Genomic DNA, 56,337 nt, shown 5'->3' with positions numbered 1-56,337 from the left:
CTCGAAAGTAACCCGATTAATCACAGCACAAGTCAACGATCTCTGGTTAGCTACAGTAGAGCTTCCCGTATCTGAACTAAGCGATACGAAAGTGTCGAGATAATGGAACTTTCGGATAAGAAAACAATCGTTTCTCTGATATTAAATTCCATTCGTTCAAATAGAGATCAAGAAAATTGTCAGTTTGTTTTAACATATAAAGATCCATATTCTTCTTACCACTACTTTAAACTACATAAAGATATTATTACATCGTTCTTCTTATAGTTAGCTTACATATCTTGCTTGTAATTTCGAAACTGAGGAAAAATGAAGCTTTTCCATCCCTCCTGTACTTTTATTCGATTTAAAACATGTAATCGTTATTTCGCCTCAGTCTGCATAATAGGTATAACTTTGCACAAAAGACAAAGAACACGGTGAACTTCAAATATTTGAACACGTTTTGGAAAAGAGGAAATTTCTAGATATTTTAACTATGGAGGCTGCTACACATATGTGTAATGAAACAAAAAGTAATGTTTTGCATGTAAAGTGATTTTAAGCCAAATTACAATAGTAACGTAATGAGAAAAATAGAAGTGGCCAGAGATTTTATAATCTCTAGTGTATTTTCAAGCTATCGCAGAGATGTGGTCGCGAGAAAACGCTTCAACAGGAGTCGTAAATTCCCGTTACGATTGTAAGGATCGACACCACGAGTAGATCGATCCTCTGATTTCCGTTAAGATAATAGGAGTAGTTGTTGGAGTATAACACTGCGATTCACGGGATTATAAAATTTATTTCCCACACTTTGTACAATCACACAAATTAGTAACGCCGTTGATTAAGATACAGGTGACGAAGAAAAGGATTATTCGTAGATGAGAGAATCCGTGTATATGTTGACTTTGACTGTTCGTTGGTTATGAGAACCAGCAGAGTGATCCTCCTGATGGCGTAGAACAAGTCGGAGCAGTAGGAACAGTAGGAACTGTAGGAACCGTAGAAACTGTGAGAGCCGAAGGAACTGCAGGAACTGTGAGAGTCGTAGGAACCCTGAAGTTCGTTCTGATGTGATTTCGGAGGAAAGCTCGGTATGGGTGTGCCCTCTGAACGAAGAACGCGGATTCGTTGCTCACATTTTTAGTTAGGAAAGTGAGGGCAATGATCCGCGATGCCGATTTTTTATGATCAATGTTGGGAATGAAGATAGGAGAAAGAAGCCTCCTACCAACGTGGTTCATGGGCGGCATTGTTTATGGGAAAAACCAACTTTTCCGTTAGACAACTATTTGGTTTTTTCCCCATTAGGTAACTACCTGCTTTCTCCGTAATTTGCAAGAACGTACAATGGACCTAAGGATTTTTTAAATACCAATTACAAATCGAAAATACTTGCAGGATTAACGGTTCCTGCGGGTTTATAAGACTCGATTTATGGTGGGACCTTAGGTTATTGAGGGCCCTTCTATGGGTGCTTGGGCCTTGACGGTCAGACAATGAAGGACGTCGCGTGGACCTTTTCACGCGACGTAACATCTAGTTTATAGTTTGGAATGAGCAAAGTTGCGGAGTTGAGTTTAAAATATCATAGTCTAACTATAATTAATTCCAATAAATGATACTTCGCTGTCCATGCATTTACAATAATTGTTTCTAACACGATGAAAAACAGAGAATTTTATTTATTCAATCAATTTATGGTAGCAACGTTCGATGAGATAAACAGACAAAATATTTTTACAAAAAACACGTAAAAACTTTTAACAACGCACGAACCTGCCTAATCCTTTAAAAAAAACATACATTTCGATTTTTATTTAATTAACTTTTGATATTTTTTGTTTTTCGTTCGAATATCTTTATTTCGCAATAGCAGCAACGATTTTCATGGTTCGTGCAGCTTTTGTATGCTCAGCTTGCGCAGTCGATGCATTTTATATTTCCTTTTGGTTTTATTAGAATCTTTGCTACATCCAGCACATTCGTCTTCATTCGAAGATACAAAGCTGTCGTCTTCTGCGAAACTAGGCTCTTCAAATGCCCCTTTCAAGAGAAATAAGTCACGGAAAGAAACAGATTCAGAACTATCTTGTCCCTTTCTTGTCTGCCTTTTATTTCTTCTCCTCCCGCGAATCTTCTAGCTTGCTGCTTTTTGTTCCTGCTTCTTTCTCTTTTCGGTGCATACACCGCTTCTATATTCTTCCAGCAATAGCACTTCTTTTTCATGGAAATCATACACTCGAACATTTTTCAATTCATTCGCTCGTTAAACTCTTTTGATCAAAAATCCCTTTTTTTTTCGAAAAAATGCCGTACAAATGTCATATGCTATAATGGCTTTCTTAATAGCTTTAAAAATGTCGGAAATACAATTTCGTTTGCCACAGGGTAAAAACAGATTGACGATATTTTCATCAACTTTAAAATGTTGGAATGCAAAAATTGATCCCATTCAATTGCGAATCCTTTTGCAAATTTATCCTTTAATTTCAGCGAATGAATTGCAAATTCTTTCAATTAATTCCTAACGCTATTAATCTTTGCTGCGTCAACTGTTTCTTTTAAAGCTGCTCACAGGCAAAAATTCGGTAATCTATTTAGCGTTAATAGTAATGCACTTAGTAGTACAGTTAGTAATAATAAGCATGTAAATATTCAATATTTTAGAGCTTATGCAAATGGTCCGCCTCAGGTGTAGCATCCGACACTGGTTGAATTATCTTATTGGAAAGAAGAAAAAGTTTGCGAACATAATGTGCGTGAAAAAGTTAGTTCCTAGTAAAGGAAACAGTTGGAGGGAGTAACGGCGTTCCGATTTTATTTTAGCAGCACCATTATCCTCTCCTTTCTCTTTATTATCTACAATTAGCTTTTTTTTACTGCACGAATGAAAATTTTCTGTCTTTTAAATTTATTTATTTAAAGTCGGGTATTTCATAAGCTTACAAAATATTAAATTAGCTTGTTATTGTTTTTCTTTTTCATGAAAATCATACACTCGAACATTTTTCAATTCATTCGTTCGTTATACGCTTTTGATCAAAAATCCGTTTTTGCAAAAAAATTCCGTACAAATATCACATGCTATATTGGTTTTCTTAATAGCTTTAAAAATGTAGGAAATACAATTTCGTTCGCTACAGGATAGAAACAGATTGACGATATTTGTATCAACCTTAAAATGTCGGAATGGAAAAATTGTGATTGTACAATACTTACATTGTATTACTTACTTCTCTGCGGCTACATTTGTTGCCAAATATCTGGGTTTTTCTGCTTGTAAGAGCCGCTTTATTTTTTCCTTCTCCTTTATCTACTTTCTTTATTTTCTTAAAGTTGCTTAGAATGTTGTGCTGTTGTCTTGCGTTTTGAAATATTGGACACTCAGTATATATTTTACAGTGATTTTCACGTTGCTTATGTTACACTTCTTCGATTCTTTCTTCGTGAAAATTAAAACTTTTATTCACTGATTAGACTTGGACGTAGAAACGATGAAAATTATTATTGATATGTCTAAAATAAATTTCCAATTGATATTAAAATTGGCATAAGACAACGTACAGTTGCAACAAGAAAAATAACTCTAAAATGTGTATTCGATAACGCACGAGGAAGATTGTTATTAATTCTTTGCTTGGCGAGCAAATGAAGGAAAATACAAACAGCAGGTGGACGAATTTCAAGTAGCTGGGAAATGGCGAACGGCAAATTTGACCCGCTATTGAAACAGTTCGTGAAATTGTTTGCCCGTTTCGTTTCACGTAATGGGAAACACCATCGTGAATGAGAATTACCGTGGTTTAATTGCTTTAAAAAATAAGAACGACATTCGTGCATATCGTCAAGGGACAGACATAGCTAATTCAACCGGCTACGTTATGGAAATCGCGACCGCAGATTTTAAATATGTAATCGCGTGCTGACTTAATTAAACTGGTTTCAATTCTCGCGTTGTCCTCGTGTGTATTCTGTTATAACTGTACCGCGCACTTCTATCGCTTGATTAATTTCTTGTACTCTTGAGAAAACTTCTTGAAAACTCAACTTTTTGAAAAAAAATCTTTTGCTTATTCGTTAATTATATTACTGTTATCAGTAGATTAATACGTTTACTTTTGCTTGCCTCAGGCTTTATAACTTACGTTACGTGTTAACAGATATTTCTTGTTCAAACTCTATTTCTGTATCATAAAATTTTACGTATAATATAAATATATAATATCAAAGAACAATTCGATGTTACAAATTGTTTTATGGAGTTTTAGGATTAAAAAAAAATCATTGTATTTTGAGTTGGAATCAAAGCAGGAATTATCAAGTGGTCCATAGAATACAGAAACACGAAATTAAAGTCAATTTAAAATTCTGAAAATTCTGTTAGAATTTCGAACGTAATTTTAAACATAATATTTGATCAAATAAATTTCCATTAAGATGAGAAATCAAATTGACAATATCTACTGTTATTTTAAACGTTCAAAAAAGTATTCTTTGCCTTCTAAAAATTCAGAACTTGCGAATAATTTTATTTGCCAGCGAAAGTAATAACTTTTATTAATTACACTTTTTTTACCCAATTGCTTTCTCTGGTTTAAACAAGTTGGAAAAAAATTCTGCCGGTCAACCGTAATTCAGGTGAAAAATCAATGCGTGGCTAACTCTGTAATTTCTATATCACGAATAACGATCTTCTGTCGCTGCATTAAATACAGAGAGTTGCACAAGCGGTTTCTGCCAATTGCAAAATGGGATTTATGGCGAAACATCGAACGATTTGGTCAACATTAATCGCAGTTCCGTCTGTTTACATGAATTTCAACGCACCCTTTTATTGCGTATTATACGGCTATTTGCATTTATCCGTGGCTCTCATTAGGGAGATTTTAACGCCACACTTTTTGTTCGTTTCATGTTTATTTGATGTTTAAACGTGTTTCATACGTTTTAAAACATTTATTTGAAAAAAAGAATCTCAAAAAACGCATCATTGCAGATTCGTAAAGTTTCTTTGAAAAATTACAAATTGATCATTTTCATTACTCTGATAATCGCAATGATAAAATTTAACTTACTTTTGTATCGTCGAAACGCTATAACACTATACCATTTCATTCTGAAAAATTGTAACGTTTTTTCCGTATCACTTTATTTCCTACTGTACATGTAGACCGTTTCCCAAATCCAAGTTCTCCATCGAAATCCATAAACTCCATCCTTCCTTCGTCAATATTTCACAACCAACCTTTCTCCTTCACCAACGAATCAGGTTAAAATCCCAGAAAATCTCTAGAAATCCTTCCAAGTCTCTATCATCCCCCCCAAAATACAACACCCTAACCTCAACGATTCCGAATGCTAACCCATTAAAGTCCAACGTTGCGTTAACGCAATATTTCTTTTTGAAATCCTTTTTTTTTTTCTCTCGATCAATTTACCATATTGAATTCGGTTTTTGAACATCGTGGTGGTAGAAGGGAATTCGATGAATTTGCCCGAGCCTTTGACTCTCAATGGTGCGCGTACATTACGATGTATTTTTAGTTATTAATTAACTAAATGAGAAATTTAACTTGTTTGTTCTTGTTTACAAAGATATGCTTCGGAAATGTTTTTGTATTATTAATAAAAATGTTTTTTTATCATTAACAATCGTTCAGGCAATACTTCATTTGCGATATTTGCAGGAAATTTCAATTGTACGCATGAATTTTACTCGTTTAATATCGGCAGTTTTTAATTCCCGGCATGGGAAATACAATTTTAAATTGCCCCATAGTGGCGAAATTCGACTGCAGAGTATTAAGAATGTTAAAATAAACGTCTCGTTGAACTATTAACCGGTTTCAAATATCGGTAGAATTAATTACGATGGTATTTTTATCGATTCGATAAGACCTCCTCCGTCTTATCTATCTTATCCTGAGAATTCCATTTTTGACGTATAGTATTAGGATAGTATATTTATAATTATATGCACATTTATAATATAACATTATATACAATAGAATATTAAGGTTAAGGTTAGACAGCAGTATAAAGCAGTAAAATAATCAAGAACTATCTGTTGCGTGTAAAAGCTCAAATTCTATTAGAAACCTACATACAATGTGCGCGAATATACAGTAAATCGTCGATAGGTATTACGTAAGAATTTATAACAGGCAAATCTTCAACGTTTAATTAAAACTCAAACAACCAGATTTGAGTGTATGATCAAAAATGCAAAATAATATTACTTTATGCAGCACCACCCGTTTAACCAGCACGGGTACAGACAAAAGGCAGCAATGTGTAATATATGTTAGCCTACTTGTCCTGTTTTCATTAAAATTTGACTTATACTCTTTTGTCTGGCCATCGGAGTATCCTCACGTTTCATGAAGCCAGCAGGTGTCCTAATACCTACGAACAGTGGTATAGGTCGAATGTATCAGCAGGATGAAGAAACAAGGCGTCGAATCACCATACCGATCGTATAGAGGGGCGAATGGAACGAGGCAATGTGGAAAGAGAGGGTTGAGAAGGCGACCGGGGGTTGGGCTGGCAACCCCCGTAGTCGGACGAGGCGCAAGGTATAAAATCAGACGTCGGATACCTGGGGGCATTCAGTGTCGAGCGAGATACCGTGCTCTGCTCAGTATCGCTTCATCGGATTCTGATCACCGTGTGATTGAACGATCGCCATCGCGATGAGAAATCACCTATTTGTATTCTTGGTCGTTCTAATATTTTCCACCTCTTTCAGCCGTAAGTGCAGTGTCCCTTCCGGCCTCCGAGTGGACCGGAAGGGGATGCTTCTTGTATGTTCTGGGGTTCTCTTGCACAATCGTTTCTGTCAATTGATGACATTGATAAATAACGATAGCAAAACAAACGGCAATGATATCGGTGATGTTGGTACGTTGAAGAGTTACATTTTGTAAGTTACAATCTTTGATTTTGCATTATTAATTTTGAAAGTAGAATGATGTTAACGATATGAGTAAATTGGTAACATCGATAAATTGATAAGTTGTGATTATGTAGTAGATTATGAACTTTGATTTTACAATTTTATGATAAATTTTATGTTTCCTTACGATCAACAATTTAGTCTTAAACAATAAAAAATAAGACTTAGAATCTGTTATCTTGTGGTAACAACGTAGTAGTTGTGGCAAAATTTTCTTTCATCGAAAGTTTCATCTGTTCTTCGCCTGACTATGAAACTTGTTAATGCAAAAGAATTTAGCAATATCAGTGACTCGTGATTTGTAAAATTTCATTAGTGCAATTGTGCAAAGGGTCCCTGGTTTCGCGCTATCGATGGGGTTCGCCATAAGACATTGCCATTATTCTTCTCCGCCTTTCAGTTTCCTGCTTTTTCTTATTTGTCTGTGGCGTTTTTAGACTTCTTGATTTCTTACTTTTCTCTTACTTAAACTGGATCATTGACGATTTAAGTAACGTTTCAAGCTTAAGTTTCTTTGAAAAGAATTTTTTCGTTTCCTCCGAGTCTTCGAACCGTTCTGACGATCGGTTTGTAATTCAATTTGTTTTTTAGTCTCCCAATGTGGGCAACGTCGGCAGTTGCAGTCTACCAAAGGCAAGACATTCGCATGAGTATCATAATTGTTTTGAATTCTTTTCAACTTTCTTTTCGGGCACTTTTGAAAACTTGACGATTCACTTAAACTTGCTTGTAGAATTCGATAATGCAATTAAATGTCTCTATTTCTGATATCAATCTCCTGTCGTTGCTTTATTAAATTTAGTCGTACTAATTTTTCTATCAATTTACCTAAAATTTAGTAATGGAAACCCATTTTTCTGTTTTCAATAATAACGTAGTCTTATTGTTTTTAGAGTTTAGTGACGAAAATCAACTTTTCTATTCTTGATACTAATTCATCGTGATAACACTGTCCATAATACGAAAACGGTATCAATGCATAAAAAATTGCATTAGATATGTAAATATAATTCGTAACTGACTCTCTGCTTGCTTGTTTAATCATAAACTACGCAGGATATTTCATTTAATTTAGTCGTTATTTTTAATTAGCCTTTTACCAGCTTGGTCGAAATTTCTTTGAATCCAAACATTACACGACTCTGAACATTTTTATACCAGGAACGCTTCCTACTATCTTAACCTTCCCGTCCTTTTCATTTCTAATTAACCTAAAAAAAGAGAGAGAGAGATCATGTTACCCTAAAAGAGGAAAACTGAATCCTCTGACGTATTCACTAAAAAAACTGAAACACGCCCGCTTGTAAAAATTTATTATGCAATGAGGCAGAAATATTCGTAAGATACTGCAACTAATTGGATGTCTATTCATTAAATGAAAAACAAATGTCACATTAATTACTTCCATTAAAAATATATATGCTTCTATTTGTCCTAATACAAGTTGCATAATATTATTTTCAATTTTTCTTCGATTCTCCTATTTAACCATTTTAATTTACACACACATATATATATACAGGTTCACGAAAGTATTCGAACACATGTATATATCTTCTAAGATCGTATTACATCGTCATACGAAACATTTCGAAGTTTCATTAGCACAAAAGTATTTGAACAAGTAATTATTCGCTATATTATTAAATGTTAATATTCATTGGCACCATCTTTAACATTTAATGATTTTTCAAGCTTTATACTAATTGTCTACTCTAAATATTTGCTTCCAATAATATTCTTTTATTATATGTAGATTTTCAGATTAATTTCAAATTTGATTATTTATAGGAAGATACCGTGGTAAGAGTTGGAATAATTTCGTGCGCCAGTGTAAATTTTTATTCAATTTTGTTTGCCGCATTAATTCTTAAATGCTTATCAAGCATTTCAATTTCCGTCATCTGTTACGTAATATATTTCAGAGGGAGTGAAGTTAAAGTTGAATGACAGGCGAGCTTCTGGTCTGATGGCGTATCCGAGGGTCGGTCGATCCGACGTGCCGATTCCTAACCTAAATTTCAACCGTCGCCACGCCATCGAACCAGACACAGATTTCCAATTTTACAGCCCCGAGTTTGACTCCGTCTCCGACAAAGATTACGAAGGTGAAGTATCGCCAATAACATTGAAACGTGCATTCGCATGCCATCCCGCAATCCCATTTTACGTGTAATTTATCTTGCCCGGTGAAAGATGGCCAATAGCCCGCGCCATTTTGCGTGCAGAACGTTCCACTTAGAGCGTGGCAACCGGCTCCTCGTTCTTCTATTCTTCTACGTGCAATTTCGACCACCTAAAACAAAATGACGAATCGTTGTATCGTTTCGTCCGTCCGACAGATCTTTCATAACAGCCATTTTTTACAGAGGTCGCTTCATTCCTCGTGCGGAAATACGAAACTGATGTTTCGAAGAAATAGCATGACAGATTCATTTTTTCTTTTTTTTTTTTGCGATTATGATACGATCGTAAAGAACTTTAGTTATCGATCGAAAATTGCCAAACTTACGGTGAGAAATTAGAAGTAATTATGGCTGACATTTTTACGCGTTTGTGTGAAACTTAGGGATGGAAAATAGACAGAATGCATATTATATGCAAAAGAAAGTTTATAAAATAAAACGTGTAAGAACATACAATAATTGTACAGAATGGATTTATATTTAATTAGGGCAAAGAGTAACTATAAATTCTTTAGTATTATACGAAAGTTACTAAAGTTCATAGTATATCAATTTTACATTTTCTTTTATTCGCCACTGTATATGAAATATCCAAGGCAGAATACTCGTTAGAATTTTTAATAAGTAAAGCGAGTCTCTATCGGAACGAGTTTATATCGTTCCAGCTTCCATTTGATTGCACTAAAATTTATTTGCTTTATAATATCGATATCCAAATTATATCGAACGATATAGTAGTAAGGTAGATTAGATTGAGCTTCACGGTTCCTACGTCATGTTAATATTTAACATTTTCAGTATACGTCTATGGCGTACGTAGACTTTACGCGAATACTATATAGTCTGTCACACTAGGTTTATTCTACTTGATCTCGGTGTGTCTCGTTCGTTCTCTCCACCGCACAATTCCACTTACGTGATTCAAATTTGTAGATACGATAGTTTCGATCAATAACCAAAATTCATGTGTCCTATATCTATAACCGTATCGAATATGCCGATGTTAATACACTGTGACCACACGTTATGGATTTACTAATTTTGCTAAATATTAAAATTCGTTACAGATCAATAGTGAAATTTAGTCAATTCTGGCTTTATAATTGTGTTAGACAAATTTGTTAGATGAGTTTGTTACATTATAAACAATCAGCTGTTCATGTTAAACTACGTACTTTCTATACGTTAATTCTTTAGAATCTTGTAAATATGATATGTTTGGCTAATAGCAAAAATCCAGGTGCTTATCGTTTATCAATTTGAATAGTTTGTCTTACGAGAGAATTGGTTGTAGTTGTGAGTAAAACGATCTGTGCACAACTTTGGGAAATTGAAATTTCCTTCCCTAAAGTCTAATTCAAAGGATAGAAACACACTTCGAGCTAGCGTAATCGCATAAATTACCATACAATTTGCAGACGTTCGCAATACAGCTCCCGGATCCCTTGGGAGATCGATGAACCTTAAACACGCAGACAAATTTCCAAAGGAAGCATCATGGTTGATTTCAGATCGTATCCGTTCACCCAAAGATTATCAACTTTGGCAAAAGATCGACGATGGAAGATTCGTTTATCCCGGCTCGTTGCTACTCACTCGAGGTATGAGATAACCTTCTTTACGTTAGAACATTTTTAGGGTTTATATCAATTGATCTTTGATCGAGTTACACAGTAAACAAACTGACCAACTTCGTTAACCCTGCAGCGTTCTTTCCAATATTTTCAATGCAATTGTATTTTTCTAATATTAAAAAATATCTCGAGTTTGAGCAGAATGAAAAGATTGCCATCGTAATGTATTTCTCAATAATTTCTCAATACAATTTAATACCAGATATATCCTCAAACCTTAAAGAACACCATTGAATTATAAAAATTCGGGAATCGCAACAGGGTTAAGATCAATTATTTGATTTCCAAAGAATCAAATACCAATTGTGTATAAACGATTTTCGATCACAAGCATACTTCCACTTCGCATATTCTTCGTGTCATCTATCCATTGACTTATCCCCGCTACATTCTGTGTAACTCTTCCTGTATAAATATCGCAGTTTAATAATAAATATCCGATAACAGTTAACAAGACGCCTCATCCATCGACTCAAAGAGGCTGAAAACAGAAGAGTGTTTCTATAACCCACGCCACTCGTTCACACTTTATTTCTTTATAAACTGCCCATCGATTTATCACCGTTTCGTCGTGTACAGTAGGTCGGTTATGCTTGAAGCATTCGATCGTGATTCGAATCCTTTTTTTCGGGTTTCGTTGCCAGTGTGGGAACGTTTCGCTATTTCGATATAGCCACGCGAAAATCCCAATCCCATTGATACGTGATCCGGGAACAAAAGCTCGAGCATTCGTCGCGAATGTTCTGTTGATGCGCGGCCCAAATGCCAATTTAATTTTTCCCCTCGTACTGATACTATTTCACTCCACCTCTCTGTCTTGCTGTCAATGGCACAGGATAACGCGTTCGTAAACGTGCATGCCAGATTTCCAAAGAATAAAACGCTGTTAATGCGTTATTTATACGGGGTGAGCGTAAAAACTCGATGGGAAGATGTTACACCTGTGATACTCTGTGAGCTAATATTTAATAGGCGATTTTTCCGACGAAAATTCAGATTTCTACGCATTTTTAGAAAATTTGAAAGTCCAAAATTACAATCCTCGTCGAACAAAAGTCATCATTTTACCGCGGATTTCATTTATAGGAAATTAGAAATTGCGAAAACGCACAGAATTCAAGTATCCAAAAGAGCTCTATGTATCATATATTCGATCACATTCTATAATCTAATCGAATACTCGATCTTTCTTCTCATCTGTAACAATTAAAATGTAAGATCGATCAGTTGCTTTAGCTCCTTAAACACTGTGAAAGAAAATCACGTTAATCCTATCATCTCGAGTGAAATTTTATTTCCGCAGTATTCAAAAATGTAAAAAAGTGGAATTAATCGATTTGTCATTATTTAGTAGTAAACAAAAATCAGGGAAGTTGTCATTTATAGATTATATTATCACGGTACGATAGTGTTAAAACGATATTTTCATAGGCTGAGATTTCATCGATGGCCTTTAAGAATTAAACATTCGCATCAAATTTAAAGAAATTTACACAAAAGAGAAAGTAAAGAAACTTAATTAAATCGAAGTATTACGTGACTAAATAAAATGAAAAAATACGTCTTCCTATAGAACAATTTGCTCACTTAATATAACCAAGCTTCAAATCCGAGGTTTGTTCTTCAACAATAGGAAATCTGTTGATCCTCGACATCAATGATCGGACTATTTGCATAGAACTATATAGTCTACGACTATTTGTGCCTTCGTTGTTGACTAATTTCAGGTTCTCGAAACATTCAACTGAATGGTTACACGCCAAGACTTGGTCGTGAAAACGACGACGATCGAACTGTCTGCAAATGATCTTCGAGGATCTTCAGCTGCGACTCCATGGAACTCACGCGATCTGACCTAACCTATCTCTAGCCGGTAACCAGCTGCCCTCAACGATGCCAGACCTAACCTTTCTTTAATATTGCCAGGAGGTTTTACAAACAACAAAACTACGTGTCGATTCTGCGTGTAACACACGACTGCGAGAAATATTGTTCTTAGAGGATTTATAGAAGATTGTTCTACATGTAAAGTGGTCCATAGAATTTTCGCTGACACACGAACGGGTAATAAAGCTGGTGAAACGATGTTTCGTTCTGAACAGATATCTTCTCCCCTCTATGAACTCGTCCCATTCCTCCTTTAAAGAATTTTCTTCCCCTCGTCGTTATCGATGTCGAATTTTTCCGTTTTCTTTTTGGAAGAACTCCTCAGTTACGACGTAATGTCTCAGTATTTTTGTTTTCGAAATTTTTGTTCAAACGAGTTGACAAATTTCTTTTACTTTTCATTAAGGTCCTCTATGTTTCTTCATCTTGAACAATTTAGCAGAGCATTTGTTTGGGGAAGAAAACATTGAAAATTTGTTAATTGGAAATTTGAGGCATTCCTTAATTCGTAGTCTTCTTTTCTTTGATTTCTTGACGTTCTATTTGGTAACAGAAGATGACAGTAGAATATTCGACGATTTTGCTTTTTGTAATCTGTCATGTAATGGAAATAAGCTCTTTCTCTCTCTCTCTCTCTCTCTCTCTCTCTTATGTATTGTTAAGTTATTATTAAATATCTTTATTTTTATACCCATATTATATTTTATGCATTTTGGAAAAGATCGAAAAAGTTTGCAAGTTTTCATCATGTTGTTTTCTTTAATTCTTTCGATGTTATATACTGATAAAAGTTTCTTTACAAAGCTCCCTTTACAGCTTTAATATACAAATTAATATCGATTGTCTTTTTTTCTAGCCGGCAGGCTAGAAAATAAGCTAAATTACAAATTTATATTGCTCTTCTTAAAATTTATCACATTATTCGTTTGTAATATAGTCCAGAAATGAAATTTCCCTTTGATCATCATAAGAGGCAAACAGTGCATTGAATTATTAATTAACGACGAAAGAGGATATTTCGCATCGGTGTTAATCGAGTGATTAAACCCATAGGAAGGATTCTGACCAACTTTCTCCGGAAGCTTCTGGCATTTTAATGAAGTTCGTTTAATCCACGAATCACCAGGGAATCAAGTCTGGAAATAAATCCTCATATCTCGATCGATTATTCCTTTCTTTTTGTTCTTCATCGCAGCGTGAATTATGGATGAATTCGTCGACACGATTATAAAAACATATATATAACGATTGAAATATTAATTTTTATATTCAGTGACGGAAAATACGATTGCATTTCGCGAGAATTATCATCTAGTTCGAATATTGTAATTAAAAAGCTGTTCACAATTTTGCTACGGTTTTAACATTTCGAAACCAACAACGTGTCTTTAGTCAACAATTGTATACTAAAATGGTCATTTAAAGATAAGTGTAATTTTCTTGATTTTCTGACCTTAATGCCATTTTATGTCGTTTGATGTCACGATGATGAAGAATAATATTTTAATGCGACAAAGTCAGTTTGGTCCAAAAGTCCAAGAAGTGGGACTCTTAAAAACAGCTTCTAAGCTGATGAAATTTTACAGAAAGGTACGAGTGTTGATATTATGACCACAATTACTTGTAGACTGATTATGAAAATACATATTTAGCTCAAATAAAAATCAAACAAAAGGACGATTTTGCTGCAACGATGTAAAAATTGCTTTCTGAATATTCAGCTGAATTTTTAAATCGTTAACAAGATTAAAAAGACACGAGTTATCATGTTCTTTTTTGGTAATCCGTGTACTGAGGTAACAAGTTGTATCATGAGGTTTCTCGTCTAGCGGTAATTATCACCGAATAGGAATATTAAGCCAATTTATATCTGTTCGAATCGAAACTATTCACCGCTGCTATGTATATTTAGTGGATACAATGCAACGATTTAGCAAACAATGCACGTGTTACTATCGATGCAAGTTCAGATTTCTAATTTCTGCGGGTCGAATGCAACGAGCGGAGAACGATTACGATCGCCCTCGTCGATTCGGCCTGTTCGGAATTTCGTTTAATCTCCGGAATACCGCAGTAATGCGGCTACCATCGGCTATTCTGCTAATAATTGCCTTCATTAATTAAAGAGTTTCCTACCAGTTTTAAGGAAATCTAAATAAATGTCTTACTTAGATATTCTGCGATTTCGAATAAATATTCTTTGCTTTTCGAGCCAATTTCTTATTCTTCCAATCTAGTATTATAAAAATAATTTACGTAAAAAGTATTTAAACCATCGTTCGTACTAGAACTATTTGAAAGTAAATTAATTCAGAATGGAAAGTAAATGTTCTATTGATTTCGATTGGATAAATATTCTATCCATATAAATGGAATATTCAATTTCGTCTTGACAATTTGCTATTAGACTTTTTAATTAAATAAGGTTAGACTTCAGTGAGTACATAAATTAAATTATTTAATTAGATATTTAAATCTTTATATTATATTCTAGAACAGGCATAGCGAACTTAAACAATAAAGGGTGAACGTTAAAATTGCAAAGAAAGAAATTTACGAACCATCAAAAATCAATTAGAATTTCCAGACTAACTTTTTGAACTTTATTTTCTCCTCGAAAAAAAATGTACACCACTTGAACCTTAACTTTCGCCCTCTGTCAACCTCCTCCTTCGCTGACGATTTTTCAACCCCCCAACATCTTACCCAAAAGATAACAATTCTTGTTTAGGTCCGATCGATCAGATCGATTATTCGTCGGAATAAGTGAGAACAATAATTCGATGACGTGTAAAATTCAATCGTTTTATTTAATTGACAAAGTGTTCATAATTGGCGGCGACACGGCACGCGCTCGCCACGCTATTAAATACGTGTACTGCGATAACAAATATGTACAGTTGATGGAGTCGAAACAGTACAATTAGAAATTAAATCATTACACAGTTAAAACGATAATGTGGCCATATTCAGGGCCGTATTATGGAAGAACTTGTAAATCCTCAAAAATTGGATCTCGGAACCTTCGGGTCTTTAAATTTTTGACAATCGAATCTTTGATTCTTAAAGTCTCTGAGAATAGAATACACTGAATAAGTTATAGAAGCCATTTGTGAGTTACATTTTCACTCTAAATTCTTATTAATGTAAATTATTAATGTAAGCTTTAATGGTTGACCAATTTTACGAGGCCACTATATCGATTCCACCAACACTGCACACGTAGAGTACGTAACAAACTAGTGATACACCTCAAGAATGATTAGGGGAGATAACGTTACTTCGTTCTCTGCATCCACTGAGGATAACCTCGTTCCTCCTCGCCTTCTTTTTTCTGTCCCTTTTTTCTTCGTCCTTTCCTTTGTCTTCGTATTCCTTTTTTTTTATTTTCATTAGTTATTTACAAACCACTGGAATCCGTGGGTATTGGCAACTAGAAGAAACTTACGTCCTAAAACGATCACACACGCACTCGTCATTGTACACGCTTCCTCTGCGAGCAGCCATTGTACGCCGACCAAGCATGCAAGCCAGTTAGACAAGCGAACATACAGACACGAGGGGGCTCGTCTTAGAAACTGCACGTGTCCAGTTGATTGTATCCATGGGTTGAGGAACGTTGACGCAAGTCGATGGTTCCGTGGAATATAGCTGAAAATTGGAAAGGATATTGCTTTCTTAAGCTGTTCATAGGAGTTTTAAGAGGTTAGGAATGACGCAGTAGTATATATGAATTACTGACACGTTTAGGAACTGGATAAAATTGTTTCTATGATAGCAGTTTGAGAAAGTCGGTTTAGTGGAATATATCTGAAAATCGAAAAAGGAGATTAATGTATCTGTCAGAGGAATTTGATGAAAAAATAGAATTCTCGTGAAGTAGAGAAGTTAGGTTAATACTAAGGAACAAAGCGAACGACAGTGAATTTGGATGTAACAGGTGCTTAAGGAAATAGAGAATACATAATATATCAACAATCTTTTTAACAGTTAGGGTTGCGGAAGGGTAGTCAAAATTAAACAAATTAATATTATATTTTTCAAATGTAATGTACCTTGAAGTTACATTATGTCAAACTCTTTGATAGTTTATCAGATATTTCACAGTTTTTAAATGATCAAAGACTAGATTAAGAGAAACTTCTTCTTGAACTTAAAATATTGATAAATATAATTTGAAAAGTCTGAATAAGGAACGAAGAAAGATAAGAGTTAATGATGTTTGGAATGATAATTATCGACGTTATAAATAAAGAAACTGATTCACTGCATAACTTAAACATTCTCAAAGTATAAAATATCAATTAATGAAAATATGGATGAACGAGGAGCTGGATGGAAAGTAAATAACCGCAGCACTCTATTGGAAGCACTATAATTGCTACCCATTAAACTGAAATCATAAATATATTATATACACCGAACGAATAGATTGCTGGATGAAGTTCTTAAAATTATGCACAGCGAGCTTCTAAAACGGTCAACATCGAAAAATATCGGGTCGACTATACAATGTGTGTATGTTCGTTATAAAAAGTCACAAGTCTTACGAGTTCTAGCATCAGAAATCACTTTAGCTTTCTGTATTTTCGTTTCTGATACTTGAGCAAACGAACGAGTTTAATCTTCATTTTCTTTTTCTTTCGAGCTATTTACAAAAATGAACCGTCCTCTTTGGCGCAAAAAGCATTTCATTCATTGACGAGAAAGGGTCGCTTCGTCGATAATAAATTCCAAATGGCGAACGTCGATTTATTGGCACTAACGTTGATCAGCGGCGCTAGTGTTGCCAACTTAGTGAATAATAAGGGGAACGTGCAGTTTCGAGACTCAACGTCTTACGTAATCGAATAGGTTGTTGGACAGACATAACTGTGTTTATACTACTTTCGATAACCTCCGGACGTCTTTTTAAATATACCAACGAGATACAAACTTTCTAGGTCCCTGTATGCATACAACCTTAATCAATGTACGCTCGAGGAGTGATTTTTCGGATGATTTAAAAATGTGAGCCATTCGCTTACCAAGTGATGATAACAATTGTTAACTTACGTGTATATTACATCAATTACGGTATAAGTACAAGAGATACAAAAGTGTCCCTCCTATTTTTCCCTTAATTTACATTTGGCAACAGGATTATTGGTCTTCTGGCTTTTCATAAAGATCCATTAACAGTTTGAAAAATCAACAAATTGAATGACAAATAACGCAACACAGAAGAAAAATGAAATTACCAAAAGTACAACGGTCACCACACATCATCTCAATTTCTTGTGTTATACAATTCCTACATGGAAACAACACACTCGCCAGTATTTCACCTGGTAGGCCCACGGCTCACCGTATAAAATGCGGATACGTGTGGAGTATTATCAACGACGAACACAACGAACGAGATCGACGGGGAAGAGGACGCGCGTGACTGAACATGATGATGGTTTGTTTTTCGGATTGAGGGGGAAAAAAGCGATGGACGAGCTTTGAACAATTATACCGACTATTTGCTCGAAAGCCGGCCGCACGAGGACATCCCTCATAGGGATACAAACTCGTGTGGCGGTTGTATGATTCGAGGTGGCGGCGGCGGCGATAATCGCAGGTCCGCGTCCGTTAGCGAGAACGCGGAACTCCCGTTGGCCGTTACGCGGGGCCCCATATTGTCGTAAGGCGAACAGAGGTCGCTGGATCGCAGCGCTCGTCGCGGCAGCGTCGCGAAGCTAGACACGCTGCTGGCCGCCGGAAGAGCCGAAGTCGTTTTGTTCACCACACCGCTAGTGCCATGAACAGGAATGTCCAAAAGATCGGGGTAACAACGATCGGAAGAATCCTGGGGCATTGACACGGAGATAAAGATGTTCCCGAAGATTCCAGCTGGTAGGACGCCACTAGTGAATTCTGGTGGGGGTGGTGGGAACATGGCGGCGCACGGTACAGCTCTCATAGCGGTCACGGAGCCACTGCTCACCTCTGGACGTAGTCTCTCTACGGTAACAGTGGCAGCGCTCATGGGGTCGCAAATGGACCCTCTCTCTGCCAGTTCCAGGTCACCTGTGCTACAAGCTTCCACTATACTGCCGTGACCACTGCCTCGATCGTTGCTATTTCCAGGTGTCGTGGTAGTCACAGACAGATCTAGAAGCTTCTTCTCCTGGTCACCAAAACTAGTGCTCCCCTGAAGCTTCACCTTTTCTCGAGCACGCTGTCGTCGAGTACCACCACACACGCACAAAGCCAACAGAACCGCAGAAATGGAAACACACAACGCAGCAGCTCCCCCACCGGCCAAAGTCACCCAGAGCAACCAGTTATCGCTCTGGGAGAGTGTGGGTGCCGTGTACACCCGCGGAATAGCAACACTGACGGTATCCCTGGCCAGACCGGCGATATTTTTGGCAAAACAAGAGTATTCTCCGGCGTCACCATCACTGGCGTTGTAGACGGTCAAGTTGTTCCACCTATCGGTGAGTCTACTGGTCGATGGGACTCGCTCATTGTAGGCCATATCGACGTCAGATGTCGCGTAGGCCACGTAGGTTCCCGAATAAGCCTGTTCGGTTAATTTGGTCGCGTTTACTGGACCTCCATTTAATTGCCACCAAACTTCAGGCTCTGGATCCCCCGTGGCTAGGCAGGCCAGGCTCAGGTTTCCATTAGTCTCTTCCTGAATACTACTGGCCAACACGAACACTTCAGGCTCACAGGCGAATTCTGCTGGTTTCACATCTTCCCACTTGCGACCTTCCAATCTCATCGGCGACGAACACACTTGAGGTACGGAGTACAGTTTGCTAGGTCTGCTAGGGATCAGCCAGATTCGGAAGTCTCTAAGTCTGCAATCGCAACTCCACTGGTTACCATCCAGTGTTAGAGTTTTCAAACGTGGCAAACTTGATATTACCGATACATCCAGATACTCCAATTCGTTGTGGTCTAACCTCAATGACTCTAGACCGGTCAGATGGACAAATGCTTCTCCATGAATCTCGGATAAGGAGCATCTCTGCAATTCCAAGTTCCTCAGATGTTGCAGAATCGGGAACTGGTGGCTTCTCAGCTTTCCCAATGGATTTCCGCTTAAGATCAGGATCCTCAGTCTTTCGTTGCCCAGAAAAGTGTCTGGTTCCAGCATCTCCACGTGATTATCGGAGAGATCGATTTCTACTAAGATCCTCATGTCTCTGAATGAGTCTGCGTGGATTTTATAAATTCCAGCGTTCCTCAGGAAGACCCTCTGCAGATTCACTAGGCCGGAACGTTTAAAGATCTCTGACTGCAACGCGGGAATTTTGTTTCCAGACAGGTCGAGGACCTGCATGTCAGGGTCCAAATTGGCGGGGAGCGAAGTTAGGCTAGCATTGTAGCATAAGGCGGATTTTTTGCCGGATGTCCACTTGCAACGGCACGTAGCAGGACAGTCGGTCCAGTCCGGAAACGCGACCGCTTTAGAGAGCAACGCGAATGTGCTGAGCAGAATGAAGAGGGCCAGCAGAATGCGCCCTCGCAGAGGGTGGTGCATTGCCCCTATCATGCCACTGTCCGTTTCTCTTTGGCTACTGCTAGTCGTCCCTGTGGATCCTTCCTTCGTCTATTAGAGATCTGAAAACAGAAAAGATTTTATGAAAAATTGGTTCAACCATGATTTTTTTTGGGTGAATCACCTACCCCTTTGTTCATTAGGAAACATTCTAGTTTTGTATAAGACATGATAATTGAAAAACATATTTCTGACATTTCTAACAATTATTACTTCAATTAATTATAACATTTTGACAGATACAGATCAATCTTTTTGTACTATTATGCTCTTACTAGTACAGCTTTAGTTAGGACCAATATTTTTAACCAGATCACTTATTAACCAATATGATTCTAAAAGTTATAGTATAAGTAGAGCACAATGGAACCGAAAAACACGTAACAAACTGTAGATTTTGTTACCTTTCGCGAGTCGAACTTTTCTTCGCGTGTACCGGGTGACCCATTTTAATTGTTACCCAGAGCAATACACGTTCTCGAAACTTTTCAACTAGTGACCGATTTCTGCGTACTGATAACTCTTCCTATCTATATTCATTCTTTACGTATGTAATAATGCAATGTAGAATTTAAGTGACAGCGTTCGAATTTATTATTTTGCCTCGTATGCTCGCGTCATTTTCTAAAGGTCATTGTATAATCGATATACATGATGGATATATTTCGGAAATGGCATCGTATCCGTCGAATATATTATACGTTGTTGAAAAAGTGGATACATGGGGAATTGAAGGTTTAGGGGAGCAACAGAATATTAAAAACGGTTGGCCGGAAATGTAGGTAGGGGTCTCTGGGGACCCTTGTTGTATCGATTCCAACAACAAGAAAATTGTATATAAATGGTACTTTTCTATTGCATAAATATCATTGTTATCTTTAAACCAATAGGAACAGTATATATAATACACTTAATTCTGTGTGTACACAGTTTAGATTTAGTAATATTAGTTCAGCAGTGAAACCAGGTCTATTTAGCGAAATTCTAACCACACGAATTGCAACATTTGCTATACAAATCAACAAACGAGATCTCGAGAACTTCTCTTTTAATTTATAGCATAATCAATCTTTCGTAAACAAGAGGACTTTTGTGGAAAAACATCAAGTTTCTCGCATAAATTGAAATAGGTCAGCCCCTAGACTGTGTGCATATGGACAATATGAAAACAAGGCACGAACGCGCGGTTCCTTTTGCAATATGTCCGCATTATTCTGCGTCCCGAAACATTTTCTCTAGAACACTTAAAAAACAACTTTGAACCTGTTGACTCTAACGCGAAACAGACCGAACGGGACTCTTCAGGAGAAGAAAAAACGGAGGGGAGGAGGAAGAGAGTGTTCAGATATTTCTATTCATCTTCATCGTCCCCTGTTTTTTTGCTTGTACGAGAACAAGAAGGCCAATTAACGAACTCGATCCGTTTCTCTTCTTCTTCTTTTCTTCTTCTCCGCGTAAAACAGCGAAAAAAAGGAAACGTGGCGTTATAAAGAAAATAATCGAGGGGAGGAAAAAGACCTGTCGATTACAAGGGGTGAAAAAGACTTTGAAAATGAACGACACTGTCGCATAATGCTGGAACGATCGAACGCTACGCGACACGCGTTGAATATGCTTCGAATCGCGCGCGCGTAGCATATAGAGCGTTTCAGAAAGGTGTTTTAAAGAAAGAGGTTAAGGAAGTGATTCCTTGCGAAGGAAGAAGATAAAAGCGAAGAATAAAGTTTTTGCATACAAAGCTTCAGCAGTTTTTGCAGGAAATTACTTTAAAAATTTGTAAAATATATGTACAGTGAGTTACAAAATTATTCATGAAGTTGGAAATTTGTGAGAAGTTTTATACGTAATAAGACTATGTAAAAGACTTTCCAACACTTTTTCTTATAGCAAAAAGCAAAAGCTGAAAGAAGTGATTTTTTGTGAAAAAAGATCAGATAAAGATATAGCGTAATATTTTTCGATATACTACGAAGGAATAAGCAGAGTACTTCACAACATCGTTTAGAATTTTCCAAATATACGAATTACATTTTGCAAGAATGTTTAAAATTTAATAGTAAAAAAATGTGTTCTTCTCCAAACTGTTACGTTAATTTTCAAAATTCTACGTTACACCGTAGATAATAGTCTATGAAACGAAAGGAATTTTTTATTTTAAAGGTTCCAGTTCTTGCCAGTAATAACAATCAATCATCTGTATTTTACTAGTAGTGATTTCAAACATAGGCGATAATTTTGCCTTTTTAAATATTTCTCTTTAAAAAAGAACGTAAAGTGGAGCTAAAAGCTATATTAATATTATCTACGAAAATTTGTGCTTTTTATTTCATAATTATTTATGAAGAATGACCCAAAAATACCCATATCTTTAGATACCTCAAGATGATATATCCTCTTCAATATGAAATGAAATCATATTATTTGCATATATGAATACTATTCCTGTGTGTCACGAAGTGAGTCGTTAGTGCTAACAGGCCGTACATAAAATTACACGTGATAATTTCTGGATTAACACGCTCTCTGCGAGGCTGTTCGCTCGTTAGAGAGAAACGGTCGCTACTTAACGCGTTATTGTGCGCCATTGCTCGAACAACACTCGCATTTGTCAGACTAGCCCGGCCTTAATGCCCAGTCGCCGAAATGTGACCAATTAAAACTCGTTACCGTTTGTCAATGACGCTAATTGTAGTCGATTTAGGAACGTTTAAACTTTAAAGAACGATCCCCTCTCTATAGTCTCGATAGAAGTCGTTAGTCGTTCAAGGCCACTCCCCCCACCACTATTCATTACGTAGGAGAGTCAGTTTTATGTTTCTATCAAGTTTCACTCTTTAATTTATATAATGAACTTGTAAGAAACATTTTTTAATTCTTTCATGTATTTTTTATGAAAAAATATGTAATCAGTTAACACACATGCTGTGATGTATGTCTGTTTGTTAGAAGAGTGACATAGTTAGGAGGAGATTTTTGAAAAAATTAATTTCAAATATAATTTGAATATAACCAAAAATGTAGTTAAGAAAGGAAATAATGTAGTTAAGAAATGAAAAAGTAACCTAGAAATCACTATGGGAATAAAATATTTTCGAAAGGTCTGCTATCGTTACACATTATCCACACAACAGAGGAAAAGTTATGTTAAAAAACCATTTTCATCGCTCGTTACAATATATTATACGAAAATTTCGTTATTTTCATTAATAAACGGAAGAGTTGGAAAAATTGGTACGTTAATCTAATTCATTAAAATACTGTAATATTTACAATATTTTAATGAGCTGTAGTTCGAGCTATATTACGCAAGAAATTACTGCCACATAATGGAATTTTCTCTTTTAAATTCCCAACCCCCTTGAGTTCCAATTAATAAATAGATTCAGATGACTTATTTTACCTAGCAACAAATTGCATAAACCGTACGTAATACGAAGAACACTCTATATATCCCCGTTAGAAATGAAATATCCTAAAGAATTGAAGTATTAAGATATAACAGGTTGGAACTTAATTTTCGAATAACTCGAACACGAAATGATGAACGGCTCGTGACGCGTCGTGAAATGGCACATCTGATAGATACTTAATCGTTCACATCAGGAACACAGGCGGTTAATTTATTTACATGATTATGAATATTAATGCGGTTGCAATTGAAATGGAAATTTCCTCGTAAGTGTTCAACGGAGTGTTTTAAACGTTGTTCGGTTCGATACTTCCCTCGGCAAGCACGAGCCAAGTTGTTGGTCGAAAAAGCGAATGGAATTAAGGGGGCAAGCTTGCTTGATAAAACGATATCAATGAATCATTCGCGAAATCCCGGGACTCCCATCTTTTATTACCTGCACATGTTGCTCGTAAAACGCGTTCGAACATTAGCCGCTACGTTAAAATGGAAACATCGTGTTGCGTGGAATTTGTCCCAACAAATTTCCAAACTTCCGTCCCGTCGAGAGTTCGAACAAACCTGTTCTTGAAACTCTACGATGCGATGTCTCAGAAACAACTGTACAGGACACTCGTCACCGACAAGAATTTACTATATTTCTACACGTAATGGTCACTCAGATTGTCGATATCAGACCTAGTAGATATCCTTAACAGTCTATTGGTAGCTTTAGATTACATGAGTGAGTGAAATAGTATTTTAGGTTACATTTGAGTTACATTATTCAATAGTAGAGAGTTCGCGGCGTCTGCCACGAAGATACTGAAAATAAAAGTATATTAAGTTTCACACCATCTAGTCTGTTTCATATGACTATAAAAACTTGATGCTAAACAAAATGTATATGGGGTCTGATAAACAAAACGTTTCATCGGAGAATAAGTGTATGCGCAAATACTTTTTTGTGGCCACTGTACACGTTGTGACGTCCAAGAGGAAGTCTAAATGTAATCCTATGCCTTAGAATACACAAGTGTATAGTATAGAAAAAATACTGTTTTACTTGTGCTCATATATCCGTAGTGTCAATTTTAAACATTCTTTTGTCCATCACGGTATAGCTTCACGCACAAAAATTAAAAACAAAGAAAGAAAAGAAACATACACGCATACGCAATAAAAAAGAGAAGAAAGAGGACTTGATTTAGAAGAAATGATACAAGAGGGAGAATATGCAGGAGGATGATACGGCATAAGTAAAACGGCAGACACCGAGACGCATGGTGTAGTTTGTATCATGCCATTCGATCGTGTCCAAGAGAAAGCTAGGTATCTTTCTCTTTCTCATTCTTTCTTGTCCTTTCGCCCTCCTTTTTTCTCCCTCTGTCTAACGATGCTCGGCTTATTCTTACTTGAGCGTCTCCTTTGGCCGCCACTAAGCATGCCGTCTGCGAATCTGAATGGGGCCGTCATGCCTGCGTGGACGCTTCCATTGTTTCTCAGGGGCTTTCATTTCGCCGACGGTCCTCCTTCGGGCATCACAAAGCCATTGTTGCCCGGGACTTCTTAGATTTCATTCTGATTAAGCCGCGCTGAGCGTGCACGCTGGCCCACTTTTCCAATTACAACCCCAGCCCCAGGATTAATCTGCAACAAAAACAATATCCACCTCCTGCAACATATTACGCTTTTAGGGGAAAAAATAAATACATCGTTTAATTTAAAAACATACTACTTAATTTGTTAATGCATTATAATAATTTAAGAGGAAGATAAAGTTCAATGTATAAAGTTGCATTTGCTGTTGAAATTTGCTGTTTGTTTTTTTGGCTACATAAAATGTGTATAGTCATATATGGTATTTTGCGAGACAAAGGGGAATCTTGAAGCGTTATGAGAAGCTGAAATTCCACAGGCATGTTCCGACATCGAGCCGCTTCCGGCCGCGCACACTAAGGCATATTAATTGCTGACGTACGCTAATGGTATGCCCGCGTAATACGCCGCGAAATTTATATCGATCATAAATTAGTCAGAAAGTCGCTTGGGAGCCGGCCAATAACTCTCAATATTGCGAAATTTTCGATAGAAAGTCGTTGAACCAGAGACAGAGTAGCAACAACCTGATAGACACCGATAGACCAACAGCAACAGTCAAACCCTTTATAAATATTATGAGAATCAATTATATACGTATTAAAAAAAGGAATAACCCTTAGAATCTATACAGCAATGACTAGAACGTGTACAAGACTTTATATGTAATATAAAATACTTGAAAAGGAAATTGGTGTGTATCGTACAAGCAAGAAATTCTGTAGTTAGGTTGACACAGGTTCGTTAAGAGGCAAGGGGCGGCCAGGCTGTGGTTCGACGCTCGATTCGACGCTCGATTACTCGAATCGACTGTGCCACGGTCCTCGCGGTGTCGTGTACGTGTCACTCGACTCCCCCGAGCGAGCTTTTGAGTGCATCGACCGCGGCAAATTCGCTTATACCACGTACTTGCATGAGAATCTGCGGACTCGACGAAAAATCCGTACGTTCCTCGCGGCCTGTTCTGACCAATCGCGTCGCCGCTCGCAGCCTCGTTGAAAAATTAAACACGAGAGAGCACACTGTACACCACCGTGTCCATCTCTCCTTATTTCATCTTCCACTTTTCTTTTTTCTTGATGCTTTCTTGTATTCTCGTCCTTTTTACCAGTTTCGTCCTTCCATTTATACGTACGTATGCTTCTTCCAAACGAGAGGTTGTCCAATTGATCAAAACCTCTTTTCGACTTAGATGTAAATTTGACGATGGTTAGCACCGAACAGAATTAGTCACATAAATGTGGACAAACACTGATCACGCGAACAGACACATTGCGGGTAATTGATTGATTGAACGAACAAACGAAGCCCGCAGAAAAGAGTGGAAACGGACCGACAGACAGCACGGTGCACTTGTCAGCTTCCTCTCCACGCGTAGTCTCGCGGCGCGTGAACGTGTATTCGCCCGTTCTCACGAGAGGACACCCCCCACCTGGTCCGCGAGGTCGTCGACTGGCATCGACGAGCTCTTTTCTATTATCCTCTTGGCCGATCAATCAATTCGGTCGCGCGAGACCTTTCGCGGATAAGGTCGAGCCACCACCTCATCGGTCCACCGTAACTGTTCCTTGGTTAGCCCCGAATCTCGTAAGGGATGCTACTCTTACAGATCGAGTGCTGCGACCGCGCCACGCCATCGAAGATCTTCATCCCCCGAGCTGGCCAAGTTTTCGCTACGGCACACGAGAGGCAATCCCACGCACACGTACTACACATACAGAGAGAGGAGATGCACACCGTACGCACGATTTAGATTTACGCACTAAAAAATTCACGGGAGAGCACGTTTCCTTCCGGCCACGCACACTTCTGGGATCGTGAAATCCCCGCGATTCCGTGCCACGCACACGCCACACGAAACCTGCAGATTTGCCGCAGAGGCCAGCGACACGGTGCCTCCGTATCCCCGTGTCTGTTCCTCTCGCTTCCCCCTCCCCCGCCCTTCCAACCCCTCCCCAGCAATGAAATTCTCCCTCTCCTTCCTCGCCCATCATGGTGGCGCGGTCGTTTCACCCGCCCTCTCGCTCCCTCATTACCCATAGCTGTCCCTTTTTGGCTCCCTTGCCGCATAGCCGTCCGCCGGCAGCACCGTCGAATTCTGGTTCAATGAAACCCATTCTCCCCGCACGAACGCCCTCTTTGGTTCTACGGAATCTTTCAACCCCTTTTCCGTTCGAGATCGTCGCTACACCCAGTAAGCGTTCACCATGCCAGTTCGATCAGTATTACGCTTTTCGTCAGTTGTGTTTTGCGAGGGAAATATGGCGAGGATTGGTGAACACGTTCCATGGTTTCTAACCTAAAAATCGGAATACGTTGGGAAGGTTCGCTGGAAGCCAATGAGAAACAGTGGTGGAACTAGGATATTTTTTGAGTCACGAAGTTATTTCTCTATTGTTGGTTTGACTTACCTCTTTTTACGTAGTAGGTCTCTAATTTATCGACTTGCGTGCGAGACACGAGTAGTAACTTGAAGGTTTCAGCCGGCGCCGTAGATATAGCACCGCAGTGGCGCTACAGTGTAAGACTCGTGGGGAATCCCACATGAGAAGACAAAGCGTGCGAGATAAAAGGATGTGGAACAGATTGATGGGATTACTCGCGTTGTTGAACGTGTTCACACGGAAGATAGGGTTTCGATGTCGTTATTTCCGTCTACGTTTTTCAGCATTTTATTACAAGAATATAGTATAAACTTTCGCTCGATATGTGTGTGTACATGTTAAGTATGTATGCATGTATGCATGTATGTTGTATGTTTTATGTATATGCAGGTGGCGGTATGAGTGGGCGTATAAGGCGCGAATTTCCATCACGCGCAAATCTTTAGTTTTTCTTTTTTTTTCTTCATTTCTTTTATACATATAGAATTCTCGTGTCTTTCGTTTCTATCCCCGTACCTATCATTATCGTCACGATCATCGTAGTCGTCAACGACCCCAACACAGGCCACGATAGTCATAGCTTTTTTTTCAATAGTTGATCGATATACGTATAATAATATATCTTGTGTTAATCTTACGTTTTTTTAAACCTTATCTCCGCTAAATTGTAATCTATATATAGGTATATCTTCTGTATATGTCTCTCTGTGTACCTGTCTGTGTAATCTGTGTATTCTTGTGTTTCTTTTTCTTGTTTTCTCGTTACTGGAAACATACTTGGCAATTCACGTCTAATAGTACAACGAAGCATTTTTCTTTTTTTTTTTTTTTTGTTAATCTTTCACGCTCTTCTTCGCGTCATTCTGGCTTCTCTTTTCTATTTCACACGTTCGTTCTCTCTTTCTCTCTTGCTCGTTCATTCGCTTCCGCGCGTTCTCTCTCTCTCTCTCTCTCTCGCTCTTCCTTTCAACGATACGCGCCACGATGGCCTCTGCTCGATCCGATCGACACGATGACCACTGGTCGCGCTCATTAATTGATATGTCAGTGGGTTTTTATCCTGTTAACTGCGTGGCTCCAGCTTGTCCCAGGGAAAGCGTAGTACACCTCCAGCCGCTGCCATAACTCGCTACGGGGTTATTTCCAGCTGTTGGCTGCAACAAATATAAAAATAACGTTAAGAATCTTCATCGAAATGATTTTGGTCAACTTCTATTATCAGATTCATTATCTATTCGTATGTAAATTAGGTCAAGTTCATTGGAATACAAAAGCCAGAAGGGTGATGGATTCAATTTGTTGAGGAGAATGGTTTGATCTAGAAAAATTGTATATGAAAGCTACATACATATTTTACTCGCGTTTTGGTTCGTGAAAGTCATAAGCCTATATCGCTAATCCTGTTGTTTTCAAATTCTTAAGGATTATGATCATGATAAATTAATGAAATTTGATAAGAGTAATCGTTCTCTGTCACTGTGTTAATTCATATTTGGTATGCCAATGAATATAACTTTTTGAGAGTCCTAAAGATTCTGATGGTATATAATAACAGCTAATTAATAACAAGGATCATATTTTGTCAAAATTTCTGTACCAATAGATACAATTTTTTGAAACACCTGAGGATTATGCTGGTAGATAATCAATTAATCATATGTAATAACAATCATTTTTTGTTACTAAATCAGAGAAGAACCGATTCTCCGGTTTTTATAATATGCACTAGAATATCAAGCTCCTCTCATAAGAAAAAATTATCTTCTACCGCCATCTGTTGTTTCACACATTACAATTCTGATTACCTTGCGTGCCATTTTATTCATAGCCTACTGTTAGCAGAAAGTTACACAGTAACCGATATATTTAATGTGCCAGCACGTTCCCAGTATTCTACCATTACCATTCCCATCAACACCTGTTATCAGTAACTGGAAACAAAACATCCAACTCGATGGCCATTTTTGCCCAACAGAGAGCCGCAGAAAATTAGTCGGTGGACAACTGGCGCAACAGTCGTTCTAGCTTTGTATCCGAACGAACTTTTCCCATTTCACGTGGAACCGAGGCGGCAACCAGCTTTTCATACCTTTGTAGTATATGTCCCTATTCATCGTCGGACAGTTCTTCGGTCCCTGAAGAGGAAAAAGTTTCCAGACAATTATAACGGGTTATCGCACGGTTGAAGGAACTCGTATACGGGAAAAGCGTTACCTGAATGTTGAAGTCGATGTTCGTTCGAACGGGACGATGATGAAGCGGTTGGGGCGGTCTGAAATTATTCCCAAGCGGCGCGTTCGGATGATCCTTGTCCCCTTGCATCAATTGTCGCAGCGCGAGAAGCTGCAACGAATCGAGTCAATATCACTTTCCTTGTTTTATCCCCTCGCGTCTTTGCTTCCTTCTTTTTCCAGGCTTTGTATTCTTTCTTTTTTTTTCTTTGCTTTTTGCTCGAGTGAAAGATTAATAACCTGAAAGCTTTGAAAGTTGAGGTTTTTAACGGCGATCGTGCAGATTGATTCGTTTGATTTTTTTTTTAGCGACGGAGATTGATGTGTTTGATTCTTTTTTTGCCGATCGAGTTACTTTCAATTGGATTATTTTATCGAAGAACGGGAGATTGAAATATGAGGTTGGGATCGTAATTTTAAACTTTCGATGTTTCGATCGTTCCCACGAATACTTTGAAAGTTAAGCATTTTAATAGACGTCGTGCAGCTGATTTGTTTGATTCTTAACAGTAAAATATTTTTAATTGAAACGAGGGGGAGATTGTAATTTTGAACTAACATAGGTTTCGTCTTTGATGTTTCGCTTTTAAAAGTTAAAATCTTCAATGGATATAAAGAATAACAAAATTTTGGTATACTTCCTGCAAAATATTATTGCAATGTATCAAAGGGTACGTTTCTATTCGATTAAATTAATCTGTTAATCAAAAAGCAGACATTTTCAACAAGAGTAATAGAAAATCAATGAAAGTTTCGCTAAAACGATAATATTATACATTAACGTGTTTAACAAATTATTAAAGAATCTGCGACAGAATCGAAATTTCAGGAATGTTGCACCTCAAGTAACACGCTTGAAATAATAACGTTCCATTAACCTTTCTAATAAAAGCAGAGTGCGAACTAATCTGATTAATTTTGTACGAATTATCGGCCGACGAAAATGAAGTAAATACGACACCCTGTTCTTTATAGTCTTTGCATTTTATAATGACTTAATGGCCCAAACAGACTCCGTGAGCCAACAAGCTACCAGCACCTACTACTACAGAACGCCTATTATAGATATTGATTTATCGATTTATCAATTTTGAGAAACTACAACACCGACGATCGTAGTTCTTGTTCTTATCGCTTTTGCATTCTGCTCTTTCGAGACGACCTTTCCCTCCTAACGGCTTAATAGCTTGAAAGTTAAGGTCCTCGATGCCTGTGCTATACAACAGCAGTTATACGTATCAGCTCTTTGACTTTTGACAGGAATATTTCATTACAACACCTGCTCGTCCTTCCCATATTTCAAACTCCTGTTTAACCTCGTTTGATTATCCAGTCGGGGAAAATTGCAATTAGTTTATTAAAAAAGTTTGTTAAAATTCATACCCAATTACGAACTTTTAGAGCTCGTTTTACTGAAATATAAAATACCAAGTTTGATGATAATTATTTATGATGGGGCGCATCTCGCCGATTTCAATGACCTCGAAATATGTTGTCAAGGTATTTATTCTGAACAAATTTTCCCTATAGATGCTGTCCTCGTTCGGCCTTATTCTAAGAAATATACGCAAGAATATTTCTATCACTATGTATTAAGTTGTATCTGTTGAATTATGCATGATCCGTTTTGTAGTAATAGAACTAAATGGAGCATATATAACTCAATAAAATAATATAAAACAAACGGTGTGTTGTGCATCTACTATCACCTTATAAAACGAAATATACTTTTCGGACAACCTGATACTTTTAATACAGTAGAGCTCTCCTTATCCGAATACCTTAATATTCGAACGTTCTATAATAATAATATAAAAATAAAAGTAATATTAATATTATCCGAATGCTCTATCAACCAAACGTAATATTTCCCAGGAACAGATGTCTTTTCGCGTTTCAAATATGTACGTATTTTACTAATGTTCATATAGAATATATTCTTTCCTTTATTCGACTGAGCATTCGTGGCATTCGGAAAAGCACTTCGATGGCTCGAAGTACGAAAAGAATGTAACTATATGCAGTCATATTATATGTTAAATTACATATTATAAATCCTAAAAAGATGTGGGATCCGTAAATAGATAAGGAAACTATCGATTAACCTCAATCTGTATGTGAATAAATAAAATTTCATATCAGAAAAGTGATTATCTCACTATCCAAAAATTCCATCGTAATAACATTTTTGTTTCCCTATTACACAAAGGAAATTCTACTGTACTGTATATTCGTTAAGATTTTCATCTGAATTAAGGTTTATTTCAATTAATAAGAAATAAATATATATTAAGCTTCACAATTGTTAAATTTATTGCTACGTATTATAATTATGTATATATAATATATAAATATGTACATCTGTACGAAGAAAAATGAAAATATTCCGGGCGATGTCACCTCGTTAGAAAAATCAGGCTCGAAAATGTGAGCTGGAAAAAGTGGGCTAATAATCGACGCGTCGACATCACGGGACGCTCTTTTCGCTCTAATGGAGGGCCACGAGGTCGGGATAAGCTTACTAGAATATTCGATACACCGTGTGCACCGGTGGTTTTCCTGGTTGGATTTTTTTCGGTGTAACGAGCAATACGCTGCGTGCATGTGGGTTCTTCCCCGTACGTGTGTCGTTTGTTTGTGTGCTCGGTTATTTTGCATCCCTTTGATGTCGCCCCCTGGGTAACTTGCCCCGAAAAATACTAGCCACGTAATCTCGGCCCTCTGTTTTAGCAAGTATAATTTCTCGCACGCCACCGGCGCTGTCCCCGATAAATTTATTAAAATGCATCGCCGCCACCCTCTGTGGATACGTAAATCATCCCGCGAAAAGTGGCTGTTAAATCATCGATCAACGTGCGGTCGTCCTCTCCTCGATATCGCCGCGAATAAATTAGTTTCGCCACGAAACTTTCGACATCCAGTTTTTCCATCGTCCAACTTTAGTCCCTTCTTTTTTTCATTCTAGCTTTGATTTTTATTTACGGTTAAACGATCGAATATTGATTGCATTTTTTTATGGTTTTCGCGGTTTCTTTCTCAGTATTTAGCTTTTACGAGGGTGTGGAATTGGTCGAAGGGACGATAGATTAAATTTGTTATTATTACACGAAGTTATGGGTTGTTATATCTTTTCCTTTTATCTACAGCCGTACAATGGTTTGGGAGTATCGATTGATTGCATTGTTCTCCTTTTATTCTTTTGATCTTTTTACTGTTATATATTCAAGTAGATTCCCGGGATAGAAAACGTAATCAAGGTGAAAAGGGATTAGGGTAGTAGCTTAAATTTGATGTTATCGTATGCGGTTCTCGAGCGTCAAATTTTATCATATTTTTCTGATTGTTGTGTAAATGCCTGTGATTATTCTAACGTTTTTTGCGGATTCCATTTTTTCAGTTATATTGATATACAAAAGACGTGAATTTGCATAAACATCTGAAGTTTAATGACACCCTCATAATCACCGCGACGTACCGGAAGCTTATCAACGCATATTTCGCAATATCTTCTATTTAACGTTTAAAACCAAAATACTCAGCGTTATTCGAAACATGTTTCATAATGGAAGTAATAGAATATCCCGAAGATTAAAATCGCTAGGTTATAACCTATTTGTAGAATAATTCGATCAATAATTTAGAATAATTAGATCAATTTTAGAATAAATATATCTCGGTATTTTCGTACACAAATTTTTATATTCTGCAGGGTGTTCGACTATACTGTTTCAACATAATTTAAGGGGTGTTTCTTGACGCTGAAATAAGACGAAAATGAAGAATAAAAAAATTGCGTTTTCAGCTTTGTATAAAATTTGATCAGTCAAATTTAGACGCTTCATTAGTAATGATTGTAATATTGATTTGCGAAGAAACATATATTTTTTTGTCTATATAACATTTCCTTCTACATTTAAAAAGGTAATCTATCTGAAATTAAACATTCCATAAAAAGAAAAAATAAAATTAACCTCCACCTGTAAACCACTTTTCACCACCATGCAACCATACAATTTTTTATCTAATTATTCAATTCCTTATATGAAACTTCCCCTTATAGATATTCGATTATTCATAGTTGATCATTCCACTAAAAAAAAAAAAGAAAAAAGAAAAATCAATCTCCATCTATGCAAAAACAATTCAAAAATATACTATTATTCGAAAAACTTTTTTTATCTAATGTTTCCCTTCATCACCTAATCTAATAAATACACGCGTTATTTTAATCACCAAAATTATCCTAGTCTAAATACAATTTACCCCCGTCACCCAGAAAACCATTTCTCTCAAATTAAAAAACGAGTTTCACGTTCACTGACCGATTCTTCCACTTTGCTCGGTAACAAAGCGCATTTTTATATTACCGATCATATCGAGCGCTTTGTCCGAGGCACTGGAATTAAAATCATATCTCGTACACCGGCGTATCGAGATTAATTCCCCCTTTAAAGAGCTCAATTCGGAATCGTTCGACCGGCAAAGCGACGTTTCCGTCAGGAAGTCAATAGACCTCGATCCATTTTATTCGCGTCTCAGACGTTGTTTGCACGCGTTTGTTTTCTTTTTTCCTTTTCTCTCGCTCTTTTTTCCTTCTCCTCCTTTCCTTTTCAAAGGCTTCGTATCGTTCTGCATATCGATACGAACGAGTTTCTCGATGATAATACGCGATGCATCGATTACCGATTCGCTGGCCGGTAATATTAAAATACGAATCTGACGGCGGGAACACGCGAGACACGAAAAAGGGATGAAGTTTTTCCCGACTTTCTGAAAGACAGAGGGAGGGCGGAGAGGCAGACAGACAGACAGAGACAGAGAGGGAGAATCGTGATAAACGATCCATTTGGCTGATTGATCCGCAGACAGATAGATCTATTATGCAGCGAATGAAAACGACGAGTCGACTGCCCGTTTTGAAAAATTATGCACTGTATGCAATTGAGATCGGCTGTCGCGTCATTGCCGCGATCGAGAATGACGAACAACTGCGAGGCAAGTGGTGTACTAATATGTTGGAAGTGAATTTTTCGAGTAAACTCTGTTGAGGTTTTTGAATTTTTGTATTGCAATCTTGTTTTAATAAAAATTCCTGAAATGTTTGAAGGAAAACTAGCAAAGGATTGAAGTTCAAAACGAGTTTTTCATACTTTTCTACGAACTAGATAAGGAAGTTTTTATGCCTCATTGCCATTCTCGAATTTTTATGTCCGTTTTTTCTTTCATTTTAATAAAATAACTTTTAATGGTTTTTTAAGCTTCCTAGAGAGCTATTTCTTTTTATCCTCGTAATTGAAATGAATTCAAAGTTTCGTTTTAGCTAAGTTGAAGTTACTGTGTTAAGAAATTCCCTCTTATTTTAAACACGTAGGATGAGTAACTTAATTGACATTGATTAATTTAAAATATTTCTGTCGAGAAAATATGGATCGTCTGAAATAATTTCACAAATATACAAACTCACAAATACCATATAAACAGTATAGGTGTATATTTATATATTTAGCTGGCCTATCGCAACGAACTGCCAGATAACTGAATTTCCTACGCTATGATCGAATTAAAGGAAAAAAAGATCAACGACACGGAACTGTCCATTAAACTCTGCCTGCTTCGCTATATAATTCTTTATGAGTAGCTTCGAAACCGAATCTTTACATTGTAATTCACTGCCTTAACTTGCCAAATCAGCCATTCTGAAAAGAAAATTAAAATGGGAAAAGAATGGAAAGGAAGAATGAAAAGCAAAAAAAAAAAAAAAAAAAAAAATACATTAAGACATCAAAGCGTGATAAGGAACTCACGTAAACCAATTTTCTTGGTCTGTGCGTGCTACGTGGCGCGCGAGATTACGCCCGCCGTTGGCCACGTGAAATCGTTAAAAGAACATCAGAAACTGCTTTCGTGCGTGAGTTACTACGATTTTTCAAATCGTTGGGGCTCCAAATGCGGGCCTCATCAGTGACGACCGCAGAAACGAAATAAGGTTCTAGTTGCCGGGATTGCGGTCTTTCAATTGTTGAGAAATTGAAAAAGAACTAGAGAGAAAAAGCGATAAGTACAAGCATCGAGAATTATTCAAAATTACTATTATTTTAATTTACATAATTGATATAATTTTGATTAAAAATTGTATTGATATCTTATCAGATAGTAATTGAGAATAATAAATGTTTCAATGAATTTTTCGTTGTCGTGATCGACATAACATTTTGACCAACTTAATTTCACTCGACTAATAAGTTGAACAACAACCAATCAAGTATTTCCGCCACTCAAAGGTTATCGTAACATCGCTGAGAACATATTCACCGCATGCTTCAACAATCGAACTGCAGAGAACCTAAACCTCCTCTGGCTAACTTGAAGCCGGTCATCGAACAGTAGCAAATTAACCCTTGTTCGTAGTCATAGAGAACGAAGATCAGCAGAAGCTGCATAGCCAGCTATGGAAACTTCAAAGTTGGATCAATGTAATTCCTATCCGCAATGGCGCTATGTGATGGTCGATATTCAACGACTGCGTCTTGATGTCGCTACTCTCGATTCAATGTGCATAATTTTATATAATATAATATAAGATATAGTTGTTTCAATCAAAATTGTAATTTTAAAACTAGAATACGTTTCACTAAGTGTCAATAATATCGCAAAAATTATGACAATTCACTAGTAACATTGTAACAGTTACCTTACAACATATTGCAAGTCTTAAAATGGTTAAAATTGCATATGGTAACAATTAGGAAACTTTTAGAAAAAAAATCACCAAACCATTAAGTTCGATACCATGCGGGCGAATGTGCACACACACACATATACGCATATTCAATGAAAATTTCACCCTCACCTGCTGCTTTGTGATGTATATCGGCTTGTTCAGGATGATCCACGTGGTGGTCTCGTGGCAGGCCGGCATCGTGATGGAGCCGTCGTACGTCATGTAATATTTCGTGTCCGGCAGCAGTTCTCGTACCACGAAACGTTTAATCTCCATCGCCTGGCCTGCGTGCAATCGGTTCGATCGATAACATGACGATCCGACAGCCACCGTGACGCGCATACGTACCCCAATTAGCATTGGCGTTCCTTAACATGCGCCTCTAACGCCTGATATTACACTTTTATATGTACTCTGTGTACTTCGTGTTGTTAATGGCCGAAAGAAATATTCAAAGAAGCCCGCGGCGCGCTCTCGATCGATAATGCCATGAAAACAGCATTGATCCAGAGAGCGTCTCGAGCGTTTTCTTCGACTGTGAATCGCGAAACCGATTCTTCGCGTAGCTTTTCTGGAGGTACATACTTATGCGCGTGAATTTTATTCTTACGTGAGAGATTCTAGTTTGGAAAGGATTTCTGAGCTTTTGCAAGAAGAAATTAAAGGTAATTCACTTTCCGTTTGTTACCGGGTAATCTCTGACTTTGTTTCTGTTGAAGTTATGTTTGAGGTTAGATTCGACGTCCGTGTCGATCGAATGTTAGTTCGTAGCGTTGAGTCTTTGTGAAATTCCCTGCGATACGAGTGAAATACCGTTTACAATAAGGAAATAGTAAGCGCTATCATGTTACAAGATCACGTTTGTATCGAATACCCATGCATATTTTTGTATTTAGTATGTAATTTCTTTTATGATATTTATATCGATTGAATGTTTGTGTGGTTCTTTGTTTAGCGTAGAATCGTTCAACGTTCCGTATTATTTAAACGTTTTATGTGGGTCGTTGTTGTATTTAACTTAGAATCTTTATAGAATTGACTATAATATCCGTATACCATTGAGAACCCGTTAAAGATAAAGGAATAAAGTATTATATTTGGCTGTGTTTTAGTCTGTGAATATTAATTCCTACGATTAATCCTTTGTGAGCTGAATATTCTAACCTACAACACTTCCTATACACGACGTGATACTGTGTACCACGCGATCGCTATTATTGCCAGCGTAATACCTATCACGATTTTACATGCTGATCAAGGTATCAATCAATTTATTACACGCATATTTAAATTATTCTTTTTAATGCAGTAATATATAAACTCAGGTAAAATATATAACACTCGCTTTTCCACTATTTGCCAAACACGTATGTGACAGAGTGACGAGGTTATAAAGCTATATGCGATGCTCATGAAATTCATCGAATCGATATACGCGTCCGTACCGTATAAAGGGTTAATTATTTAGAATTTGAGGTGTATATCCATGCTATTCCTGCTTCGCCTGCTGTACAAAATGTCAATTAACCATGACACGCGTAACGAAGTTATTCTTTTAACTTTGTATGATGTGAAATTAAATAACGTTCGTTGAACGCGCATCTTTGTTCGAAACGCGTGCGTCAATAGCACACAAAGGATTAATTATATAAAATTTCCGTATTTATACTTTCTATTATTATATTACTAACTTTCTAAAACAAACAACAGAAATATCAGGTAGTCAATACACGTTTTATTATTAAAGCTATCATTTTTCGATTTTATGAAATCATGTGAAATGAATGAAATGTGTATTTTGATTTGAAACGTGTGTATTCATAATACACAAAGGATTAACCCGTTAGGGATCAAGCAGTTAAATAATGTGAAATTTTTATTTAACAAATGCATAATAAAATAACTTTCATATTGATTTTATCGAGATACAAAAAATGTATTAGAATATAGATAATATTTGTAGAATAATTGTAGAATTGCATAAACTTTTTCTAATTGGAAAAGGATAGTTTGTATCACAGTACCAATGTATATATTAAATGAAAGAAATGAATTTATAGAAATTTCATAAAATGAAAAAAAGCAATAATAATGAAGAAAATATTCTGCAAATCTTTGAGATGATCTATTTATATAATCTCAATGGTAAAACGTGCTTCGATATAGGAAATTAATTAAAATTTTTAAGAAAATGCTTTAAAATATGCCGATCTATAACTGGTTGATTACTCGAAATTACATATATTTACTTTCGGTACAATAAATTTTTTCGATCAAGGACGAGCTAATTATGCAAATGGTGTGTGCTAGTCGGCTATCGATATCACGTGCAAATAATCGGCGAAAAAATCCTCTTTCGACGTCGATAGCGATCGTTTACTCCGTCTGATTTTATTTGGAGCAAGCAATATCTTTAATTAGCTGATGCACCCCCAGAGAAGAGTCCTCTCCCCTTTTATTTTCAACTCGCATTACTGTTTTCGTTTGACGTGTTTCACCGGAAAAGATGCCTTTTTCTCGGCAATCGGAATCAATTAGTTTGCAATTAACGTGGCCGTCGTTGAGAACGACGACTTAAACTGGTGATTATACGAGGAACAATTTGAAACGAGAATGCGACGATAAAGTAGGATTTAATAGCTGAAATCGTTTTGGTTATTAACATACAATTTAATTTTTAAAGATCCCTCGTCCTTTTTTTTTAATTCTTTTTCGTTATGGTCCATTCACTTATACATTTACAATGCTGGATAAAACAAAGCATAAAATTGCTACTAAAATTGGTACTTGTGTATGAGCATTGGTAATTTCTCTATTAGACATTTTTTGCCGTATTGATGAAAGTAATTTATATAGGGGCATGCATTGTATGTATTCGTTGCTGTTGTTAAATACAACTCCGTTTCGTAATATTACAGTGACATTTTGTATTACTTGCATTCTTTTGTCCATCACTGTATATATGTATAATAAATGAGTACGAATCTAGAAAATTATTCTGCGAATAGCATTATATTTTCCAAGTGTAATTTACTCAAATCAAAGTAATTTTTATTTATATTCTGCTTATCGATATAATGGAATGTTTATAAAATTTCCGAAGACGAAAACAAAAGGCCAATAATGCACGGGGATTGATTTAAAGTTCTTATTTTCAATGTGTAACTTTAAGTAGGTAGAAAAACTGTCGTTTAAAAATTCATCTGGCCGTAATCTAATGTTAATAACAAATAGAAGTTAAATATATTAAATTCATCTTCGATATATAATGTGAAATTAAAATAGAAAGTCATGAAATTTGTTTTCAAGCATCATACACGATCATAGACGGTCTTTGCTGTTGAAAAGTAATTAAAATTTGCTTTTTGCGAGCCACCTTTATGAACCTCTCTTAATTAACTTTTTTTTTTTTGTTCTATTGACACATTCGCAGTGGCTGACGTAAAATTACGTCTTTTCATAAGCCACAGCTGGTTGCAGCTGGCGTAATTTTGGAAGATAACAGAGATATAAGAAAACAGTTTGAAACTATAAACGAACTTGAAAATTCTATAGATATATTCACTTCTTATCTTTGTTTTTTTCAAATTTATTATTTTCATTGCAAATCTTTTGGTGATAAGTTTCTAATTATGAATATGTAACAGAAGTAACATTTATTTTTACAGCTTAAAATATATATTATTTCTACTAATAACGCGACAACCAGCCATTGACTTATCTCTTGAAAAATAAATTACCAGCTGCAAAAGTGTCAATTCAAATGCATAATTAAATAACATATTCGATTTGATCGTAATTGCGTATTCAATTGGATTAAAGTATCCTACAGGGTGTACCCAAAATGGTTTAATCGAACTGATTGAGTCTATTTCACGAATTATCTTAATGAAAAAATAAATCGATATTCACGAATTAACTTTCGTCCAGCGAAAGTGTAGAGATTCTGGTTGTCACGAGCGTTGAATATTTTCCTTCCTTCTTTTTTTTTTTTTTTTTTTTTTTTTTACCGATAAAACGAACTGAAACGGTTTTTCGCGATAATGAAATTTAAAAATGAAATCGTTCATATAGGTTGATAGGGGGTAATAATACGTGGATGTAACTTACAAAGTAATTAAATTTGCAGTTCGGCTGGAAAGATTGAAAATACCCTGTGTAACCTTTGCCTCGTGAAAGTTGAATAATCTCGTAAAACGAGCCAATTTAAAAGCAATTTGAAAGAAGCAATTTATGTATGAACCACTTATTTGTCAAACCAGTTAACTCCATAAAACGAAATTTATAGAAAATTAATGAAATTACGCAAGATAAGCATCGATCTTTTCAAGCACTTTGACACTGAAATTTGAAAAATTTCGACAACACCAACCTAACCACTTTGGCTTGTGAATGTTCATATGCAAGTTCCTCTTAATTATTCAATTAACAGGATGCCTGTTAATTAAAGTACCATATTTAGAAGGAACTCACGTATGTATGTGCATAGAGTATGCGTGAAACGTATCGTGGATTTCGATCAAACATATTCCAGGCACACCCTTCGCACTGTGTATCGCGAAGCAGCGCGTGGAAACTCGATTTCCTCGAGAAATTCGAGTCCGGTCGGGTGTATTAAATTACTGACGGTCTCACCTCCGTATCTGATCTTATCCAGCTGTTCGGTGAATATTCGTAGCTCCGGGTTCGAAAGGTCTCCAACCTGAAAGCCAACCAGCACACAGGCTGTATCTATCGGCTATCGCTTACCGCGATCGTTTTACGTTTAGCCGATCTTTCGCTGAATGGCCCGTGAAAAATAATACGTAAGCGGGCCTGTGGCCTGTGAGAGATTAGACATGGAGGAGAAGTACCTGGAGGAGAAGCGACACCGCCACGATCCCCTGCGCTCGCTGCAACGCGTCCGAGAAGTTGTTGTATAGTTGCGAGTTGAAGCCGAATATCTGCAACTGTTTTCAAACAGAAATTAGGAAATTGGATTAGTAGCGATAGCTGCGAGTAAGACAAGTTGTGATGTTTGTATCATATCGAGTAGCTGCGATTTCGCTTAACTTCTATATAGTCGATTAAATAGACAAATTGAACTTCTCAATACGAAAATCAAGCTTTTCAATAATGAATAGGGTGATCAATATCCTTGATTTCATGAAACTTTTAAGTAGCTCGTATGCTTTGCCAGAGCAATAGCGAGGCTTCCAAGCGATGAAAGGTTATGGCTTATAAAGCTTGCGTAAAAGATAAGTAACGTAGCAAATTGCTGGAAGATAGGAAAAATGAAGAGTGATGTGTAGAAGATAAATAATAGTAGATCGTTGGTATGTAGATGCAGGTAGCACGGCGGTGTAGGTTTTCAGAAGTTTGAGGTGCGTACGATCAAATAGAGCTTCTGGATAGTTTGAATAAAAAGGATATGGCCAGCGGTCAATCGAATGGGAGAGTTTTCAGGTAACTGGAAGTCTGAATATTTTGATGAAAAATAAATTCGTGTAAAAAATTAATAGTATAGTGAATTATTAGAAAATAATGAAGATGAATAATGCAGTGAACTATTGGTAAACAGAAATAACGTGGTGGCGCTTCTAGTTGTAAGTAGTTTGAGACGCAAGCGATCAGACAGAGGCTGTGAGTAGTTTAAGTCGTTTATCGGCCAGACAAAAAGTTCCCAGCAATAAACGGAATGACGAAACATTTATGTACGTAGCTTTATGGACTTTTAAAATATTAAAGGGTTAAATATTTTGAAGAATCACCAAAGATAATCTTCAAAGGGTTCGTTTACTTTTAAAGGAATATGGATGCGGACTTAAACAATTTAAGCTGGCAACAAGTTTTAAGAGGATTTGTTCCACTTAAGCCTGCACCGTTCAAACCCTTTACCCACTGATGAATTTCTAATGAATAATCCAGCGAGTGATTTCTTTTTTTCTTTAACACGGCGGAGTTCGATCGAAAAGCACAAATTAAAATGAATGCAGAGGAACGAAGTGCCATCGTGAACGCGAATCAACCTTTCATTGTCCGATTTTATTTCATTTCACGCGACATTCGTGATAGAAAAAATATATATATATATATATATATATATATATTCTTTTCAATGTTATCTATCGCAGATTATTCTACTCTCACCGCATCGAACATTTTATAATAAAAAAGGAGGAATTTCGTCGTTTCCATGGTTGATTTTTGTCTCGCCTCGGGCGAATTTGCCACGAAATATTCCGCGAAAATAACCGGAACAATGAAATTTTGGAAATTCTCTCGACGCTTTTCAACAAACAAATTTGCAAAGTTAATAAAACATTAATCATCCGGTTGAAATCATCGCACTTTTTCGCAAAATTCGTCGTCGAAGAAACGGCTATGGTGCTAAGGATAGAGATGAAATCAAGTTCAATATGTATAATATTGCTTAGAAATATCCGGATATTTTGATCAATCTGCAGTAACGGTATATAAATTTTACAAATGTATAGAAATGAATGATGAATTAGCAGTCAGAAGCAATACTCGTTAAATTTTTATAAAGTCATCAGACTATAATATTAAATTATATTGGAATTAAATAATATAATAACAATATATTTTATTATTTACTACACTGCTTCGAGTATGTTTAATAAAATATTATCACATAATTGTATCAGTGTCAGAAGCTTTTGCATCAATTTAAAAGATCCTTCTTAACCTGATTTGTAATTAGAATAGGCCAAATATTCCATTAGTTTCCATCATAAAATTAGATATGTTGTGTTTAAAATATTCTTTCGCGTTTTCAATAATTCTTAATCTGGGCAAACTTTACCATTATTATGAGTTTACCAGAGTGTCTGAATACTTATGAGCCAGTAGTATACTTGAGCCTATCACTAAAAGTGCTGGAGGAATGGTCGTCTCGTCACGCGAATAAACCGGCCGCCATATTAGCAAAGTTTTATAATTTTTTCAAATTCCGTGTCGACCAACTTTTCCAACGTCGATGTAACAGGAACCCGCAAACTGTTAAAAGCTATACGTTTTCGCGGGCCACACGTATATCGCGAGCCTATACCGGTAACCTAGTTCGCTAGTTCTGACCCAGTTCGAAGATTAATACTTCGAACGTGGAATGAGAAAAAAAAAAATAAAAGAGGAAAGAAAGGGAAGAAGAAAAAAGATAGAGGGCGGTGCTTTCACGTTAATCAGTTCCAGTTACGTGATCAAGTGAATAAAAGTCGTCGTCTAATCGGCGAGTATAAGAATCTGCAGATAGACGGATACGTATCGAAGAAAGATCGATAATCGGATGTCCAGGAGGCTAGGCTTTCTGATAGAGGCCGATAGTCTTGGCCACTCGATCCATGAGATTAGCGAAGATCAGTTGTTGGAACAGAGAAGTCGATGTTGCAGCTTTTCAAGGCGACGTCGATGTCTACTTCTCACTTTTTATTTCTCTTCCTGTTTTTGTGAAACATTCCTGTTGATTTGATTTTCCAGTAAATTGTGTATTCCTTCGTATAACAACTTTCTTTGAAATTTCACTTCCTGTTAATTCTCAAGCTTTCATCTCTTGTTCTCGTTTCTTTAAATTCTTTGTCGGTGTAATGTTAGGTTACATATCATACTTCTTTTATATTTCTGTTTCTAACTTGGCGAAATACCTGTTATTTTTCGGAGATCTTTTATTCTTTGGTCTAATTAAGTCTTGAGTTTTATTTCATGTTATATATATATATATATATATATATATATATATATATATTTTAGCAAGGCTTCATTTTATAAAAATTTGCTGACAATTTAATATTATTTTCGTGAAACGTTTCTGTTCATTTCGTTTTGCGTTTTATTCTTTCGTCAAAGAACTCTTCCGTAGGCTCTATTTTCTATTGTTTCCTTTATAGTATCTAGCGTTTTTGCCACGCCTCTGTTGTTTGAAATTTATTGTTGATTCAATATTAAGTTACGTTTTTAACTTCGTCGTACTTTTTTCTCTACTTTTGCAAACACCTCCGTCGATTTTATTTTGGATTAAATCTATTATTCTTTGGTTTAGAAATTTTTATCTCTGATTCACATGTCTATTGTAGGACCTCTTCAGCTATGTTTATATTCTATTGATCTTGTTTGATTGTATTCATTTCTCTACTGTAAAAAACTTTCAAACTTTACTTTCTACGATCTCTAAATCCGAATTTCGTTAAATTTTCAAAAATTCAATTATTCCCTAATTTCCTCTATTCGTAATACTAATATGGAAATTACAGATTCATTCGAAAAACCTGAACCGAGTTCCACATGTTTTCCTTACCTAGGTAATTTGAATCCCATTTTCTCTCTGAATCCACTTCGAATTCAGAGAGATATGGAAATCTCGAATTACTAATTGATGCATGATTATCATGCATCTGCATTTATCGTACTATTACTAAATTATTGACGTAATTCGTGGACTAATAATAATAGCAACAGATTAGTGGCCAGTACTCATCAGCCACGTTAAATCAAACAAAATTCACAAACTATATTGAATTTCATGTTCAGTTTATTAACGCTACCTGGCAGATACCGCGAAAAGATTTGAATTATTAATCACAGACCATCTTGTGGGAATATAGTGAGATTCGGATATTATAATTCGGAATAATGTTATCAATTGGCTATTGTTATCATAAACAATCGGTCCCAAAACACTTCATTTAAAATTAATTAAAAATAATTCGTCTATAGCAACCAAACCTCGCCTATTATATTGTGATAATTATACTCAGGGACGAACGATAAGAATTCTTAGCAAATTTCCACTAAATGAATCTCTTCTTTCGAAATTTACTTTTAACCAAAACATACTTTTTATTCTCTACATGGTTGTGTGGCAAGAATTTTTAAATAGTAAATAAATCTTGTTCTGAAGCGTACCCTTCATCTTTTCAAAACATATTGTCGAAGGGAAATGTGGAAAAATGATTAATGGAACTGCACAGGGGCAAGGAAATAGTGTGATGGCAGAAGCGAAGCAGAAGCGTAGAGGTTTCTGATGTATTTAATATACTATTTGTGAGAAATATAAATTGTAGGAATGTTGCAATCGTTTGACTTCCATAGCGAAAATCTTGTATCCTCATTGTAATGTTATCAGACTGTGTAAAGTTATTCTTATTAAAAACTGCAAATCCCAAAGTGACAATAATAAGCGAACTCCACTCTATCGTTTTACAATTTCATTCGTAACTCAAATGCATCTTCTCATCCGCTACAATATGCAATAGGAAAGACACGGCCGGATAAAAAATACCTCGCAAAATCTCAGACGAATAACCAGACAAAAAGATTCTACTTCCACGATTCTACATTCCTCTTTTAAAACCATTCGAATCATGACATAAACATTTTCCACGTTATAAAAAACAAACAAGATATTTAGATGCTCTTTATCAACTGAGATACCCTGTATTTACTTATTTTTAGGAAGGCAACAATAAAATAAAAAAAGAAATAACACCCGCATCTCAACAAGTTCTACTATTATTTGTTCCCATTGTCTTTCCAACTATGAACAGTGTCATAAAGACCCATTACAGTGGGTCGAATATAAAACACTCACCTCAGCTGGAAACGCATGTCCATCCACAGTGTGCTCGCTACCGGTTCGATCGTCTAATCCAAAATGCAGATGGATCTCGTGGAACTGGTACCGATAACTCAATGGACCGCCCGAGATATTCACAGGATGACGCGTGTCGTTGTCCACAGCGAACACCACGCTGTGGCCAGTGTTTGCTAACACACCGCCAACTCTGTGCTTGTCCACGTGCAGAGGTTGCAGGTTCGGATCGAAGAGGAGCCTGGATGGCTCCAGATTCACCGGCGATTGCCGTCTGCCCTTGTGGCACAGCCACCAATCCGGATTGATGAGACCCCAGAAGCCGGGACCTTCGAAGCCGAACCGATTAAACGACACGTTGAACGCGACTTTCGAGCATCGATTAACGCGCCCAGCCCTCGAGACCGACTCTAACCCCTTCCCCAGAAGAACTTTCCGGCACGATAAGCTTTGGGGATTAACAGCTACACGGCTGTTGGGGAGGAGTGGCGTGAAATTATTTCGCTGAAGGGAGTTTACGATTTGACGAGATCGTAAGGTTTCAAGGGGCATTCGATGGCTCGACGAGTTCTCGTGTTTCAGAGGGTTTCGATAGATTGGAAAATGTTTGGTAACATTGGAAGATCAATGTGACTTCTTGCGGGACGAAAAACAGTTTCTAGTTTCTTATGGAATTGGCGAAAGTTGTGGAAATGTTTGACAAGATTGGAAGAGAAATGATTCCTACGGGGAGAAACATGTAATTTATCATATTGTTGGATGGCTGCTCATGGCCGGATTCTCATGTTTGGAGAACTTGGACATGGCTTCTGGTTCCTTACGGAACTAGTGAAGGGACAAAGACAATAAATTCTAAGAATAATAGCTCTAAAATTGAAAATAAAGTAAGTACATGATGAAAATAAGAAGAAATACACTCGTCGGTCGAAATTGAAAAGGAAAAATATATAAAACTTCTTAAAAGAATGTTCAAGACCTTGTAAGTGAAGAAGAAACTATGCAAGTGGAAGTTATTATCGTATTATTATAATATATATTCATTCATTATTAAGAATATTGTATTTAAAATTATTTGTAACAAGAACTGAATAACAATTTCATGAAAACGATCACTTAAAGAGTGCGAGTGTGTTTCGATTAATTGATAACAGCATGGGATTCCTTACCGGAAATACCGTCATAGGTCCACCATTCCTCCCAGCTGACGGGCCTAGATTCTGCAAATAGTTCATTATCAAGAATCCCCGCGATGTCACTTATGCGACAGCAGTCCTTAACCTAGAACTAGTTGCGGTGAGTCAAGTGGCAAGGATATTCGGCCACACTCCACCAGATAACGAGCCACTCGTCTCAATTATACACTTTCTTGCTATAGTCTGGCTCTGAGTCAATTGGCCGCTCAAGGTCACTCAACCAGAGGCTCCCTTCTTATTTTTTCAATCCCCCTACGTACCGTTCTCAGACACGTTTTCAAGAAACAGTGTCTACGAATCATCACTTGTCTCTTACTCTTTGACGATGCATGAAAATAGTAGCGAGGAATAACAGTAAATAAAGAAAGATAAAATATTGCTTTACAGTTGTTCTTGTTTTATTTTCTTCATTTTCGATATATGTAATAATTGGACTGTCGATATTTATGCAATTGTACATTTATACGAACGAAGCTAAATAAGTGAAACTTGAATGGAAATTTGTTTCATCTACTAAACATTAATAAATATATAAATTGAATCTTTCTGTCAAGAGGCACTATGGTAAATTGAGTAAATTACGTCAGAAATTCTAGTTATTTAATTAGCAATTTGCATTGATAATTATGAAAAAATATAAAATGAAAGTTATATAAGAATTTAAATGAAATAAAATTGCTAAATATACATATATATACAAGAATATGATGTTTCACAAAGAACTCTGTTCTTGCTGTATTCACAGAATGAATAGCTTGTATGTTAGCAATCTAAAATTTAAGATATTTTTACTTCAGTGCTCCTTTACACGGATAAAGATGTCTATATGCGTGGAGGACCCATATGGTGTAATAATATTTCAATTTATGACCTCGCTATGTTCTTTCCACCAAGAGTAAATCTTTGCCGATGACCCAAACACCAAGTCCTCGGCCACTGAGAAGATGTATCGCATGACTCAACATCTGGGTCGTCGATCCCAAATGGGCTATACATAATTATTTATTTAATTCTTCCCTCGCCACTCGTATATGACGTCAATGAAAAATTCGATTACCAAAGGTTAAGAACTACTGAACGCGATTGAACAGCATTGAAAAACACAAAGAAGTCAGTTAGTACCTTGTATCAGGACGATCACGAACACTCCCCAGACGCCCAGGAAGACGGAACTGAATGGGGCCATTCCTAGGACTGCGCGGTCTTCGTCAATTGGGCATCATTCGGCTCGATTCTATACAACACAAAAAGGAAAGGACACGATACCTCCGAGTGCACGTGTATCATCCTATATATGTATATCCTTTTCCTCCCCTCTCTGTATGGCCATGAGCCCTGTCCCCTTATCTCATCTTTCTAACCCTCGAGAATCGTGTCCAAGATCAATCGAAACATCAAGTAGTGTGAACCACTCTCGAAACGAAAGCAACGAACTTCGCAGCCACGACAGGGAATTTCTCTCTATTCGATGGTGAAACGATAACGACGAAAACCACAACTTCAATCGATCTACGAGCACGCCGCAGGAATGTCTCAGAGCAAGCGGGACTTTTAATTAGCCAGCGTCACGCGACCGATTCGCAACTTGACGACTACAACTGTCTGTTGTTGAGGAAAAGTCCTGCGGAACTGTACGGGGACAAAGGGAATATAGTAGTGTTTACTTAAGGAAGTATCTAGCCTTGTTTAAAGTGCCATTTTTACGTATCCTTTGATATTTTTTCCAAGGAAACCATATAGACGTTTCGTGTTGGTTTTCTTACACATATATTTATTAACGATCGGAGAATATTCATTATTTTTTCCAAGTGAAAATAATCAAAGTTGCGTGAGTTATATGTCATTACATAGAGTCTGGTTAAAAGAATCATTCTTCTGGCTGACACGAATCTGGCTATTCTACTTGTTTCCTCTGGCGAACAAAACTTACGTAGCAAACTGAAGGATAATTACGTCTTTCTCGTTTCTCCTCGCTTTCATCTGATGCTTTATCTACGAGAACTATAATGTGGCCTCGCATTTTGAAATTGAAACATCTCGAAAGTCTTGGATCGATTGGAATTTAAACGGGCACTGCAGTACTCTGTTTCTTCATTCACCATCGCTCACTGCAACGATGTTCGATTTTTATCTGTAGAGATAACATTTCTCCACCAGTAGCAAATCTGTTTATCTCAACGATTGTATCGTATCTGTCTGAAACAGGCAATCGGACATTCTTTCTAAGAAACTTCTTCTTTCATATGAAACCTAACCTATCCTAACCTAACCTAACCTAACCTAACCTAACTTAACGACAACGAAAAAGAGAGGACGCGTGTCGTCGTCGATAAGAGCCGCTGGCTCACGAGCCTCTTTCTGAGAAGAAAGAAAAGACAAATCTGCAGTCATCGTCGTTGTCGAAGTAGGGAGAAGTACGCTCGAAAACGGGGCGGGCTTACTCGAATGTCCCCCGCCCCCTCTTTCACTAGGGGTGGCTCATTCTGTGTTCGAGTCCACTCCACCCCGTTCCACGGCACTCCAGGCCTGTGTTCTTAGGTCAGGAAAACTCGAGTAGAGGCTCCCTTCGAAACGTCGTCGATCGATCGATCCGATCTCACTGTGACGCCGCTATCCACGCCGAGTGTCTCTAACCTACAACCCAGCAGCCGGAAAGATAAGAGGGTACTCCGCGAGTGCGATGACTCGGCTCTCATTGGATAACCCCTCGTTTTTCTTTTGCCTTGGAGGCTACGGCACGTTTCTTCCGCGATTTCCATCGTTCTCTGACAAGAGATGCGCTGGATGCCGGTGTTGGTTTTAATGAAATTTGGCGCGGTAATAGTTTCGTACTATGTGCTATGCAGAGATAAGAAGATGGTTAACGGGATAGCACAGGGTCAAGGAATATTACACTGTTACATCGAGGAATAATACACCGTTCTCTGTCACTCATCGTCACGCGTTGCTACATTTTTGTATTATCTTTAGAATTGTATTGAGCCTATCGGAAATAACCAAACAAATCGGCAGTTCCTCGTCTAACCATCTTCTTATTTCTGCGCAGTACGATGCAGTATAACCCCGCTTAACGTTTAAGAACGTTCCTTCCGCACTTTCGACCGCCCTCTGACAAGAAATGTGGTATTCGTTGGTTTAAATAAAATTCGCTGTGGTGGTAGTTCTGTATGTGCAGTACAGCAGTACTTCGTTTCTATAAATTCCATTTATTTGAGCGAAACTTTAGTCGGTGCTTGATTAAATGAACTCCTACCAGTTGAATCCACTTACCCGAACGTGAACTCCTATTAACGAATTATCGAAAAATCATAGGTAGTTGGGAGAATAAATGGTCTCCTATTCCATCGCACAAGGCTTTTAAAAGCGCTGCAACTGAAAATAATTCAATCCTCCGTTAGGAAATGACAAAAGGTGCGTCTTATGCGAATATGGTCCTCGCGGATTACAATGGAATACAATGTGATTAAAAAATAAAATATCCGAACGTTCTACTACTCGAATATTTCGTTTTTCGAACAGAATGTCTGTTAGTAACAAATGCGTTTCTCTCTTACAAATACTATTATTACGTGTATTATTATATGTATCGGAGCACACACTGCAAATGGAAACGCAGCGGATGTACCTTTTTACAACGAAAACTTGTATAGTCTGGCGGACAAAAGAATATGAGGTCGGTAGATATTAAAACAAACTGACACTTCCATGTGTAGAGAGATAGAAACAGATGATATGAAATACAATAAAAGTTATTTAATGTTCCTGGATTTGGGATGTTATTAAGAACATTATCTGAAGAGATAATGCTTTAGCTGGATTGGCAAGTAGAATATAAGAGAAATATTGAGATGTGATGGATTAAATCAACTATATTATGCAAATTATTCATATGTCGCTGTTTGTTTCTTTCGTTAATTCACATTGGTTGAAGATTACGTTCCATAATACGAAACCTACCTCATAACGTTAATCGTATAAACATAGAGATCAGAGAATAACTTGTTAAAGACATACTGTGAAAATTAAATAGTTACTACAATATAGAAGCCTCAAACTCGGTAGTTTTACACTCTATGAAGTTTAATCCTCAGCCAGTTTCCGCTGAACATTGTTGTCACGAGCGTGAAATATTTTGTTTATGGCAATAAAACGAGAATCCAAATAAAAACACTCCCTGCATGAAAACACATAAACGTCGGTTAGAATTTAACAAACGGGAAAGATCTATCTAAGTCATAATCGATGCAGACAAGGATTAACCCATTGCAATCCAAATTACATTCAACGTTTTATAATTATTGGTTCATATTTATAAAGTTAGTTATAAATTTTCCCAATTAACGATGACAACATAACTACTTCTTATTATTCCGCTAAATTAAGCATTAGCACGAAATAATATCAGTTTTATATATTTTACTAAAAGCAACGAGAATGAAATGAAATCCATTACCTGGTTCAGCTAAACATAGAACTGCAAAGACTTAACCGTTGAACAGGCTGGATCAATTCTGACTCACTTTGATGTTTTAGATATTTCCACGTTAATTCCTTCGTAAATTATATTCTACGTTTTATCTAGCAAACTTTACAAACAGGTTTCACTGCCATAAAATAAAGCGACGAAGAAATGTGTACTACGAAAAACGGAATCCAAAAATTTCAATAGCACCAAGAAAAATGTGTCTTGCATTTAAAGTAAAATTCAAGATCGAAGATCAACGCACCTCACTACGGTCCATCCTGTGCTAATAAACGAGTATTAAACGATTACCGATCATCATCATTAACGACGACATCAAGGATTTACCAGTTTGAAAATCAAAACCCTCAATTACTAACCTATTCCTCTATTTTCTTTATAATGATAACCTAACCTACGTATAAACTTACACACCTTATGATAAGTCCGTATCGGTAACAAACGAACCGGAACGGAACGGGGATTGGTTCTGGGTTCAAGCATCTCAAGCTTCGTCTTTAATTAGACCCTATCGGATCACGATTGATCCCGTCGGATTTATTACCGAGGGCCCTGATAGTCGACGGTGTCTAATCGAGCGAGCCAGAAACGAGTCCTGTCGTTCGATTGCGCCACTCGAACGCAATTATCGAGCCGTAGGATTTTCGTTGGTGCCTCCGTGAGAGCCTTGATTCGCGCTAAAAATCCTACCTGTCACTCTAACTCCTCTGATTCAACGTCAAAACTCAAAAAGACAAAAAAAGAGAGAAAAAAACGAAGAAAGAAGAAGCAGCCTTCTTAGTGGTGTTTATTTTTAAGTCCGAAGAGAGCGCCAAGTGAAACGATCCTGAAACGCTTGAAACAACGAAAGGGAACAATTAGCCAGGTCTTACCCCAAGCCAGAGTGCAATGACTCGACTCACGGTTCTACCGTCGGTTTCTTCCCGTTTCTATGCCCACTCGTCCCCATAGATCACTTCTATGTTCTCTTCTCTACCCTTGGAATATGGCCAACGAGGAAGGAACCAATGAGACACACGTACGAGAAGGATGAATCGAGGAAACACTATATGTCTCTCGTGCACCGTACACATTAGCCGTGCATACACTCGTACACTTAGAGGTGCACACGTATGGACATATACGTATATACACGTTGAGTAAGAGTGTCCTGTCCGGTCGAACGATCGATCGTAGGGTCGTGGTTAAACGTCGAGTCGTGTGCTTCGATCGAGACGATTCCCAGTTCAGGACACGGATCGTGTCTCTTGTCGGTCTTAATCTTAGACGCAGTTTGGTCCACGATTTTTTCTAACATAGACGATTTCTCGTTCAGCTCTAAACGACATTAAGATGACAAATTTGGACTTAAAAGTGTCTTAAAAAAAAAGAATTTTCACTAAAACGAGAAAAGCGTGGACGACTGGTAAGAGAGACAGAATGTATAGGGTCGGCCGCGAGCGAGACTTGGTGGGAGGACGAGCGTGCGAATCGATCGGCAAAACGCGCGATGGTGCGGCCAAAAATTTCGCGTGACGAGTAAACGCGGTGGCTATGGGCACCTCCTGGCCGCAATCAATAAATGTCGATCAAGAAATAAAAGCGTGCCAACGGCTATCCCCTTGTACACTCACAAATTGGTTAGCCTTATCTAGATCCTCGAAGTAGAAAAAAAAAACACTGTTCCAGGACTAGAACGCGTACAGTTTAGTTCCCCGGATTATAATATCGGTTCCGTTGGAAAAAGAGTGGTTAAACGAAGTTTCCGCAGGCCGATACTGACCCGTGCACGATGACGAAAAGGACGAGGATCGTCTCGTAGCTTCCTCCTCCTTTCTTCCGCCTGCTCCTCTCGCTTAGCCACCGGCACACCACTTGCACTGCTAATACGAGGGAGCAGCGACACCGTACGATACGCGATCCCGCTAGTATCCAACCGAACGAGCCAAGACACCGATGTATCTCCTGAACGAGAGTCGGAACGATCGTTGGGACGGTCGCGAGTCGACTTCGAATTCTTTTTTTCCCTCTCGTGCGAAATAATCTCGTTAAAAGCGGTCTGCACCTTTGCGAAGGAACGACGAAGGAGGAACGACTGCCCTACGAGACCAGTGTATACGTTCCTCCTTCTCCCTCTCTCACCCTCGCGCTCCCACCCGATTCGTACTCCATCTAGATCTCTCGTCGGCCGCACCGGAGGCTGACGGCACGCATGCGCGAGAAAATAGTACGGTTATCTCTGTTTCTCTTGATAGTAGTTCAGCGGAGATGTATAGGGAACGAGGCTAGTTTCCAGCTCGTTCTGTCTTACTCTGGCTGGCCCTCCTCGGTTCAGGCCACATCGATGCTTCCGGACATGGGGGAACGAGCGTTTCGCGCCTCCACCGCTCTTCCACTCTTTCTCTCTCTCCTTCTCTCTCTCTCCCTTTCTCTGTTTCTCTGTCTGTCTCTCTCTGTCTCTCTCGGGCATCCTCGTCGACATGCGAGGACGTCTGCGCACTTGCCGGACCAGGACGAGGATGGAGCCTCCTTCGGGATACCGGAGCACCTGTGCGCCCTTTGCCCGCGACCCACTCGCGATTTTTCACCCTTGGAATTGGGATTGGTTTTTCAGGAATTATTCCGAAGGCTTTCAAATTGCTTTGGTTGAATATTGGAGTTAATTATGGTCTCTTGGTTTAAGACGCTTGGTGTTGCGAGTTATTTATGGTTAGCGGTCTTCTTCGTTGTAATCGTTGAATTTTTTTAAATTATTGTGGAAGTCGAATCTTGGTTTGGATTGATTGAGTTTTCTGGTTTAATCGAGGTAGCTTGCTGTAGGGTTTAGAGCACTATCGGAGTTTTTATAGAATGTGGTCATTTTTTACCCTTCCAGTAGGAATTTGTGGTTTCGTTTTAAGGAATCGTCGTGAAGATTGGATCTTGGGTTGGTTTAATGGATTGTTAAAATTTGGTTGTTTAATTGAACGTCGGAGTTAATTATCATAATGTGGTACAGGGATTTGAGTATTATTGTGGGTTTCATGGTTAGCCATTTTTACCCTTGTAATTGCTTGTTTTTTTTTTCAGAAATTACTCTAAATCTACTCTTTAAATTAATTCAGTGGGTTTTATTGGATCTTGAATTTCATTATGATCATCTGCCTCAGGGTTTCAAATATTATCGGGGGTTTTATGAGATTTGTAAAACGATTTTTCGTCCACCTAATTGGAATTGGCAACATTTTTCTGCGAATTGTTACTGTAAATCTCATTTTGAGTTCCTCCGATGCATCCATTTGGAAATTTAATTATAATCATCGACATAATAACATAAGCTTTTGAACGTTGTTAGTTTTCAGAATTTGGTTGCCGATTTTTCACTACATTACTCAAAATCAGCAAATTTTCCCACAAATTAACTTAAACTTCATTGTATACTGATTACATGTACATACAATTGGAGATTTAATTATAATTACCTTGGCCCTTTTGCATAGTAATTTACTTATTAATAACATTAGTGAATTGATATGTAATTAGTTGTAGGTTACATGCTTCTGTCGTATTATATAAACAGTCCTTAGACTGGTTTGTCATATGCGAAATTCACTTGTAGAACTTTACTTATTTTATTATCAAACTATCGGGTCAATACATCAGGTCAAATACAATGACGAATGACAATAATACGTCAGGTATACAAAAGAATTTATTATCACTGATAGCATTTTTGAGATTTTTATGCTATTTAATTAACAACTTTCTATTCCTCTACACAGAATTAACAAGCTTAAAAGTTGCCTTAAACTTCATTTAGACAGATTTTTATGCTATTTAACTAACAACTTACTATTCTTCTACACAGAATTAACAAGTTTAAAAGTTGCCTTAAACTTCATTTAGACGGTACTTTTAGACAATAAAGTTCAGATATACACTAAATAAATTGTATTGTATCTTCAATTTAATTAGAATCATTCGATCCAATGTTTCTCATATTATTACCCTTCAACTCTATTTTGGTATATGTGAAACAGCTAAAACGAAACCGGTAAAATTGGATAGGTAAATAGTAGGATTAGATTGTTTGACACCGGTGACCTATTTACGATTTTTAGAACCCTTCCCAGAGTCTCTGTCTACCCCGTCGCAATGGGAGTCGATAAATTTGGAATGGCTAGTAGCGACGCTGTCGAATTTAACCAGGCAAATAGTAGAACTGATTGCTTTCACTTTGAAGTTGAATAAGTTAGGCAGCCGATTCGGTTGTTTCGTTCGCGTTCGAATTGGCCATGTTCCATTTATCGTGAACTTGGCTGTTGCTTTTTAGCGATGTTCGAGTAGCCAGCTTGATTAATTCGATCAATCATCCCTCGTCATCTGCTGGATGCAATTACTTACGGCCCCTTTAATCGGACGTTTTAATCCGATCTATCACTGCAATGCGCCGCGTAACCAAGTCACAGAAGAAAACACGCTTGATAGATACTGTCACACTTACATCACCAATGCTCATGATTATACTTGACACTCTTGCCAGTGAAAGTATTTGAATAGTTGTAGAAAACTTGTTATACGAAATATTTGGAAATTTTATTAAAAAT

The 56,337-nt window shown here is 37.2% G+C and overlaps 3 protein-coding genes and 2 long non-coding RNA genes across 15 annotated transcripts; 2 read left to right on the top strand and 3 right to left on the bottom strand.

Annotated features, from left to right (window-relative positions):
- The first annotated feature begins 6,336 nt into the window (after window positions 1-6,336).
- LOC126924751 (CAPA peptides-like) lies at window positions 6,337-12,848 on the top strand. Of its 4 annotated transcripts, none has more exons than XM_050739566.1 (5): window positions 6,337-6,738; window positions 7,535-7,576; window positions 8,869-9,051; window positions 10,548-10,730; window positions 12,491-12,848. In XM_050739566.1, exons 1-5 carry the CDS (start codon window positions 6,681-6,683, stop codon window positions 12,568-12,570), a joined length of 546 nt encoding a protein of 181 aa, XP_050595523.1. In that variant the 5' UTR covers window positions 6,337-6,680; the 3' UTR covers window positions 12,571-12,848. The 4 variants fall into 4 exon arrangements, with proteins under 4 accessions (XP_050595523.1, XP_050595524.1, XP_050595526.1 ...); XM_050739569.1 differs by lacking the exon at window positions 6,337-6,738 and adding an exon at window positions 6,745-6,888 and having other exon boundaries at window positions 10,641-10,730; XM_050739565.1 differs by lacking the exon at window positions 6,337-6,738 and adding an exon at window positions 6,745-6,888.
- A 2,593-nt stretch (window positions 12,849-15,441) lies between these two features.
- On the bottom strand, window positions 15,442-27,120 carry LOC126924737 (leucine-rich repeat and immunoglobulin-like domain-containing nogo receptor-interacting protein 1). 5 transcript variants are annotated; one of them, XR_007713639.1, is made up of 5 exons: window positions 25,885-27,120; window positions 24,994-25,228; window positions 18,622-20,252; window positions 16,099-16,301; window positions 15,442-16,025 (listed from the first exon to the last, which is right to left on the bottom strand). XR_007713639.1 is itself a non-coding variant. In XM_050739542.1 (4 exons), exons 3-4 carry the CDS (start codon window positions 20,182-20,184, stop codon window positions 16,185-16,187), a joined length of 1,680 nt encoding a protein of 559 aa, XP_050595499.1. In that variant the 5' UTR covers window positions 20,185-20,252; window positions 24,994-25,228; window positions 25,885-27,120; the 3' UTR covers window positions 15,442-16,184. The 5 variants fall into 5 exon arrangements, 4 of the variants coding, with proteins under 4 accessions (XP_050595499.1, XP_050595496.1, XP_050595497.1 ...); XM_050739542.1 differs by having other exon boundaries at window positions 15,442-16,301; XM_050739541.1 differs by lacking the exon at window positions 15,442-16,025 and having other exon boundaries at window positions 16,162-16,301; window positions 18,155-20,252.
- A 1,251-nt stretch (window positions 27,121-28,371) lies between these two features.
- Window positions 28,372-53,870, bottom strand: LOC126924745 (putative carbonic anhydrase-like protein 2). Of its 4 annotated transcripts, none has more exons than XM_050739554.1 (10): window positions 53,535-53,868; window positions 48,412-48,523; window positions 47,263-47,313; window positions 46,097-46,425; window positions 41,367-41,462; window positions 41,149-41,215; window positions 36,643-36,797; window positions 29,776-29,904; window positions 29,651-29,696; window positions 28,372-28,715 (listed from the first exon to the last, which is right to left on the bottom strand). In XM_050739554.1, exons 2-10 carry the CDS (start codon window positions 48,473-48,475, stop codon window positions 28,699-28,701), a joined length of 954 nt encoding a protein of 317 aa, XP_050595511.1. In that variant the 5' UTR covers window positions 48,476-48,523; window positions 53,535-53,868; the 3' UTR covers window positions 28,372-28,698. The 4 variants fall into 4 exon arrangements, with proteins under 4 accessions (XP_050595511.1, XP_050595512.1, XP_050595513.1 ...); XM_050739555.1 differs by lacking the exon at window positions 53,535-53,868 and adding an exon at window positions 53,386-53,528; XM_050739556.1 differs by lacking the exon at window positions 53,535-53,868 and adding an exon at window positions 52,645-52,669.
- Window positions 35,431-36,636, bottom strand: LOC126924758 (uncharacterized). Its single transcript, XR_007713650.1, has 2 exons — window positions 35,597-36,636; window positions 35,431-35,488 (listed from the first exon to the last, which is right to left on the bottom strand). It is a non-coding gene; the product is annotated as an uncharacterized LOC126924758 (long non-coding RNA).
- Window positions 37,032-43,151, top strand: LOC126924759 (uncharacterized). The gene is made up of 2 exons (XR_007713651.1): window positions 37,032-37,178; window positions 42,627-43,151. It is a non-coding gene; the product is annotated as an uncharacterized LOC126924759 (long non-coding RNA).
- Window positions 53,871-56,337: the final 2,467 nt, after the last annotated feature.

This window comes from Bombus affinis, chromosome 15 (assembly GCF_024516045.1).
Source record: "Bombus affinis isolate iyBomAffi1 chromosome 15, iyBomAffi1.2, whole genome shotgun sequence".
NCBI lineage: Eukaryota > Metazoa > Arthropoda > Insecta > Hymenoptera > Apidae > Bombus > Bombus affinis.
Note: the sequence above shows the minus strand (reverse complement) of the source record. Positions and strands in the feature narration are given on the sequence as shown.

Excerpts from the sequence above, each read along its gene's own strand:
- LOC126924751 (XM_050739565.1), top strand. The coding sequence starts at position 6,783 with ATGCTTCTTGTATGTTCTGGGGTTCTCTTGCACAATCGTTTCTGTCAA. Across the intron at positions 7,577-8,868 it reads GCAGTTGCAGTCTACCAAAG|AGGGAGTGAAGTTAAAGTTG; the intron begins GCAAGACATTCG and ends AATATATTTCAG. Across the intron at positions 10,731-12,490 it reads CTCGTTGCTACTCACTCGAG|GTTCTCGAAACATTCAACTG; the intron begins GTATGAGATAAC and ends GACTAATTTCAG.
- LOC126924737 (XM_050739539.1), bottom strand. The coding sequence starts at position 20,184 with ATGATAGGGGCAATGCACCACCCTCTGCGAGGGCGCATTCTGCTGGCC.
- LOC126924745 (XM_050739554.1), bottom strand. The coding sequence starts at position 48,475 with ATGGCCCCATTCAGTTCCGTCTTCCTGGGCGTCTGGGGAGTGTTCGTG. Across the intron at positions 41,216-41,366 it reads CGGTGTCGCTTCTCCTCCAG|GTTGGAGACCTTTCGAACCC; the intron begins GTACTTCTCCTC and ends GTTGGCTTTCAG. Across the intron at positions 29,905-36,642 it reads TATACATCACAAAGCAGCAG|CTTCTCGCGCTGCGACAATT; the intron begins GTGAGGGTGAAA and ends GATTCGTTGCAG.